This window comes from Lonchura striata, chromosome 6, assembly GCF_050655825.1.
Source record: "Lonchura striata isolate lonStrDom1 chromosome 6, ASM5065582v1, whole genome shotgun sequence".
In the NCBI taxonomy this organism is placed as follows: Eukaryota; Metazoa; Chordata; class Aves; order Passeriformes; family Estrildidae; genus Lonchura; species Lonchura striata.
In genome coordinates this window covers 34,981,203-35,053,291 of record NC_140708.1, presented here as the reverse complement: position 1 = coordinate 35,053,291, position 72,089 = coordinate 34,981,203, and the positions used below count along the sequence as shown (strand labels likewise).

At 40.7% G+C, this 72,089-nt stretch overlaps 1 long non-coding RNA gene across 1 annotated transcript; it reads right to left on the bottom strand.

The window, feature by feature from the left end:
* Nucleotides 1-41,244: 41,244 nt before the first annotated feature.
* LOC146767082 (uncharacterized) lies at nucleotides 41,245-58,954 on the bottom strand. The gene is made up of 3 exons (XR_014956188.1): nucleotides 53,633-58,954; nucleotides 45,864-45,912; nucleotides 41,245-45,773 (listed from the first exon to the last, which is right to left on the bottom strand). It is a non-coding gene; the product is annotated as an uncharacterized LOC146767082 (long non-coding RNA).
* Between the last annotated feature and the right edge of the window lie 13,135 nt (nucleotides 58,955-72,089).

Genomic DNA, 72,089 nt, shown 5'->3' with positions numbered 1-72,089 from the left:
AATGCATGGAAATAACAATATCCAGGGGAAATGGTTAAAAAACAAGGCCAAGCCAAAAGCAGCTGAAGAGTGGAGACAGTACTGAGTGGTTTTATCTAATTTATCTTGAACATAAAGTATTTCTTCTTAAATAAAATTGTCATAGTATAAATAATATAAAAACTAAAATGGGGAAATGTGTCCCAAGCACATTAAAACACTGCCCTGGGGGTGAAAGGCAGGTTGAATGCTGAGTGTTGAAGTGTCAACTTCAATTCTGCAGCCCCACAGTCTCTGTCACTACCTGGGATTTGTAGGTAGCTCAGAACCTTGAAACCTCAGCATGTGAGGCTCACATTGTTCTTCCTTTCCCAGTATAAAAACATTCACAGGGAAAACAAAAAAAAAAAAAAAAAGAGTGTCAGCCTAATAAATCTTTGGTGTTTCTGCATTAAAGAGCAGCACTGAGACACTGAGCATCCTAAAGGCGCCCTGGGGAGGGAGAGCCCCGCTCTGGGGGTCAGAGCACGGTGCTGATGGCACCAAGGTCAGGGCTTCAATCCCCGTGTGGGCCATCCACTGAGGAGCTGGACTCCATGATCCACTGGGTCCCTTCCAACTTGGAATATTCTGTGATTTCAGCACAAATCCCAGTGATTTCCTGGCTGTGGCAGGACATGCTCTGTGCCTTCAGCTCTGTTTGTTTGTCTGGGTGTTTGTGGTGGGGCTCAAGGAGGTGTGAGGATGTCCTGGGATGTGGGGACAGCCCAGCCTTGGTGCTGCCTGCTTCCCTGAACTTGGCATCCTGGGTGGGAGAAGGAGAAGGAGAAGGAGAAGGAGAAGGAGAAGGAGGAGGAGGAGGAGAAGGAGAAGGAGGAGGAGAAGGAGAAGGAGAAGGAGAAGGAGAAGGAGAAGGAGAAGGAGAAGGAGAAGGAGAAGGAGAAGGAGAAGGAGAAGGAGAAGGAGAAGGAGAAGGAGGAGGAGGGTCCCGGAGCGCCTGCACTACCCGCGGCCACCACTAGATGGCGTTTGTCAACCACGGCTGCTCGCCGCCCATCTCGCCTTTTCCTGCCTCAGAACGAGCCCGACGGCCGCTCCCCTCTCCCAACAAAACTCTTCCAATATATTCTTTAAAATTATATTTTTTACAGGGATAGAGCGCAGGCGAGCCGAGATGCTGTTGTAGTGAGCGGTTGAAACAAAGCAAGGCTTTGGGAAGGCTCGGATGCTGCGGTTCTCGCCCTGCGCACCTCGCGCATCGCTGGTACCGTGCCAGGCGTTCACACCAAGAGAATTTCGGAGCGTCCTTTCGAGGATGGCGATCCCGGCCGCATCATCTTGTGCTGGTGTAAGGTTTCTGCCTCTTCAGAATATTCCATGCCTCGATTTTTTAAAAATCTGCGTAGCTCAGCGCTGGGGAGCAACAGCACACTCAGCCCTGCCCCAGCCAGAGCAGGTCAGGAGCCCAAAAGGGACAGAAAAATGATAATTCCCACCAGGCCACTCCCGGGAACACACCCAGGGGTTCCAACATACAGTTTTTATAGTCTAGCTCTCTATATTTAATGCTTCAGCTTCAAATAAGCGTTTTGCTTTTTATTTTTGTTGTTGTCACTATAGGAGATGGACAGGACTCTGCCTGGAGCGGTCAGACTCTGATCTCTCCCACTTTAATTGGGTAGTTAGTTCTATCTTTTCTTTCCCAAATTATTTGCAAGAAATTGTGATTTAATCCACTCTGCACTTAAGAAATTTAATCAATCATTAGAAATAACTGCCGATGATAGGAAAATATGCTAATTCGTGTTATTTTTGCAGACAAAGCACTGATATAAACAAAACATAATTAAACATGCCCTCTTTATACACTCCATAAAAAGCCACAGTCCTTGGGTATTATAAATCTAAACTTATTTCTCTGATCTCAGGGCATGAAATGTGTTCTGTGAATTGTCTTACTTCTTGTAGGAAAACACTGATAATATTTGCCTCGCAGGCAGCATAAAACACAAAATGTAAAATAAAAATAAGTTATTAATCAGACTAACGGGCAACTTAAATGGAAAGCTGTCTTCTATGTCACATTAAAAATGATAATGAACAACATTTCACAAGGCAATATTATTAAAAAAAAAAAAAAAAGTCTGTGTTACACAGACTTCCCAACCCATATCTGTGCTGTAGTCTCCAGGAAGCAAAGGAGAAGGACAAGTTTTGCAGCTGGTTACCATGGGTATGTTGCCTGAGGAGTACCTGCATTTCCACAGAGCCATACCTAAAACAGGTGTTGCTTTTTTTATCTTCAGCTAACCAAGCCCCAGGCAGCCGTGATCTTGTTTTTCCAAATTTGCATCCTAGTAGAAACAAAGTTTTAGCTCAATTAAATACTTGTCACAGGAGGGAGGGAAGAGTAGGGATATGTTGTGACACATAAGAATATGTTGTGGTTTTGAAAATGGCCCGGTAAGAGCTATTTTTTTTAATGATCTGTGGCAAAAACAATGCAAAAATAAAAACCCTGCCCCGAGGGCAAGTGTGCTGCTCTTTGTTTCTCACTTGGGAACTAAGAAACAGAATTTTGAATGAAGTTCACTGTGTAAAAATATAGACTGTTCCCTGGCTCATCTTGTAACCACCTGCAGGTTGCTTTTCTATTTTGGGACAGACATGGGCCAAACTCTGCCACCCTTTTCCAACATAATTTACATTGACACTTGGCTTGTGGGAAAAATTCTTATTGTAGAAAGGTTATTAAGGCTCTTGCTTTTCTTACCCAGTAAAACTAGATGGATTCTTTCATCTAAATAACCCTCTTGGGTGACCAGCTTGGGGCTGCCCTCTGCACAGGGTAGCAGGTGTGGATCTGGCAATTTATTTTGTGAAGTATTTTTAGCCCTTTAAGACTTTTGCCACCAATCTAATGAGCACTCACCTGGGGCTGAGCTGGGACTGCACACAGGTGTCTCCCTGCCATGGAAACCTTTCCCTTCTGTATTTCTGCTGGCTGGCTCACTGCCTCTGTGCCCATCATATTCTGGTTTTGGGGCTGGGCTTGGAAGAATTTAAGGGGCCTCTCTTCATGAAAAAACCTTAGCAAATATGCTTGTAGGTACATTCAGAGGCTCTCCCACTGCTGAAGATGTGCTTCTACTTCCCGTACATGACAAGATAGCAAAGTTTACTTTTTCTGTCTTGTGTATATTTGCAAGAGGTTTTGCATGAGAGGATTTGCTTGCTGCTCATTGAGGTGTAGTTCCTTGCAAGAGAGGATCCTTTACAGAAGTAATAATTACCTGATTGCCAAAGCAACACTTAGGCACAGTAAGTACTCTTCCCTATCCAGAAAAAGAATCCTCTCTTTCCAGCTCACCCCAGAGATCTCAGTAAAATCCTAAAGCTGATACTTTCTGGAGTGTCCCCCAAATCTCTCTGTGTAACAGTCCAGCTATTCAGGTGCTTTTTCAGTTGTAATTGTGCTTGAGTTCAAAGGCAGTGCAGATCAACAGGGCTCATTGCTTCACACTGAAGCCTAACACAGTGCTAGATCTTCCCTGCAGCAGGGGCTGGAACTCACTTTTCTGACATGCCTCACTCCCCATTTAGCTCTGTCTTTAGTTTTGACTTTTTTACCTTCTAATACCATTTCTGTCCAAGCTCTCAGCTGATTTTATATAACAGTTTATGTACCCATCCCCCCAGAGGGAATGGGCAGCAGTGGAGTTCCAGGGACATGTCTGTGTGCTGTGCACTGGCACGCAGCTGAGGTGCAGTGCCAAAAATCCAAGCTGAGTGCCAGGAACCATGCTATGATCAATGTACCAGGCTGGGGAAAAGCGATGCAAGTCCTAAACATGAATATCAAGAGCATTTCTGTGCTACAGGAAAAATGGCTAGAAAATGTTGAGCAGAAAACCTTTGCAAGGCTGAGCATGGATTCTGAAACACCTCTCACCACTGCTGTGCTACCTATGTAGGCTCTGCTATCTTTGCATTGCCTTATTTAAGTATTTTTTGCACAATTCCACAGCCTTTGGAATGACCAGATCCATCTCTGACTCCAGTCACCAAATAAACAATTTCTTGCTTCCACCAGCACATTGTAATGGATATGAAAGTTCTATTTTAGAAGTATGTGAGGATGAGAGCAGCTCTTTGGGTGCTGGGTCTGTAAGTGAATGTTATAGCAGCTATAAATTATGGGTCTCAGGGTGATTGTTGATTCACACAGTCCTTGAGGGGAATTGTTCTGGACCCAGTTGTAAGAGACAAAAATCTACATGCTATTTCAGAGAGAAGGAAAAATTATTGTTTCTTGTCTCTGGTTGAAAAGCCAGGTGGGATTAGAATTGACAAAAATTTATCCACTGAAACATTATTTTTATCTAGAATATAGTTTAATAATCCTATTTTTAAATTTTATTAAAATGATGCATATTTTAATGGAAAAATAGGGTTTCCTAATTCCCTTCCTCCTTTTAAAATCTAGTTTTAGCTGGGAGATTTGAAACATGGACTTTCCCCCTCTCTCTCCATATATAGATATACAGATATGTGTATATGTGTGTGTGTGTTTGTACACACTCTTAACTAAAAATATTTTGAGGGATGAGGTGCTAAACTTGTTCAATTTGCTTTTTTGGTAGCCCCTCCCCACAGGTGGTGCAGGGAACATTTTCCTGAGTTTTCTCTAAGAACAGCTTGTGTTTTCTGGGCAAATACAGTGGAAGCTGGTTCTGATGCTGGCTTTTATCTAGATCAATCCTGAAATCAGCCCTTTGGTAGAAGAGAAGAAATTGGCCCACAACAGGAGTTTTCAAGGATGACAAAATTCAAATACTTCTTTCCATTTTAGTGAGTAGTCCCTTCATATGCATATATGTATATATATATATATATATATACACATATATATATAGTTGTCAGGTATGATAAAGATGGGAAAGTGTAGTCATATCAAGACCAAGTCAGCAGGAGGTAGACAGACAGAATATTCATGTTTTTGCTTAAAATAGGTAAAATTGGCAGCATGGTCTGCATCACAGCACAAGACTATATATAGGGCTGTAAATTCAAATCATGTTCAATCATGTGTTGCTTTATCTTTCCCCTCACTTAGCAAGTATTCGTTATTACAGGTTCTAAATGCTCTTTGAATTTTGTCAGGTTTTGCTTTTATTTGCTGTGAAGTTGTTTCCTCAATGATGGTGTTGCAGCAATGTCTGGGGGTTTTACTTTTTTAATGCCTTGTTCCAAGCTAGGAAAAGCAAATGAAAAATAGTTACAGAGAACTGAGTAAGGATAGCCTGACTTTAAAAGACAAAGGAAAAAGCAGCTGGAAATGAAATGTAGGCCCCACAAGTGATGTCTGTAATAAAGTGCTCAGGCCTGACTGATCCACAGCTACAGAATGTGCTTCTTGAGGATGAAAGAACTGACAAAATGGGAAGGACTTAAGTCCTCAATTAGTTTAGTGATTAAGATGTTCAAGTAACTCAACAGTAACATTAATAATTTCAGAGCAGTATTTAGAATTAATGTAGTTCATGTTTTAGTGCATCTCCTTCCAGGCCCTCTTCTTTATTACTTATGTGTGAAAATAGCTTGTAGTTCTAAGAATAATTCTAAGAATAATCATTTGTGTTCAATGAAAAGCAAAAGCTTTTCCAAACCCAGGAAAAGCAGGAAATCTGAACAATGTGCTTCCTATTCCTGAGGCTGTTTATGGAAAGCTGCATTTGTATGACAAAAAGCGTAATTTTTTATTATATTAAACTTTTCACATCAAATGCTACTAATGCATTTCAGTTCCTCCTGCTTTTCTGTGTAACCAGGACCAGCTCAGTTGCCACTCTCTGGAGTGGAGAACAGGCCAAATCTTTTATCTATGGTTTCCTTTTTTCATTACTTTGCCATGCAGTGGAAGTGATCACAGTGAGAGCTCCATCCTGTGCAGAGCCTGGTGCCCCACTCTGGCTGCTCAGGTGGTTCTCTTATCAATTTATCAATTTATCAGCCATATAAATCAGTTTTAGTCCTTCTGGAGCATTAGTAAAGCTTTTACTGACAAACCAGGTATGTGTTTTTCAATTAAGGACTTCCAGATGCATTCTGTCTCTCAAATGAAAGGCTTTTTCCTCAAGAAAAGAGGTTTCTGTAGAAATGTGTCAGTTGTTTTGGGTGCTGCTGAGTCTCAGGTGTGATTTATGGATCATTTGTACCATAAAGAGGCTTCTGCTGGAGGTGCAATACAAAATGCTGTCTCATGAATTATAACACTAAGACTAGATCTTGAGAAGCAGTGAAGAAAGAAAAAGAAGACAAAAGTGGAAATTCTTTCCAAAAGGACAACTATAGATTTAAGAATATATCCTATTCTTAGACAACAGGAGTTCATATAGATTAGAAAAAATATTATTGCCATCTCTATTGCAATTTCATGGCCTTTTTTGAATAGAGTATTTTGTAAGGCCTGCACATCTACAACTGAACAAAGAACAAAACATTTCAAACTTTGTCGTTATGGCTGGTGAAATTCAACCATAATGATAAAAAGAGCTGAAATTTAAAAAAAAATTGTATTTTCTACCTTTGGAAACCCATTCAGTTAAGAATAAAGTAGTCTTATAACAGCAAAATGTTAACAGTTCTGACTTTAAAGCATGAGTTTTCCTGTAAGCTGTTTCTGACCAATCCTGAACAGGAGAAAGTTGTGGCAATCCTTCACAAGTAGTGTGGAGGATAAACTCCAAATTTACAAATGTTGCTGTCTTACAGAAGACAGTTCGTGTAGCTCCAAAGGCTTTGTGAATGAAATAATTGTCCAAGTTTCTGCAATTAAAGAACCAGTGTTGTTTCTGCACTAAAGAAATGCCCCTGCAATGGGTGTGCTTGCTCAGGGTTTACTGGTTGTAATCCCCATTTTCCCTCTGGGAAACAAGCAGGATTTTTTAAAACACCGAAGAAATCTTTCAAGCAAAGCTACTTGACATCATACTGGAGTAAAAAGCTCTCTTACCCCACAACAGTTAATATTGTTGTATTGTGCTTTGGAGAGTCAAATAGCTTAAGGACATGGGGCTTCTTTCTACTTCCTTTGCTGGTGTAATTCTACTGACATGTGTAATTTCTTCTGCTTTCCAACAGATTGGTTTGCACTGAGTCCATTTGGCCTTGCCCTGCTGTGGTCCCCATGTGCCCCTGTCCTGGGCACGTGTCCCTGTGCTCCCAGGACATGCAGGGTTTGAAAGGGGCAGCATCTCCAGGGAATCCCAGCCCATTCCACAGCCAGCACCTCCCTTTTCCTCCCAGAGCAAGCCCCAGAGGCAGGAGTGGTGTCAGAGCCAGCAGTTCCCACAGCCACATGCCTCTGAACAATAAAGGGCTGCATATTCTAATGATGATTAATTACATTTTCTCCTATCTTTCCATCAATTAACTGGGAATGTTTCTTTGTTTTAATAATTGTCCTTTGGTAAATAAATGTGTAAACACTACTTAAAGCATTTTGGGGTCTAATTATACTTATCTGAAAGTTAACAGATTCAAGATGTGATTAGGGTTTTAATTGTTTTAAATGATGGTAAAACATGGTGTTGGGTACTGATTTTCTGTACAGCTGATCTCTGATGTGAGACAGTGAGGAACTACAAACAATTGTCTCTCGAACCTTGTGGTACTCGTAAATCAGAGTTCTGCCCAAGCCTGTGTTTGTAGTGAGGTTTGTTGGCTTCTCATCTGCTCAAATCAACCACCCATTGACCAGAGCTCCTCAGCCAGTTTTACAAAACACCCTAAAGGGCCTGGCTGTGGTTCCTGCTGGGGAGCAGCATCCCAGTGCTGGCACCCCCCGTGCCGGGGTGCTGGGGTGCAGAGCCAGCCCGGACACAGCTCCCAGTGCAGCCCAGTGCCCTTGGCAGGGACACGGAGCAGGGACACGGAGCAGGGACACGGAGCAGGGACAGCTCACGTGCCATGCCTGACCCTGGGGCAGGGCAGATCACTGCTAAACCCCCGTGGTCTAAAGGTATCATATCAGGCTTTGGGGCTCTCTCACACCCTTTCATGTCCTGCCCTCTCTAATAGCAGAGGAGTGTCACCGAGCTGTGCTGCTCTCATTAGCTCTCATTAGTGGAGCGCTGCGGGCTGGGTTGGGGCAGGGGCTGTGCCCAGCCCTGAGGAAGATCCTGAGGAAGATCCTGAGGAAGATCCTGAGGCTGTGGGAGGGGAAGGGAGCACAAACCCACAACCTCCAGAGGGAAGGGAGGTACCAGGGGCAGAACCTGCCAGCAGCAGAGCCTGCAGCATCCCAGCAGCTCTCTGGGTGGCTGGGGAGTGCTGGGCACGGGGGATGGAGAGGAGGGATCTGATGGAGGAACATGTGCTGGTTCATGGGGCTCTTGAGGTGCTCCTCTGTGCTGCCACCGAGCCCGTGTGAATCCTCGTGTGAGCAGTGCTGGGTCCTTGTCAGAATCTGAGCTATTGATGATTCCGAGATTGTAGAAAGTCTCTGTCTGTCAGCCCCACAGCCAAAGCAGAAGCCATAATTGGTCTGTGCTGGTTTCCAGGTTGTTTATTCTGTTTATCTCTCACATGTTCTCCTGCCCTGCCCAGCTCTGTCCTGCAGGGCAGCGTGTGGGGCTCTGCCCTCAGTGGGATGTGACAAACATTAAATACCAGAAACTCCCTGGGCTGCATTTACAATAATGTGCCAATATCTGTCACCTACGTTGGACAGTGTGTCCCCAGCCTGAACCAACAGAAAAATGCCAACACCACAGTGAGACATGGAGGGCATGAAGAAGGAGAAAAAGGACAAGGCACACCCAATTTCCTCCATCTTGTCCCCTTTGGACCCCTCATCTAGAATCCTAAAATTTTACTTTTGCACCCGGGCCACACTTAATTATTACTTATATCAAACACTCAGAGCTTGTAATTCATCCTGTAAGATTGAAAACTCTTTTCCATGGCCAGAGATCACAGCCAGTGTCTCTGGGGGGGATCCTGACCCCTGCCAGGGTCCCAGACCTGCCAGGGCAGCCAGAGGGAAGCTCTGGATTCCCACAGGTCCTGTTTGCTCCTGCAGCTCCTCTGGCCATTCCTTCTGGGGCTCAGCAGTCTGGAGATCATTCCTTATCCAAGCACATCCAAGCCCGTGGCCATGGACCTCTTGGGTTATGAGCCCTCGGCCTAAATTTCCCTCTCTCTAAAACAAGGGCAATATTTCTGCGGTTCAGGATGATGTTAGAAGGTTAAAATCACAAATCTTGAGAGGGGATCAGGCAAGACAGGATAAGGATAGCAATATAAATAAAGAAAACAGTTCTCTGCTACTTTTTCCTTACTCAAAACTTTTTTGGGGGACTTTTTTTCCAGTTATTTTTTTTTAAATAAGGGGAAAAGAAAGAGAGGAAGAAATATCATCCCACATATACAAACAGAATTTGCATTTGACTGCATTAAAATTTTTCTTAAATTGCAATTAAGCACTAAATCTTCACCAGTTGCAAAAATAAAGAGAGTGGGGTGGGGGAAATTTATTATATAATGTAATCTTTCAGGCATTTTTTAATTTCCTTCTAAGATCTAGAATATCAGTCTGAGTCCCAGGTAAAATAGGATTCAAATTTTCAGCCACAAGTTGTGGCTCAAAGTGCTTAGCTCAATTAAACAGAACAGATGTGAAAAATAAGATGAGAGCTGTGCATGGAGCTCTCAAACAGCTGTCCCACCTTCCCCTCCATTGAAGAGCCCGGCCTAATTCCCCTTTGTTGACTAAAGTCTGCAATTTGATCTTAAAAGCTTGTCAGAATTAAGTACAATGCTTAATATAAGTTTACATTTGAACTGTTTTTCTTTGATATTTGACAAGGACATGGGAAGTAGCTCCAGAACCTTCTCCTGGACCAATTTGCCCAAGGTTGCTGTGAACCACGCTTCCCCTCGGGCTGCTTGCCCCAGGGACTGCACTTGAGACCTGGCACCTGTTGGACACCACAGCAATTAATAATTAATTAAACAAATAACCCCTTTACATGTCACTGTGAAATCAAACCTTCAGCACAAAAAGAAATTTACCTTTTAGGTTTCCAGAAGTAACCTCTGCCCCACCACTTGTGCAGTATGGAGAGGAACAGATATTCACTTTTTCCTCAGAGAAGTGACTTTTACAACAGATTGAAAAAATAAAAGGAAAGTAAAGGATAGGAAGGAAAGGTCAGCCTTGTTAAATCCTTTCTAGTGAACACAACTCAACTGCAACAATGACAACCAATATCTGAACATTTAATAGCTAAAGAGAAAAAGAAATTATAGACATTCTTCTGGAAAGGAGGATCAGTGGAGCCTTTCAGCTTACGTTTCTGTGTGCACCTTCCAGGATGCAGTACACTTTGTCTTACTGTTAGTATTTTGGTTTCAGATATGACAAGTGTATAATGGCCTTTTTTAACCTTTTTCTTCCTTTTTATTTCTTTTTTTCTTTTTTTTTCTGAAAAGGTAGCTGCACATTAAGGAGATAAGTGAACTTCAAAGGGCTAAATACCAATCAGAAGATGGAAGATGGCCACACATAAAGCTATGCTGCTTCTGCAAACCCCTTTAGTAGCCAGACAAGGTCACTGATCAGGGTAATTTGCAGGAAAAGTCAATTTCTCAAGTACCCGAGGCAGGTGTTGTGCCATTCTGTGACAATTTACTGAAACTAAATTGAGGAAGTTGAAAAAAGCAAAGGTCATGAACCATGGGAGAAAGGAGGGAAGCAAAGTCTCTTTGACTGTATTTTTAACTCCTTTTCAACCAAAGCATATTTACAAATTACTGAGCCTGTTTCCACTTAAAAAAAAATCCCACTTGTGTAACTCAGATGTGTTTATGAAAACCTCACTGAAACCTGGCTGCACAATGAGGAACCTTGGAGGGTGGTTAAGGAAAACACAGAGTGACTCATGGGGAAGTCTTAGCAGAGTAAAGGGGAAAAGCAGAAGTTGTTTCTTGTTCTGAGAACAATTCTGAGTCTTCACAACAACACAAAGCTGTGTGAAAGTAGACAAATGGAAGTGGAAAGATAAAATCCTGTATGAGATATTTGAGGCAAGCCACTGACATGACTGCAGTACAAAAGGGGAGTTGATGTCCCAAAAGGCACCTGCCCGTATCTCTGCTTTAATTGCACCCCAAAATGCACTTCTAAGACTTGGTCCTTCAGGGTCTGGGGTGGTCTCAGTGCCAAGGCTGTGGAATCAGGAGGCAGAAATAAAAGTGAAAGAAGTGTAGGACCCTGCCCCATCAAACTTCCATGCCAAAACAGATCTCCCACAAGTGTTGTTGACCTGGGATGAGGAAGAGAGAAATCCAGGACCTGGTAATCTGAGTGATGTTCAGATGACAAATGGATGGATTCCAATTTTATTTCCTTCTCCTGCTACCACAGGTTCTGAGCTGGTGACATCTCACAGAGCAGGAGATATTTGAGTGGGAAAAATCCAGTGCTCATGCCATTTCTGGCACTGGTGTGGAACACTCAGTGTTCAAACACTCCAAAACATCTACATCCACCAAGAAGGAGCAAAACTAAACTGAACCAATCCACACCAACACTTTCTCTCTTTTGCTCCCATCCTACAAACTGAACAAATAATTTTAGTAATTTTGTTGGTGACACAAATACAATTGCAGCTCTCCTTCTTCTTCCCCGTTACAAGATTATTTATTTTATGATAAATTTTCACAGGTCACTGGCAGTACCTGTGGCCCAGCTGGGAAGTTTATGGGGCAGCAAACAACCATTCTCTCTACTTGTTTTTTGTGGGCTTGAATCCAAATCTAATCAGAACAAACTTCCCCGAATCATTCCTTGAAGGGAATATTTCAAAAGAGAATAACATTATTAATATCAGGCCCTGTTTTGAATAGGTAGACAAGGAAGAAATAGCTGTTGATATATTTCTGTTAGAGCTACACAGATTGAAAAGAGAGAATATGGCTGATAGAGTCTGTGTGTGTACATTCCATGGAAGAGATGGACTTTATGTAAATATGAATAATCAGAAAGTGTTTTTGTCTGGGACCCCTGAAAGGGAACTTTTTTGTTTCAAATTCTGTGAGTTTTTGAGTGGTTTTTGCCCCTTTTCCACCAAGTTCCATCGCTGTTTCTCTGTTCATGCAATGAAGTCCAGTCAAAGCCATCTTCTCTTTGCAGGAACTCTCAGAATCAATCTGCAGTTTGAGATGTACTGGGCTGGGAGTGACTGGACTTTGTTTCTCTGCCACAGCACAGAAGGTTTGGTAGAAAGATTCATTTAAGTACAAAGAGGATATAATTAACCTCCCAAATTACTGCAGCCCTGCTGCTACCTCATTCCAGCTGACCGAGGATCACTTTGTGACACCAGGAGATAACTGTTTTATGTGTTTGGGATATTCCCAAATGCTGCTGGTCAGACCTGCCCCTCAGTCAGATCTTCTAGAAATACAATCTGGGAGTTCCTTGTAAGTACAGGACTATTTTTATTTAGCTGTTTCAGGGCCCCATTGCCTGAAAACCAATCCAGTTGTTTAACTTTGAGGAAAAGAGCCTTAATCTCTCTTGCTTCTATCCCATGTCTTTTACATCCTGAGACTGGAAACAATCTATATCCTAAACACTCAGAGTTTCAGGAATGTTAAATAAGAGGGCTCTATCTGCACTGGGCAGGAGGACATGAGTTAGTTAGTCAGGCAAATAAACAAACACAGTAAAACACACAAATAAAGCCACCACACCTGCAGGAATGTTAGATATGTTAAAAGAGGTTGCATCCCTAGGCGAGCTGTGCTGGTTCACTTTTCATCACCAGTGACCACGTTCCACATGCAGCTGGTGACATTACTTAGCCTCCAGCAAGGTCAGAGCACGCCATGGAGTGAACAGAGAAGGAACTGTTCCCCTGTTTGTAGCAAAAACATGGTCAGGAGTGATTTGAACTCCAGCTGCAGCTCGGCCTGCCTGGTGATGGCAAAGCAACGCTGCTACCGAGGGCTGGCTCCCCTTCCTCCTGGAAGCCTCTCCTTGCCACAAGGCCACCTTCAAAACAAAGATAGGTTTAAAACATCTTTTTATCTAGTGAAACTTGTTTTCATTCGTCTCCCTAAAGTGAATTCTAGGGGAACGAATATTCAGGAATGCATTACAATAGAGGTTTTTTTTGCACTTTGCAGGCATTGAAATGATGCTTTCTGTCTGGTTGTATCGCGAGCTGGAGTTAGAGGGCCAGGTTTTGAAAATCCTTGGCAGCACATGGGTCACTTGAGTGCCTGCTGGGGCTCTCAGAAATGCCCATCCAGCCACATCCAGCTTATGTGAAGGACACAGGCCTGTTAAAGATGTGAGCACATTTAAAATTTGGACAAAGATGTTTAAGAATGCTGTGGTAATCATCAAAGCAGTTCCTCAAGACTGGGAGAACTAAAAGATTAATTAAAACACAGACTGATGGTGTCATAACTGTTTATAGGAAATGAAATACACTGTACACAGCATATCTTTAATGAAGAACTTATTTATTTGATTTTCATTAATAGTGATGCATATGAATACTTAATCACATTGCCTAATCAATAGATTTTTCAGGCACTACTTGAAAACCATGGCTCATTCTGAAAAACCTCAAGTTTTATCAATTGCTAAAGGGGTTAATAAAGGCTGTGCATGAGGAAGATAACCTAGGTTTAGAAAAACTATAGTCATCATTGTTCATTTATTCTCTTTATTGAGGTAATTTAATTATCATATAGACACAAACATTTGCTCCCATGCTGGGCTCTTCACATCTGTTAGTAGAGATTTGATTAGGTCTACACAAATGTGCTAGATTATACCATCTAGTTGGTGAAATTCAAGCCACCTGGATATTTTAGCAACATCAATAAGAATAATTCTCTTTTTCCAAATCAGTAAATCCAAGATATATTAAAAAGAATTAATTAATGAGTACCAGATAGGCAAAACAAACATTTGACAATGAATCATATTATCAAAGGTTTTGTGGGAGATCCCTCTCAGCTTATGTTTAGATGTCAAATTATATTACCAAAACTAAACAATCTGTTAAACCGATCTCTTAATGCAATAAGTCTCAGCACCATACTCTCTTTTTTCCCAAAGTCCTTCCTGAATGCAATGCAGCATCTAAGGACAACAGTGCTTAAAGCACCAGCAATAATGTTACATTAACAAGTCATTAGTGTGAAATAGCTGACTCCTAACATTTTTATTGCCATTAAGGTTTTTTGTTTTGCTTTTGTTTTTGTTTTTGTTTTTGTTTTTTTTTTAATCATGAAGGACCTGATGATGAAAACTGCTAATCACCCAAGGAGCCATTATGAGTGTGAGTCAAGCCAGGGTGAGCATTAACGCCCTGAGTGTGCATTTCTGGGTTATGCTTTTAGAAAGTGAATGACCCAAAAGCTTCACAGGGAATTTGTAATAAATACAGCTGTTAAGATGACATACAATGATATTGAATGTAAAGAGAGGGGAGAGAAAGCAGCTGTTGTCCACTGGAGGACTTATCATCAAGTTAGTTTAGTAACTTACACAGATGTGACATTATTTTTTTCCATTACTCCAGAAGGAAACTGCTGAAATTAATTTAGGTAGAGATGGAGCCCTTTTTTAAGAAAAGAAATTTAAGTTGAAGCCAGAGAGAACAAGCCTTCAATCTGGAAGTATTTATGAAAACACTTAATTTTAGTCAATTAAATATTTGTGCAAACACAGAACAGTTTGAATTAACTTTTAGCAAGTCCTGCAGGCTGTGAGAGGAGAAGCACAGAGTGGTCAAACAGGCAAGTGAGAGCAGTTCCTAGACCCCAGGAAATGTGATTAGTGTGAGTGCCCAAGCGAGTCCACATTAATTCAGCTTCCTGTGTGGCTGGCAGCAGGCATCTAAAAAAACCATGGCAGGGGAATGTCACACTGGTGTGTTTTGCTGGGGGTTTGGGAAGCAAAATTGAGCAGTTCAGCTCCTTGGATCAAGAGCTGTCCCTGTGGGTGGGATGTGGTGGCCTGGGGGAAGAACCCTGTCCCATGCCAGGCTCCCTTGTGCCTTCCTTGTGCCTTTGATGCTGTTCCTTCAGAGGAAGGGCTGGAAAGCCAGGGAAAAAGTGAAATTTCTGACACAACCCTGCTCTTTGCACATGTCCCACCAGATTTCAGGGCAGTTCAGGTATGGACCCAAAGGATTATGGTAACCTAAGAAAAGTGTTTTTTAGGGTACAACCTTCTCAGAAGTGGTGTTAAGGCTTATGTTATAACGTGTTGCTGCAAGAGCAGGTTGGACTAAAAGCTTTCTAAATCCATATAATTGAACTTAATTGTTTACCTAATAAAATTATTTTTAATGGAGAACAATTGAATGGTGATGATTCAGTCACAAAGATTTGCTTCTAAATCTCCAAACAGGCCTCCTCTGGGAAGACTCATCATCAGAAAGAAGGATGTGTCCTCATTCTGAGGCAGTTGGATGTCTCTGAAACACACCTAATAATAAATAAATTCACCTAATGCAGAGAGCAATTGGATGGCAAGCCCATCCCAGCACAGCCTCAAGAATCCTGCACAAATGACCAGGCTTGTTTTGGCCTATTTATTCCATTGAATATAAAATAAATGGGAGTTGTTGTGAATCCACAGGTCATGGAAAGATGCTGGAGAAGCATTAGAGATGCCCATAGAGCTGAAACTGAGGTTGAAGCTTCATTTTTGTTGTTGATGAGGTTCAGCTCAGGAAAGGGGCAGATTTATGGACATTGATTGATGTTCTTGATATTCTGCTGATAACAGATTTGAGGCAGAAACCAATCAACTTTCTGCTGATTTTCCGTGCACTTCTTAGAAAGTGATTGCTGGTTTCAAAAGTAGCAGGGGTGTTTTTAATGTTTAGAGGAATAGAAGAAGAGAGATATATTTCACATATTTTATTTCATGTCTAAAAGTCTAATTTCACTACTAAAATTTTAATAATTTAAAATTATTGAGCACTTGACTGTGCTCAACTCTTCTATCAAAACTGACCTGAAGAATTATCATTATAATTCACTTATTGTGCTCTGGGTTCCACAACACAGGGCCTAAGGGCCACAAAACTACTGGATCTGTTTGGAACCACTTCAAGTTTTTTTTCCACTTTCATTATAGCCTGGGTATGATTTGAAATCACATGTTATTAGCCTGAGTGAGAATTACATGAAGAACAGTGTTATAACAGGGATCAGCAATGAAAAGGCAGCTCCTCCAGGGCTTTTACAGCATCTTGTTTTACAATATGTGATAGAAAAGTCTTTTTATGCTGTGAGCAGGTGATTTTCCCATCCTGTTTGACACAGCAGTCTGCAGGTGTTGTGTGATCATATGTGCTTCCTTCCTGAGGCATGTCCAGAACTGTAACTCCAGTAGTAGTAGTAGTAATAATAATAATAATAATAATAATAATAATAATAATAATAATAATAATAATAAGTCCACACTTCAAGGCTTATTTTTTTTTCAATAATGACTTTTAAAAAATTTTCTGCAGGAATTTTTATCTGTGGCATTTTCTCTGTGTTCTGATGGTGAATACATGATTCTTCCTCCTCTCCCCACCTGAACACATCCCAGGACAGCCAAAGTGCATCTTCCAAAGTGAAATGTTGATACAGATGCAGCTGCTTTTGTGACATTCTAGTTCTTGCTCATAGGGCAGGTTGTATTTGAATAAATTACACCAATGTTTTGTAGTGGCTGGAGATTGCTTCATTTAATAAAATAAAATAAGAGGCAATTGAAACTAGGACATTATGAGCAAAAAAATCCTGAGGTGTCAGAGAGAAGTTTTACAAGAAGAAATGAATTTGGAAAGACACTGCTTTAAAAGATTGGATTCATTGCTAAACTGACCCACAAAAAGTACTACAGAAAAATTAACTGGAACTCCTGCAGTGCTTGAACCCAGGGATGGATGGATGTGGTCTGCAGATGGGTGTGTGACAGTGGAGACTCTGCACTAGGAAGGCTCAGCACCTGTGCTTTGGCAAAGTATTTCTAATCAGAGCTGCTGAAGCAATATTAAAATGCAAATGGCCCAATTAGGGTGCTTACTTTTCTAGATCTGTCTCAGAGAAACACTGCTGTGAGTTTGCCTTGCGTGCTGATAAAAGCATCCCGTTAATAAAAAGTTTGCTGATTGTCTAAAGCAAATAGGTGGTTCATGGGAACATTCAGAAAGTCTAGAATACATTTAAATGGGCTACATATTGAATTCTCTAAATGTTTGGCTCCCTGATTACTGAGGATCAAAGGCAAAAAGAACTGATTTATACTGAGCCCTTAAAAATCAATTCTTTAGGAAAATGTCTGCCCTTATTTAGTGTTTTGGAATAATAAATGATGAAGTGATTTCAGCTGTAGGAGACACATTGTGGGCAGCTGCTGGACATGAGTCCAGCCTTGTGGTATTATTAAGAGGTAGCAACAGCACAGATCTCAATTGAAGAATAACTGGGAAAAAAATAAGTTAAATATTTTTTGTGAAAAACTGTAGACAGGGCTGGGCTGTGAGCAAACAAACCACACCTAACCAGCATCTTGGATTCATTCTCCATTCCAAATAGCTCGGATGGTTCACACAACATGTTTATCCAGAGAATGGATTCATCTTAAATATCTTTTATATTCTTAACTACTTTTAAAAGTAAGCTCGAGAAGGGCTTAGGTAACTTGATAGTAATCTACAAAGACAGAAAATAGGCCTTACTGCCAGTTTGTGGTTAATTATGGTAAACTTCTATCTGTAATTTACTCCTGCCCATAATGGAAAAGAGAGTTTTGCTTGAATGTGCATTACATTATGTGGGGTTACATCCCATGCAGTGACATGGCATTGTGTAATTTCATACACCCAGATCAAATGGGACATGTTTTTTCAATGTATCTGAAAAGTACCCAGGGATACGTTCTGGTAGAAAAGAGATTTCCAGAAGACCCAGTTCAACCAGTGGGGTTTGTGCCAAACCCAGTCTCTAATGGAAATGTTAATCGCCATGTTTTTCTGCAACCCTTGCAGAAGCAAATCCAGAGTATCTTTTAATTGGGAGTCTTTCTTTATGGCCTTCAGATGTTTATAAATATGCACAACCTAATCTGATTAGGGCCAGACTCTACATGCTGCCTGCTCTGACAAAAGGAGAGAAAGTTCTTGCCTGCAGCCTGTGAATTCTCCTCCATTCTGTGTCTCCTGTGGTATTAGAGGAGCTGAGAATTTTTAATAAAGTATTAAACAACAGCCAATTCTTTCTTCATCCACTTTATGTTGGAGAAAGTAGTGTGTGCAGTAGTAAGTGGGAAAAGCTAATAAGAAACTCTTTGAGGGAACCTTTTTTCCCCAACTTCAGTTGAAATAAAAACATTTGATTCAAGGATATAAATTTAAAGGAGAAATGGACCAGAAGGTAAAAGTGAGAAGGAATTCTTACAAAGCTTGCAATGCATAAGCTTTCATTTTTGAAGTGGAGATCTTTTAAATTTATGCTGCTTTAAGTATAGCAATAACCAAACTAAAATTTTTCAATGTAGGTGAATATAATATTTCAGTTAGTTAAAGGAAAGTCATGAGGAACTACTAATTTTTCTGTCTTTCATCCCACATCTGAATTTAATCATATTTTAAAGTAGCATATTCCTTCATGAAGCAGAATGTCTATCCTCCACACAGGTTCTGCCTGGGGAATTCCACTTACTGCTAAGCAGCTCTGGGCGATATTAAAATTGCCTAACTAACTTCCACAAAGGTCTCAGATCTGCTGCTTGGCTCCTTGCCTTCTGAACTGGCCAGCCAGTAGGAAACAGTAGACTTTGAATGTGAGTTTAAATTTGGGCTGTCTGGACACATCCTTGCATCCCTTTTACAAGATTCATTCTGTGGCTCACTTACACTGACTGTTATTAAGTCCCACAACAGCTTACAAGTGAAACTTTGGCTCTTCTGGTTTAATGTCAACCTGTGAAACAAAAAGGACACATCTTTAGGTGTCTACATGTGGTTTGGGGTCTCTTTCCACCTCCTCACTTCTTCTCCCCAAGAGGTACATAATACGACCAATGGCTGGTGGTGAAATCATAAAAATTCATCACTTGTTCGCAGTGTGGAAGTCAAAAAAGAATGAATGGTCAGGAAGACAATTTTTTAGTGTAAGGTAATGTTGACCTTTGCAGGAATAATTTGTGCCCTTCAGCATCTGCAGCTGTGTAATAGTCACCAGGGAGCTGTCTGACTCTGAATATATATGTATATTTTAAAAAGTGTCAGCCAAGTCAGAGCTCCAAATGCAAAATGTATTGCTCAGGAACACTGGGAGGATTTGTCTCTCCCTCTGAAAAGCAGTGGTGTAGAGAGCAGAGAGAGTCACAGATGTAACTGGAACATTTTCATATTCTGATGAGGACAGGCTATTTCCAATGCTGCTCAAGTCAGGGGAGAGAAAATTGCTCTGCTTCTCTCAGACCTGCAGCTGCAATTTCACAAGGAGGAAAGTCTCTGAAGGGAAATGTGCTAAGAAGCTTCCATAGGAAATACTTGAATTTTCACCCAAGATGAATGAATTCTGCAGAAACAAATGATGTTATTGTATTATAGAAATAGATAATGGTATTGCCTTGTAAACCTTTATTAGGTAGCTAAAACAGCTTTTACAGCATTGTAAATGAACAGAAACACCTGTCTATAAAATTCTACAGACTGAGCCATATCCAGTGGTGGTGTTTGTCTCCTCTGTGGCTTTCAGTCTCCTCTCCTGTCAGTGCTGAAGCCCAGACTGGGTTTTGATGTGGCAGCCACTGGTATTCATTGCTCAGCTTGGGACCTGGATGCCAAGGAGCCACTGAAACTCCAGAACATTCTGTAATTGATAGAAGTGATGTGCAATGGGCTGCATGCTTTTTCAAAATGTTGTTTTCTCTCTTGAAACTCACCTGTCTCTGGAAAGCTGACAGAAGTCAAGGTGTGATTTAAGCTTCCCTTAAGCCCTGCAATAGTGAGACTCAAGAAGAGCTCAGAAATCACACACACCTGTCTGCACAAATCTGCCTCTTTGTCTCAGGAATCACAGTAGAGTGTGAAAGGCAGAAATGGGTGGAGAATCAGAGCAGAAGTGGTGGATGCTCATCAATTGCAAAGCTGTGACTCTTCTGCTCTACCCAGAAAACATCATGGGACACTGAAGTGTCATTCCTGCCTCACCTGGGATATCCAGGTTTGTCAGTCTTTTTTTGACCCACTACCAACAATTAGTGCTAGTGGTGATATATGAAAATAAAATATTTACTCAGTTGTGGGATTCACTCCTCAGCTTCAGCAAGAGGTTTGACTCAAAAGAGTCAGAGGGCTTTTTCCTGACCTAGAGGAGTGCCATTATACTTGGAAAAATAAACATGAATCTGTTGCCTGCATGAAATTATTCTACACTGCATAAAAGATTTCAGGATACACTTCAGGAGGATTCCAGCTTGTGACTGTGACTTTCTATTTGTTCAAACACCCAGTGTGTAGTAATGTCCTTTCTAAAATCTGATTAATTTCTCATGGTCTGCCTTACTGCTTACTCATATTTCTGATCCCCTTTTTGGTATTTTCAGCCTGCCTAAGGAAAATTTGTGTGATATATTATTACAGTTGTGAGTAGCTTAAAAGTTGTAATTGTTTCCTCTTTTTAAAAATATGTGTTAGAATAATTATCCAGGCAGGTAATCCTAGACACTCCAATAAAGGCACCATGATTATTCAAAATCACATATCAGGGCCCAGTCGTGGCTTTTGAATGAGTATCATCTCTACATTTAAAGCAGATCCATAGCTGCTGCATGACTTTAGTGAAATGAAGGAAGAATTATCTCCTACTTCATTTTGTAGGCATAAAAATATTCATTTCCTTGTGCAAGGCATAAAGGATCCTGCATTAAAGGGCATCATTCACAGGGAGATCTGTACACCCATATGAAGGGCAGAATTTGGCCACCCATATAAACACAATTCCATATAAATACTAAAGAACTGCTTTTTCCTTCCGTTGATTGTTCTAGTGAGACCAAAAAAATCATCAGGAGGTGAATCAGTCTTGCAGCTGATACTTGCCAAGACATGAAAATATGAAGATGGCTTATGAAATAAGAGGCAATGGGAATAAGAGTGAAAACAAAGGAAATGTTGAAAAATACTAGATGCTATTGCATGATAATGGAAAATACCAAAACCTATGAATGCTGCATCTGGATTGCTGTCTGCCCTTCTTTGGGAGCACTTATATGTGTTTAAAGTGGAAATTAATGAAGATAAAATTAAAACACTTGTAATGTAAAATATTACATGCTTTCTCATAGGATTGAGACGTAGCACTCAAGAGGATTAGCTTATAAAAAGTCAGATAATCCTCACTGGTGGGATAAATATAACTTATAGAAATTCCTGAAGCATGCTCTCCAGAAGCATTTCACTAAAATTAATTTAGCAATAATATTATAATTCCTGCAGACATATTTTTCAGAACTTGTTAAAGATCCATCCAAGTCATGCAAAGCATTATTTTCTAATGTAACTAAATTTCTTCAAGGAAAAGGTCTGTCTTAAATGATGAGAAATTAAATTGAATTGAAAGCTAGGGAAAAGAAATTTGGGTAACTAATCTGCATAAGGGTGTACAGCTTGCTGTGAGCAGTCAGGTGTGGATGTCCAGCACACACAGCTGAAGAACGAGGTTTGGACAGTGAGAAATAACTTCAATATTGGCTTAGCAGTATCAGGGTCAGACAAAATGGAGGAGCTGGAGAAGCTGGAGCAGTTTGTAGCAGCAAATAAAACACAGTTAGGATGGTAAAACAACAGTGAAGCAGAAATTATGACTTGAACACAGGAGCTGGAGGGGTAGGGAGGTTCTGAAGAGAACACCAAAGGTGAATGTGCTTGAGTAGTGATGTGCATTAATGATGTGGGAAAGTGGGAGGAAAACAGAACAAATATTGTGGGTAGCACTGGATTGGGTTCAAATCACTTTCCTGATCAACAGCAGAAAAGTTATTTGTCAACATAGGAGATTGACTCTAAATCTCATCTTTTATTTGAGCAGGGGTGACTTGAATCCAGTAAAATCTTGGTTTTGTGTGAGTGAAAATTAACAAGTGTCTGGAATGTGCATTTTTAAGTCAAGGGGGAAAATGTCACAGGGAAGCGTTCTGGATTTACTTGGTTGGGTGATGCATAGTCTGGAAAATATGATTTATACCAACCAATTTAAAAATATACTGCTTTATTTATCCAAAGGAGAATTAAAAGGTGATTTATGAAATGAGTGCATAGGGGGAAACAGCTGTTCTCAAAATCCCATATTTAGCAAAATGAGGTACAGTGACATCTAACACTTAGAAGATGATGCTGAAAAAATTCATATTAGACTGAAGGTAAAACTCTTAAACAATGAAGAAAATAATTAATCTGAACAAGTGTACTAACCCATTAAATTAATGTTTACATGTATTATCAAGAAAATCATTACTTTTCCATTAAGTGAGGGTTACAGGCATTATTAATTAATTATTTGAAAAATTACTGATTTTAAAATATATTTTATAAAAAAATTGGAAAATATAACATGCAAAATTACTTTTTTTTTTAACATGCTCACAAATTTTTGGGTAGAAATTACTTTTTTTTATGTGACCTGAGAAATGGACTTTCTATAACATTGTGTTAGGGATGATTTAAACAGAATCTGGACAGAGCAATAGGGCAGGTGTGAGGCTGTGACTGCACTAAACCCATTATTGGTTATTGTAGACCGATTTTTGTAGCATATATATCACTGAAATTCAGATTTCTTTACTTCCATCCCATGGCCTCAGATTCCTCAGCTGTCAGTTTAATACAGGCATTTCAAACAATGGCATAATATTTTTTTATAATGACTCCCAACAATATTATACAATTATTTTATTATTTTTCTGTTCACTTACAACATGACAACATTGCCTTTGCGTGGAGCCAATGGGTTGAAAAAATATTTTATGCAGTATAGAATAATTTCATGCAGGCAACAGATTCATGTTTATTTTTCCAAGTATAATGGCACTCCTCTAGGTCAGGAAAAAGCCCTCTGTCTCTTTTGAGTCAAACCTCTTGCTGAAGCTGAGGAGTGAATCCCACAACTGAGTAAATATTTTATTTTCCTATATCACCACTAGCACTGCAATGCAAACTTTTCAAGGTAAATAGCTTCAGAAATTGCAATTGTGATATCTGAATGTATTGGAGTCAGACTCTGCAGTGCAGAATCAAAAGTAAATAGTGAATCCTAAAGTGCTTTGGGTTTCTACTCACAGTAATTTTGGTTTGACAGCTCTGAGTAAGCAGAAACCAGAGGTGCCAAGAGGCACAAAGATGCTGTACTACAGCCTTAAGAGAGATGCTAAGCCTTGTAAGTAGTAGTATCAATTTTTTGCCCAGAAATAGTGAGATTTTTTGTCTAGAGGAGCAGGATGAAGATTCAGCCAGCAGCCATCTGGCCTGAAAGGCTTTCTGATTAAACCCAGGACAAAAGGTGAACCTGGGTTTAGCTTGAAACAACAACAGTTTCTTCCTTTTGGCATCTGAAGGAATAAAACCTTAGATAAGGTGTTTAAGTGCCCAACTCTTGTGCAGAATATCGTGGTATTAGTCACAAATCCAGCCTTGGCACTTGGGTAAATGACTTAATTTTCAGAGAGGTTGGAACATGTTAATTTTTTCACCAATAAGTCCAGCCTAGGTCCTAGGGTGAAAAGGGTTTTGCAGGAGGTGGGATTTAAAAGACAAGGAAGGTGCACTGAGCACTGTCCTGCCTGCCCACAGGATTTGCAACACTGCAAGGGCAACATCAGCCCCATTCTCAGAAACTTACTGCAGCTAATGAAACAGAAAAACAGCCCAGTATGCAGTGACTAAACCTTTAATTACCTCTCTGAATGATGTAGAGAGGCTAAACTCTGATAAACATGTTTAATTGCTGGCAATTACAAAAAAAAACCAAAAAAAAAAGAAAGAAATATTTTTGAAACACAAGTGAGTATTTTGCAATATCCTTTCAACGCTGTGATGACAGCTGCACTCCTCTTAGGAAGGGGTTGACAGGAAATTTCTTCCATTAATTTTAGTGGGGCAGGATTAGACCCAGTGTTGCAAGGAATGGACACCTTCAGCAAAAATTCAGTGTGGGATTGGTGCAATTTGGAAGTCTTTCTTTCATCCATTCTTTGGTTAAGGAGATCCCTGTTTGTAAGATGTGGCTTTTGTTTGGAAATAACTGTGAGTTCTGCCAGGGAATCATGGCTTGTGTTTGCAGATAAAAGCAGTCCCCTGAGCTTCAGTAGGATTTCTTGCAGGTGACTAAATAGCCATGGCTGTTATATTGCTCCTCAAACTCTACAGTCCTCCCTTGATCTTTACTCAGTTTCATTACTTAATTTCTTATAAGAAAACTCATGAATGCTTGCTACAAAATAGCCTTCATCATAAATTATTGGCAAAACTTGAAAGAAGGATAAGATTTTCACTGATTTCTGTGTTCGGTGAGAGTAATAGTAATACAAAGGTGGTGGTGTTGCCTATAAAATTGGCAAAACCAGAAAAAAAATCCCCCAGCTGATTTAATACATGCAGCTATTGATTCAACATCCCTAAAGTTGGATTGATAATGTAACCCATCAAAATCTCATAGTGGGCCATCTAAAAGTGCATCTAATCTTACTGAAACCAGACGAAATGGGTGTAGAACCAGGCTGGAGAGTTCAGGGCTTACTCAGGAGAAGGAATGAAGCATCAGCTAGTGCCAAGACTTGGGGCTGTGTTCAAAAGGAAAGGCTTGCTAAAGCCTCAAATCTTTCCTTGCCTGATTATGTGAAAAATAAAATTTGTAATGGACATCTAACCAGCCTGTTTTAAGTGTTTCCTCTATCACCATACTCAAGCAACATCTGAGAACCCCATTACTTAATATATCCTTAGTGTTTCAATGAAGTGGGAAAGAACTGGTATCTCCAGATGAGGTTGGAGGAAAAGGTTCTCCAATGATGAATTTACAGATGGGGAGGAAAGGTATTGAGAGACTGAGTAATATACTGAAATCTGGGCAGAGGAAAGAAGCAAATCCAGGTGTTCCTGCCCTCTCACCTGTTCTCTTGCAGGTGCCATTCTGCTGGGAGATGAAATTCATCCTTCTGCAATAACAGAACCAGGATCTGCAGCCCTTGAGCTCCTTGGCAATTCAGAGTCTGCTGCCTCTGCTCCCTTCCTCTGGATCAAGCCCACCTTCTGTAAAAATGTGATGGGCAACCACAGCAGAGGATTTTCGCAGATGCCTCATCAGACAAAGGCTGGCATTTGCAAAAGGCATGAGACCACGCTCTTTAATGCAGTAACTTGAAACATCTAGCTGGAGCTAGATGGCTCATCTGGCCTTCACTTGGTCGTCGGGTCTTTAAAAAATAGCAGGTGGCTATTAAAGGTACCCTAGTGGTGGATCCAATTACAGGGAGAGCAGTATGGAAAGCCTGAGTGGGAGGGAATGCAGCTCGTCAGGTGTTACACTGGAGGGGCTGCAAAGGCCTTGGCACACAGAAGAAAGGCAAGGTGGCTGATGAGGTGAATTTGTTTTATGTATTTTGTTCTGGGAGGAAATCAAGCTGGGAGCCTGAAGAGAAAGAGGCTGAAGAAAGCTGGAACACGTTGCTGAGTGTGTGCCTGCCCTGTCTGCAGGGCTGCAGCTGCTTGGAGGGGGCTCCCAGGGATCCCCAGGCAGGGAAAAGCAGCCTGTGGCTGTGGGAAGAATTGGCTGGGGCTGCAGTGGGACACTTAACACGAGCCTGTTACATTTTACCGTGGTATATAAGATATATTTAGTATGTCCTACACTCAGATGTGATGCTGATAAAACGTCTGTGCTTGCTTGGGCTTTTATAAGAAAGAAAAAGACTTTGTTAAATATTACACAATGAACCATTACCCCAAACTCAGCGTCTCTAGCTTCCACTGATGAAATTACAACCTGCATGTGCCACCTCACTTTTAATTAAAAAATCACTCATTAGGAAGCCAGAAGCTTGTCTAGTGAGAGGAGTCTAGTGCAGTATCCTGACCTCTATTTGCATCTGTTCCCTGGCACCCCATGTACAGAAGGCTTTTAAGTGGTGTGAACAATGAGTGCTGTGTGAAACAGTGGGGTCCAGGTTTGATGTAATATCCTTGGCAAAAACCATAATTGTTCATCCCTATTTAAATACATCAATCTGTGCAATGGGAGGATAAAAGCCAAGTCCTCACCTGAAAACAAAACTGCCACACATTGTGTTAAAATTGTTCAAAGTATTGAACACTTTCTGCTTCTTTCACACTCTGGGTGGCTGCTCCATGAGTGTCTCATCTCCAGGTAGTGAAGGCAAATTATTTTATCCCCTGCACATCTGGATTTGTCTGCTGATGTAGCAGGAACAGCTGTGAGCTTGGACCAGTTGATGTTCAACCCCACTTAGATTTCCATCTGGGAGGACTGTGTGCCCCACAAAGCAAACCTTCCCACAGTGATGAGAAGCACAGAAATTACCTCTGAGACTCATTCCTCCTTGTTGAAGAGGTTTGATATTTATTTGGTTGGTTTCTGCTCCACAGAAACTGATTTTGCAGGGTAGCTGGGTGCCTGTGCCACTCCAAGGTCTTAGGAAAAATCAGCTCACAGTTAAATTCTTAGTGCCTTTCCTTTGACAAAACATGGGTGCTATTCCATTTATTCTGGAGCTCTCCTTTCGTGCCTGTTTAGTCAGTGAGTGTTTGCCATTGATTTTGGTAAAAGAGGCACCACTTGACTCATTCTTTTCCATGTAGCATCAAACAACTGTCCCAGCTGCAAGCTCATGAGAGTAATGATGAAATGTAACTTCAAAATGAAGCATGATTTAAAAACAAACAAATAAATGCAACTAAAGATAATATGTTTGATTTTCTTTAGTTTTCTATTAGTTGCTATTGGTTATTTCTAGAGTCTTTCTTACTTTGCACAACAAGAAATATCTACCTGACACCACTGCCACACACTTCACAATAACCTGTTCAGTACAAATACCAAGTGTCTGGGGTTTAGCAAACTCTACAGCCATGAGACATTTTTATTTCCCTGCATGTTGCAGAAGGTCTTGTATTTCTTTTGGAACCGTAATGGAAAGAACAGATTCACAGCTTTGGAATTCATTCTTTCTTGCACTGAAACTGCCTGAATTTCATGACATTCAGACATGTAGAAAGTTCACCTTTTCTCCCTCAGGCATTGGAGAATGATGAATAACCTTGCTGGTGGGGGGGAAATCACTTTTTACTGTTATTATTATTACCTGTCTTACCAGTAAAGGTTTATATTAAATTCTGCTGCTTTTCTTAAGTTATTACTTGAGATTAGGGCTGTGAGAGGAGAAAAATGTCTGAAAATATGGTTTAGATAGAACCAAAAGCATTTAAATGAAAACCGAGTATTACCAAGGCTGGTCAAAGAAAACTTTTTCCTAAGCTAATAATAAATTAGTTTTCTCCCATGATGGGTGTATGCAATGAAAGTAAAGCAATGAAAACAGAAGGGCCAGACTTCAGTGCCTTTCCCAGAGTGATGTGGCAATAATTGTCTTTCTTCATTGAAACTGTCCAGCTCACCAAGAACACATCCAGACATGGGTGATTTCAACCTGCATCTTCAGATCACATGGAAAATTAACTTATATGGATGGTAGGTATCTGGAAGTCTTTATGATCTTCTGCTCATGTTAACTTTTTTCCTCTAAAAACAACTTGAAGACATTGTGACTAACTTTACACTGATTGGCAGAGTATTCTCTAGTAAATGCCCTATTTATAGAGAAAAAAAAAATTTAGGATGGTTCATTTTTCAATAGTGAGAGAACTAAATCCATACAACTGGATATTGCCACTGGGTTTTATATAACGCAAATAAAAGTGTACAGCTCAGCTGAGAAGTTGTCATTGATAAAGCAGTAATGGTTAAGAACTCCCAGTTATGGACAGAAACCTCTCATACTGAATACTCTGTAAATATAAACCAAGGACTAAATTCCAGCCCTTAGTCAGTTCTAGTCTAAGACAAGAAATAGAAGCAGGAGATGTAGAACCATAATAGTGACCAGACATACAGGGAAGCACAAGGAAATAATTAGGGAAGAATAGGAAGAGTTTTAAAAAGTCATTATATTCAGTATCAAGAGTTTTCCTATGGCTGTCCGAGAGAAGGAAACATTTCTAGCAGCATTTGAGAAAGAACAATGAGGTTTGATGATATCTGTGAGAGATTCTTCCATGCATGAAGGCTGGCATGGGACAAAGGGCAGAAGTGCAACAGACAGGGAATGATGGCAGGCACCACTGCCTGATCCAAGGAGAGAACAGGCATGATGATAACACAGAAAAAAATGATAAGGTGCAGCGTGGATAGGTCATGAAGGGCCTTTTGAGTGAAGATGAATGGTGTATGCTTGATACAGTGCCAAGTTCACAGATGATTCACTGTTTTATTTCTTGAAAGTTTAAATTTCCACATTATTTTTATTTGATTAATGCTATTGAGTGCTTTTGACTTATTTTCTCGTAATAACAAACATTCCATTGATTTTACCAGGCATCTATTCAGAATAATGGATGGGTTCCTTGAGCTCGATGCAGTTGGTGCCGTGACATGTTGGTACATTTCTATACTATCACTTACAATGGCTCAGTGCACAGAAAAGGTCATTTCAATTACTTGATATAAATTGTTTGATTGTTCCTGGGTAAAGAACATCAAGCAGGTTGTGGTAGGCTTGAAATAGGCTATATTAATTTCCTGGAGAAAGCCTTTTAAAAACTATGGTTAAAGATTGAATCCTATCCAAAGGTAGCATCTGGTAGTTGGGTTTGCTCGGATGTGTCTGCCTTTTTAACTGGGGGTATTACACGAAGATTTCTTTTTATGCCTTTCCAAGAATAGAATTTTGGTGTGCAGAAGCTGATCCCAGGGTGCATTTTCAGTGATGAATGTTCTGGGTGTACTTTTTCATTCTCATGGTAGCTGTCCACCTCCCTTCTCTGAGGGGAACGAGCAGACAACCACACAGTGATGGAATGATCTTTATTTACACCATTTTCTGCTACTGCCCAAGTGTTCAAACACTCTAATCAGAACATGTGTGCACAACTCTACATGAAAACTGCCTTTCTATCTTGTTTGGAAGCTGGGGTTTCTTTGGGTTGTCTGTACTTGCAGTATCTCAAGTAACAAATCTTTGGTAAAAGCACCTCCTTGGTACCTGAGAACAAAATCTAAAGCAGCCAGGAATCTCAGTTTGACCAAAGATCTCTCCACTCGTATGAGCAGCAGGCAATGCTCGTAAGTTAACATCTTTACAAAATGTCTTACTCCCCTTAAAACAGAAATTGAAAAAAGAAGTGGAGCCTTGGCTTCCTGAGGCAGCCTATTAACCATCTTACTGATGCTCCAATTGCTGATAAAGTCAGAGAAAATGTTAAATATCTTCATCTGGGTAGGACAAAGACTGTAATCCTGAATGAAAACATGCAAATCTTAGTGAGAACGTGCTTGCCAGCATTTCCATAGTTCTTGCTTTGTTCAGAGCGTAGCAATCAGCTGGAATTTATCCATGAACCCTGTTTATTAGGAGAATGGGAAAAAGATGTCTGTGTGGCAGAGTTAGATAGCAGGGCACAGAAGTGCTTTATTCTTATGTGTATTTTGCATGAAAAATCTCCAAGCCATTCACGCTTTTCAAAGCTGCCTGAGGAGCTTTTGCTGTCTTGACTTTGGACAGGTAAATTCTGCTTCCCTTTGCATCCTGCAGCACATGCTTGGTAGCAATGGAAATCAGGAACACTTCGTACTCTGAAAGTCCATGAGAAAGTAATTACAAGATCCTGACATTCAGAAACTTAGATGACAAAACTCAGGAGAAAAGAATCCTCTTTATTTTAGGAATATGCGTGAATGCGAAGAATCAAACCAAGTGTTCCCACAACATTCCTAAAAGCCGTGGGTTTATCCTCAGCTGCTGTAAGTTGATGAAATGACACTAATTTACACAGATCTAAGGCACAGCCCTTTGAAAAGGTGAATTTGTGACCTTTCCTTGATTGCCAGACATGGATTAAAGTACCAGAAAGAAACATCCAATTTTAATGATTTTGGCATGTGCCTTCTTCTTTCTAGACTTCCACACCACCCCAGAATCAGAGAATCTCCTTCAATAAAAGTTTTTGAAATATAACAAGATGAAGAATCTTTTCTTTTTTTGATATTTTCTTTTAGAGGAGCTTATATATAATCCCTTTTAAATTACTGTGCCTATGGAAGTTTGCATGATAAGGTACCTTATAAATTAGACTGTATTATGTTCTACTGGATGTTGAAATATGAAGATATTTTGGCGAGATGATATCTTACAATTATAGTTTGGTTTCACCATCTAAGTGTAAGTGTTGACTGCTCCTCAGCCTGAAAGTACTGCTCTCTGCTTAATGTATATCCCTGTATCTTAAAAATCCACATATTTATAGGGATGGTTTCTAGCATGTAGCACTTGATTTACTTGATGTAATATTATATTTTTTCAGCAAACAAAGCCTGATGTTAAATTAAATGCAAGACTTTTAGAAGGAGAAGCCTAGAATTAGGGGTCTTTTTCAAATATTTGTGTAGGACCCTCTACAGAAGAGCTGGACACCATATGATGATGCCCTTAGATCCTATTGAGAGCTATTGACCTATCAGCACTGGAAACCAGGTGACTTTTTTGCCAATATATATAGCAAGATGACCAATACTGGTGACCAAATGGCTTATCTGAATCAAAGTGAGAGTAGTTCTGGTTCAAGTTCTGTCCATGTGCAGGCATTTTAACACTTTTTTTCAATAACATTTAACTATAATTATATATTTTGCATGTAACAGGCCACAACCATTTTAGATATCTGACCAGTTTCAATTGAGGTTTTTTATATGACACAGCTAGAGATCAGCAGCAGTATACAGGAAAGAAGAATACCTCATAAAGAAAGAAAAATTGTAGAGGATTTTGAAGGCCACAGATGTCCATTCTCATGCAAAGTGGAACCAGTTTTGAAATTGGGTTAACTTAATAGGCTGTGAATTATACAAGCTCTTTAAGTTAATCTGATTTCATAGCCACCTTAGCATATCCACACTTAACTGTCTGAGGACCAGAGCACAAGGCCTTTGAAGTGTCAGATGAGGTGGATATTGCTGAAATTTCCATGCCATCAGAGGATGTTGCTGGTGGTATCTGCTCCTGGAAGGTATTTGAACCTCAAACTATGACATGAATGCGTTGGTATCGAAACGTCACTGCTGGCACTCGTCCTCTTGGAGTGATGACAAATGATTATGCTGTTTCTTTCCATTGTGTGCACAGTTCTCTGATGTTATTCCATCCTCTTTGCTATATCACAAAGATCATTCAATTCCTGATTGAAGTCCCTGGCATCTCACTTGCAGTGCCCTGCGGCATTAACACATTGCATGATTCTGTTTCAACATCCTTTGCTTCTTGGCAGAGATTTCCTGCCATATTCCAAGCCTAGACAGTGCATGAAAGGATTTCTGTGCTTTTATACAACAGTCTTGGCTGCTTCCCCCCTCCCCCCTTTTTTTTTTATTTTTTTTTAGGCAGTGACTAACTGGTCTATCTCCCCTCAGCTGTAGTGAAGACATGAATTACACAGAGGTTACCTGAAGGTAAATGTCCCTGTGGGATTCAACACAAATGTTGCCAGAAACAAAGCATTTTGATAACAGATTTTTTTTTTTTTTCGACACATGAAAAATGTAAAACCACTGATTTCTTTTCTCCCAATTCAACTGAAACACAATCTATTACATGTGTGTGCATATACATATGTGTATCTATATGTATATATACAGCCCCACACACACTTCTGTGATTGAACTTTTCAGCAAAGACAAAGTGACTTCTTGAAGCAAGTATTTGTTATGAGATGCAGTTTTCTTTGTGAGAACTGATTTTTCAAACCTTTTTGTACCTGTTCCAAGCAAACAACACCCAGGCTTGAAACTGCTTGGAAGGCATTTTATACCAGTCCATAAAAAAAAAAAAAGTGTTTATAAAGAAGTAATGTGCTCAATTCCTGTCTCAGGAAAGAGTAATAAATTTACAAGTACTCAAATCCTCTGAAATAACCACTTCTGCCTTTTCTAGCCTAATACAGAGCACATTAGATAATGAAAGTAAACAGAAAATGCACACAGCAGTGTTTCCTGTAGCACATAACTGCATCCTCACCTAAATGCTAATCACAAGCCAATACTTGCCTACATAAATCTAATCAGTTTCTTTCAGAATTGCATGAGGAGTGACTCCTTTCATCTGCATGGGAAAACATCCAAATCAAGTATCACATTTGTGTCCTTTAATGGTGCTGTTTGCTCTGAAATACACAGTAACAGGCTCTCCACTCCTCACAAGTGTCCTGATAGCAATACCATTGTGCTCATCTTATTTTCCTCAGCATCTAGCTGTGGTGGCAGGAGGATGTTTAAGTGCCTAGACATATATCCTGCCAGGTACTGTGGAAATTCACCTCAAAGAAGGTGTTTTGACACTACATACAGCTGGGTGGTATGTGTTGAAATTAGGTGTGACGAGATAGAGAAGCAGGACTTTCAGCTGGAAGTCTAATTCCTATCAAAAGGAATAATTCTTGTCTGCTGAATATAAACAATATAATACAGCTGTGTTGATTGCTCTTCTGCTTTTAAAGCAGGAGAGGAAGAAAAAGACTCAAATCAGGGGTTTGAGTTTGATCAGTTGTTTTGTTAAACTTGTGCCCAGTCACAAGTTTGATGAGTTTACATCACATAGGTGAGAGGCAAGAGATATTCTGCCTGCTAAGCATGGCTCTGATCATCTCCATGCTCTTCTGCAGTTTGGGGTGCCTGTTTTCCACAGCATTATGTGTGGTAGAGGTCATGGTGAAATGCTTCCATCCCATTTCTCCCCAGCAGACTCCGACTTCAGCTGGGTGAGGACCAGCCCCGGGTGGCGAAGGTGCCACCCGAGATGCCCTGGGTTGTACAACTGCTGCAGGTCCCAGCCTGTGTGCACCCAGATCAGGCACCTGGCAACTTCAGGGCTGAACAGGAAAATATATGTGGATGCTGGGAAGAGCAGCATGTTGGTTTGTGAATTCCTTTGATCTCAGCTGAGTTCATTTTCACAAACTGGACTGCAGAGCCTCTGCTCTGTCCGAGCCCGCAGCGGTCTGTGGCCCCTTCCTGCATCTGGATCTCAGCATCGCTTTCCAAAATGGGAGAGGAGCACAGCTTCAGAGGAGGAATCACTATGGAAAAATGCTGGTTTTCTCCATATCATGGCAATGGAAGTCATAAAGGAACTACAGAAAGCAATGAGAGATGTTTTGTCAGAGGTTTTATTTTCTATCAAACATTTTTTAATGCTACCTCATTTCCTTCAGGCAGGCAAAAATAAAACTAGAGTTTTTACATTGAGGCCAGGATGAAACTTATCAGAGAATTAAACCTAGAATAGAATGAGAAGTGTTCTGTGCATCTTTTGTTTCACAGATTTAAAAGTTATGTGTTTTGGCTGCTGTACTTTTCTTTTCCTTGTCAAATTCCCAAAAAAGCAATTATGTAAGTCCTCCTGAGTCACCAGCATTGTTTTGTTTTATAAAATGAAAATGCTCTACTGATGAATTGCCTCTGAGAGTGCAAAAGAGCATATATAAAGCTCAATCTGCTTCTGCTGCACCCCTTCATAATGCAAAAGTGATTAAGTAAATTATAGCTACTGAACATATATTTTGTTATTGAAGAAAAGTAAAGTTAAGGCTTATTCATATGTAACTAAAACTGTGTTGTTGAGCAAGCTTTAATAAACCACTGAAGGCAAGATAAACCTTAACAGAAACCTGTTTTACTTAATATTTACCAGATATTGTTATTCCCAATATCTTTAAAGCTAAAGTGCCTTAAATCTAAACTCCAACTTTCTGCTCTAAGAGAACTTGGAAGAGGTCATGTTTTGAGCATATGTGTAAAACAGCATTCCATAATTGATTTATTAACATATGAGGTCATATTTATGATTTTCTTTTTGAAATATATGAAAGCAAGCTATAACTGTATAATCCTGTATGATCTATTCAACAAAAATCTGCTTCAAAAGTCCAAGAAAAGAGTAAAAGAGAAGAGGGGGAGGGAAAGCAAGAAAGCCAGTAGAGTGTATTTTGTGATGGTTAAAGGTTATTCTCCAAAGGACAAATTAATGTAATTTGTACTTGGTAAGGATCACATCGGATGTTTTATTTGCATTCTTTCACATCTCAGGAGAGGTGTTGCTAAATAATTCCAAATGGGGAGGAAAAAAAAAAAAAGAAAAATTCTATTTAAGTGCAAACACTGCAGTTTTCATACAGCAATGCCATAGCACGCATGGGGCTCAGGAACACTACCTTAAGAAGAGTCTCAATGCCCAAGGACTTTTTTTCTGCTGCTTTTCTTCCCCCAACCTCCTTTTTTTTTTTTTTTTTTTCTTTTTTCATCTGCAAGGCCTTTTTCTGCATACAATTTCTGAAATGTGAAGCACATGCCGGGCTGCTCTGTAGCACAGGTCCCTGCTCACTCTCTATCAAAGTCAGAGCTGCCTTTGAAGTGCTGCCCTGTGCTGAGCCCTGCGCAGCGCAGCCTCCTCCACCAGCGCCTGCTCCTCAGCGCTGCCCGGGCTCTGCTCGCCACGCCGGCCACTCGCCCTGGGCTGCTGCTGTCCTCTGAGGCTTTCACCACTGCCTGAGCCAGCAGCTGGTCCTGCTGACCCCTCGGGTCTGGCTACAATTTAGTTGCCATTTCGAGGTTCAGGTCTGAGGCGCGCTCGGGTCCTCCCAAGCTGTGACCTCTGGGATCGCCCCAGCTCCCACGGGTCATTTACATGTGCTTTCCCAAGGCTGTGCATCATCTGGACTTCTGCTTTATTCTGGGATGATGTTACAGCCAAACAATGAATTTAGCGTGTGATTTTTTTGGGGATTTTTTATTTTAAACAATGAGCTTTGCACATGACTCTCAACTACGAGATTCCTTGAAGTCGTTCAGCATGGCATTGATCAAGTCGGAGATCATCAGAAGTGGGCACTGGCACCCCATCAGAGCACAGCCTGTGCTGATCCGAGTGTCCAAAATTAGTCTGAATATACCCCATCCACACTCCTGGAAGGGCAGATAAGTAAAGTCTCTTCATCATAACTCATCCTCTCTCCTTGTCACAAGCTTTTGACACCCACCTGTGGTCTCCTTCAGCTGCTCAGTGTTTCGGGTACCTTGTGCTTGGGGACTGTTTTCCTTCAGAGGCACCTCGGGGTGGCCCAGGGTCACAGATTGATGGTGTACCAGGGGCAGTCCTTGAGGGAAGTGACAAGAGTCTCCCTTGGGCAGAGCTGCTGTCTGGAATGCTGTTTAATAGGCTTTTCTTGGGCAAGCTGGGACATGAGTCCCACATATAATATGAACTGGAGTTCATAATTTCATACAAACAACCCTGCCTCTGTTATGATCCACTCTCAAAGGCTGATCACAGACTGAGCTCCATAAAACAAAAGACAGAGGGAAAAGCATTAAATGAAGGGGGGAAATTTCTCAAAAAATATAGCAAAACCCCCTGAAATCTGATGGAGGGTGTTTCACCAGCTTTCCAGGTGGTTAAGACTGAACAGTGAAAGTTTTGTCGGGTTTTTAATTGTTTTAACAATTAAAAATAATTATTATAATTTATTTGCCGGTGACACTAAAGATTGTCTTTGACAAATCTCATTTCAAGTATGGAAAAGTTTCTTTGCAACAGAGAAATTATTTAGTAGCTTTCTTGATTATGTAATCTTCCATTGTGGAAACAATTAATAAAAATCATAACTGTGCATCTCTATTGAGATATTCAATGACTTAATTCCAAGATTTAGCTGTTTTTAAGAGATGCTCTTTATACATAATTATCTTACCATTTGGGGAAGATACTCTGCTGGTGGTCTACGCCCAGCTTGTGTGTTAGCTCCTAGAGAGGATATTGTGATATTTTAAGATGTTTGTGTGCACTTCAATTCCTACCTTCCTATGTGCTGTCTTATAGTTTTTTATCTTCTGAGGTGCCATTCATCATTCAAATTAAGCAAAGTTTTAGATAGAGGAAAGTAAAACTTACATAGATATAGGTGCTACATTTTTGGTATAAAACAGAGTCCTAAAACATGAGCAGCTGGGACCTGGCATCCCAGCAGGGGCTGAGCCCCTGGAGGGAGCCCAGGGACTGGACTGGGGATGCTGCAGCCCCAGAGCCCACCTTGGCATCAGCTCCCACCTCAAAATCCAACCCTGTGTGCTCAAGGCAAAGTTCAATCTCATCCAGAGCTTCTGCAGTTGTTCTTGAGATCGTACAGTAATCATGGATATCCTCTTTGAAGAAAAAGTGCTTGTTTGTTAAAGCTGGTTGTTGGCCAGTGGCAAAAAAAAAAAAAAAAAAAAAAATAGCTATTAGAAAAAGATCCTGACAGACACATGAAAAGCATTTCAAGTTGCATTATACTGTAATTATCCTCCTGGAGTTAGAAATTCATATAATTTTGGTATGCCAGTGTGCTAGATTTTTTTCTTTCCCTGTGATTTTCATAGGGTCCTTATTTTTTAAAAACCAGCATATATTTATCCCCTGTCCCCAGCCTGTTATTTTTAATCATTGATAATATGAGTCATTGATGCATTAGAATGGAAATAATTTCCTTTTGTGGGACCCTGTGCTCTTGAGAATCCTTTAAAAGTCTAGAAATTCACAAAGTCTTAGAAGGTTTTGGGTTGGAAGGGACTTTAAAGATTACCCAGTTCCAATCCCCACATTTTCCACTGATTTTTTTCCACTTCCCATGGGAAGGAACTGCGTCATTGCACATGTGTGACCTGAAGGGTCTTTCAAACACGTGGCCCTTGCTGGTTGAAAGGCCACCCCAGGTAGTATCTCCCACCTATGCTGCTTCTTTCATGATGAATTTTTTCTTCTTTTGTTTATCCTTGAATTCCTTCAAAAGATTTATTTTAATTCTGAACTGAAATTTAAAAAAAAATCTATTTCTGAATATTTAAATTTCTGCTGAAAATAAACTGCTGCTTTCTTCTCTTTCCTATCAGGTGTCTGCTCCTATTCCTTTATGGTGATTGTTACTAGCCACTGTATAGAGAATATGATTCCACATCTAATTCAGTGTGACAGTTTTTGCATCTCTTATTCTGTTTAAGAAACCTTCAGCCAATTATCAACTACAAAATAGACTTTTTTTCCTTAGTCTAATACCATGCAAGATTATTTTAATTGGGATTAAAATAATAGAGAGTTTGTAGATCACATGTTAATGTCAAGATCCTTTTCTATTTAGCAAGGCTATGTCATGGTAAACAGTCCAGAACAGCCCCAACAGCCTTGCATTTTCAGACACATCAGCCATAAAAATGATGGTAAAAAAACATTATGATTTCACTGGAGTACTGGGAGGCTTACACATTTGATTGTGTGGGGCATGAACATCCCAGACATGGAAAATATTTTGCCTGCCTGTCTCATGGCTATGGTTTGTCAAAGGTCAGGATTGGAATTCTGTTCCTCTGATACCACCAGGCAATATTCTGCTTTGTTGTACTGGCCCACTTCACCCTCAGTGGTGCTGTGTGTTTTGGGAGGCTCAGCCACCCCTTGCCATAGAGAAGAATATTTTCCCAGTCACTGGCACTGCAGGTGATATCAAATTGGGAAGCAGAAGGCTAGATCCAGAGCTGTTCTCCTGGGCTGCCTGGAATTTCAGGCAATTCTCTGGAAATAGTTCAGATATTTGTTTGTTTGTGCGTTCTCCTTATCTCCTGAAGTTACAGAATGCTAATGAGTTGTGTTTCTATTTATAGAAAATAAAACATATGGGAAAGGATTATGTCTGTCACACACTGCCAAGCTGATTTCATAGAGTGGCAGTTCTACAGGGAAAGTTTCACTTCCAGTACTCCTGGGAAGTCAAATTCAGTCTCCAAGCTGGAACGCCTGGGTTCCCATGCCTCCATCTGCAGAGCACTTAACCCCCAGTTCCTCCCCTTCATCTGCAGCTCAACTGGTTTGACTGCACTTCCCTGCCCCTCTCTGGGTGCTGCAGGGTTAATTAAAGTGCAGAAAGTCCCTAAGATTCTTGGATGTAACTTGTTTCTTGTAGATTTTCTCAGAGTAGCTTTAGGAGGGGACCTTCACACTAAAGTAAAGCCGTAGTTTTCTAAGTGTAAGGTCACCCCAGCTGTGGTATCTTTTGCTGAGGTGGGGCTGTGGTGTGTAACATCATTAATAGGTTGATTTTGAGCAACCATTCTTCCTCTACAGAACCTCAAACTGATTTTCATCAGCTGTGTGTCATCCAGGCACCCCTCAGTGACATCTCACTGTGACACAGAGCTAAAAAGGGGCTGTCAAGCACACAGTGGGCACAGAAAGGTAGAAACTGAAATACTAATCAGAGGCTGCTCTTCTGGGAACAATGCTGTTGCTCCATGGAAGAGCCAAGCTTAATTGTTTTCGTTTGTGGTTTTTTCTTGCCCTTCTTCTCCTTCTCTTCTCCTCCCCCTTAACCACTTCCTGGGTGCCCATAAATTAGGGAAGAAGCTGCAGATGAACTTGCATGGATCTGAGCTTGGTTTATGATAAAATAAGCAGCATTTTCAGGAAGAAATTCACCCTGAGAAGAGCTTTCCTATCATATGGAATTGCCACTGCATTTGAACTTTTACTTGTGCTGTGCCGTGCAGCCAAATCCCAACCTCCTGGGAAAACTGGAGGAAACACGTTTTGCACAGGGGATCTCTGCAGACTCCGGCAGGGTTCCGGCTGCAATTTTAAAGGAGTAGCAACAACTGCTTCTCCTGCACTCTCCACAGAGAGAGGATTTTGTCCAAAGGATCTGCCATGCACCCACCTGCCTTTTCTGGAGGCTTATTTATTTTCAAGGCAGGCGGTGGTGCCTGCGCCTGGTGCTGAGTGCTCCTTCCCACTGTCTGCAGAGATTTCCTTGCCATACAGACAGCCTGCTCTGAGTCCCCCTCCTTCCTCTGCCCAATCATTAACATAAATCATAACCTAGCAGATGAAAAGAAATTTCCAGTCTTTGTGATCTCCTGCCAGAGTTCTCCCAGTTTTTCTCAGTTTGGGAAAACAAATGTGCACTGCAGCATGTCCCGAGGGTTGACCAAACCAGGGCTGTTACAGAGCAAGAAGAAGAATTCTGAGCATGAGGCCCTGCTGTGGGCCTCAGGTGGAGCTCTGGGGTGTCCCTGCAGTGCTGTGGGGCAGGACAGCCTCTGGCACCTGCCACCCTGCTGGGCTGGCACAGCCCTGGCACGGGTGATGGATGGACTGGAGTCTTCTTCCCTCTCTCCACAGCATCCCAGCCCAGGTGTGTGCCTGCAGGGCGGGCAGGGCTTGTCCCCATCCTGTGGCACATCCCTGGGAGGAGTGAGGCTGAGACAAGGTGCCCTGAGAGGGGACAGGGGCCGCTGTCCCTGCTGTCCCGCCGTGGCAGTGCTGCCTCTGGGATGAAGGGCTCCTGCCTGCTGGCTGAGGCAGACACTTTGCACGGGCTGAATGGGGATTTCAGGATCTGTTTTTTTCAATGAAGAGTTGTTCTCCAGACTGTTGTTAATCCTGCTGTGCAGTCTGGAGGGACACAGGCTGGGCTGTTGCTGTTTTTGAGCTGTGACCTAAACAAGATGTGATTCTAAGTGCAGCAGCTTGGAGAGGAGGTGACCTTTCTCTAAGAGGGCTTCAAACAAAGAGCACATTTCCAATAATCCCCCGAGAAGTGAAATCACTTCTAAAATGCTGTCAGAAGTCAATAAAAAGTTCAGGTACCCTGATAAAAACAAGCAGCTTAAACCAGACTTGCCATATGAAGCAGAAAAACTTTACCTTTCCTCATCGCTTGTGCAAAGATTCAGTGATCCCGTGTAAGAATTTGCCACAGTCTCTGCCACTTATGAGTTTATATAAACTCATGCTTACTAGTTTATATTCTAGAAAATTTGACTTTGGCGCAATCAAATGATCACATCCCAAGCTCACTACAGACAGATAATAAATGAATAACTGTCTTTAGCCCTTTAGCACAGCACACTTTTAATACATTGATCCAAGGCCATATGGTCTTATTTTATTGTTCCTAGCTGCCTACTATATTGAATTTTGAGGTAGATTTTTGAAATGGATATGACTTCCAAATTTAGTCTCCTCAGAACTTCAACTTTGCTGTTTGAAATTTTATCTTTATTTGAATTTTTGTTTAATGAGGAAAATGCAAGTCACGTGACACAATTTTTTTGGTTTGCCAGGCATTCCCCTTCCCAGGACAGGAGGTACAGAAAGGAGTGCCCCTCTAAAGTTTTGTGTCAGAGTTTCCCCCATATTTTCCCCCAGGATTCTATTGAGTAGAATGTACAAAATTATGCCAGATTTTGTACATCTAGACCCTGCCTTGATTTGTGCAAGTTTTATTAAATTCCTCAGCTCTCCACTCTCTGTGCTTTTTGTACATGGCATAATCTACCTGCAACAGAATTTCTCCTATCCACTTCTACATGAAAACTTCAGTATTTCAGGTTATGGGGGTACTCAGAGAAGATCTGTTGGGACCATTGTAGCTGACATTACTTAATGATTTAAAAGCTAAATGAAGATTCACATCATGCATTGTTGTCCCTCTTTGAATCTTTGCTGTCTTGTGTCCCTTTCAACCCAGAATTGGGGGTGTTAGAGAGGCAGCTGATATCTGCCTCTGTGGGGAACAGCCATGCATGTAATCTAGAATATTAAACACAAAATCAGGTTTCTGGTGCAGTTGCTGTTGTTATGGTTTGATCTACCATGATAGGGCTCATAGCCTCACTGGCACCTCTAAAGGCTTCTGTAATAATTATGAAAACACAGACAAAAAACGTATTTGCTGAAAACAAATTTTCAGGTCTTGTCATTGAATTTGTAGGAATTCCTTGAAAATAAATGAAGGCATTGTGAACCTAGTAAAAAAATAAAATAATTTAAGGATTCAGATGAATATTTGTTTCTTTGTTACAGTTTCTTCCAGCTTTACAAACAGGATTACATGAGTAATCTTCAAGTAATATAAGGATAAATAATTTTTTGAAAAGCCCCTGATGGTTTAGGTATCAGCAGGCTTTCCCTTGCTAGCAGGCATGCATTTGTTTCTGGCCCACCTCTCTTGCAGAGTACAAAACACAAGGAAAATCCCACTCTTTCTTTAGGCCCAAATTTGCTATAATCCTGATGAATATGCATTTTTGCATCTCATTCCAGGATGTGCTGAGATGCAAGTTTAGATTCCTACCTTTCTAAGCTGAAACACTGACTCTAAAATGTCTTCTGATTATATTAGATGAATATAATATTTGAATTTCCCTTTTCCAAGAAGTCCCCAGACCTCACTTCCTCACGTTTGGCAGTGCAGGGTCGTAGAAGTCCTGCAGATTCTCCTGTATTCCTGTGGAGTTTGGAGTTTTCAGCAATTTTCCAAACAATTTTCCAAACAATTTTTAAAATTCTGGGGGTATGTGAATAGAAATGGATGTGTCAAAATAGTTCCCATTCTGTAAGTGCAGATGAAATGGTAATTACTTATTAGGACTTCCATGGCTGCTTGGCTGTGATTCCTGTGGTTCTGAAGAACCATTTTGACTACTGATCTATTCAATCAATACAAAAAATGAAAAACATAGCTGAGATTCAGGTGGGTAAAGTTTCACAGAAGTACTTTATTGAACACAGAAATTATAATAAATCCCTCTGACCCCTTTCTTAGGTGCACAGTTAGTTTAGTGGACAGCTGAAAAGACATGGGGTCTTAAAAATGCAGGAATAAGGCTGTGTTAAAATGTGACTAAATATGCTCATGCATCTGTATCTCAGTCCTGAATATTTCAAACCTAATTTACTCAGTGATACCATTTCAAAAATTATTTTTAAATTGCTTTTTTAACCTGTTCTTTCAGAAGCTGTCATGTTAATTGAAATTATGTTCTTTGAAAATTAGGATGCAATGCTGAGTGCTCCATTTTTATATATATACATTTAAGACTTTGGTTCAATAAGGCATTCAGTCTTTGAGGCACTTACTCAGGTTCGTAAAATAACATTAAAAAAAAAAAGTGAGGTAAAAGTTAGTCCAGTTCTGGAATAGCTTTTAGCATATGCACCTGTTCTCTACAAAAAAAAAAAAAAAAAAAAAAAAAAAAAAAAAAATCTAAATTTTAATTAGTGATTTGGCATGGTCTGCTCTTCTTAACTAGCAGTGTCTTTTATTTCTTCATCTGACAGCCTCCTCACCCCCAGGGTATGGTGGAAAATGACTCATTTTCATATAAGGTAGAGAAGTTTAGTGAATATATGACCTGCAATTTTTCCTATTTTTTTTCTTATAATATAATGTACTTTGATGCATTTCAAAGATAATCTGCCTGATGCTTTGCATATTCCTACTTAATTACAGTATATCTCAAGATGATTTACTACACCCAGATAATTCTGAAATAGTTTTGTTACAGAGGGCATGCACACCACAGACATCTGAATAATGAGTTCATGGAGGAAATTACATGTGTATGGGGAAGTGGGCAGGGTTGGCACAGGAAAAGTTACAAAGAAAAAGAGATATATGGCTTCAACTAATGCTCAGTGATGAGCTTCCTGACAGTTTCAGAGTGTTCTGGCTAAGCCCCAATTATTATTTAAACATGGTCCCACTTCCAGCCTCTCAAAGGAATGGGTGATGAGCAGCACAGCACTGATAAAATATTCTGAAGAAATTTCCATGCTTACTTATTTCCTTTTCCAGTCTTGTATCATAATATCCTAGTAAAACACAGATCTATTTTGAGGCCAGAGAAGTATGGAATAGCATTTTGGCTTTTTATTTGACCATATGTGCTAAAAATTCCAGTGACTCCCTCCACACACAATTAGCCTGGAATGAAGCGATCAGTGCTTGAGAGCATTTCAAAGCCTCAGTAACAGACCCAGACTTTTAAGGCCAGATGAGGACTGTGGGATCATCCAGGCTGACCTCCCCTACAACACACATTGGAGACAACTGGAAATAAATGTAATGTGCACCTCTTCACCCTTTCCAGAAATGCTGGGGCACATCAGCCCAAAGCAGGTGGAAGGTTCCCATACACACCACGGGCTACCTCGGAGCCACCAAACAATCCCAGGGTCTCTGTGCCAATCCACACAGGTGTTTCCATTCACAAACACTGGAAGAAAACACCAAGAATTAAGTAATTTTGTGGGGAGAAAAGCTTTTTGGGAATTTAGGATTCCCTTGGATGAGATAATGGTCATATTTACTTCTGATTTATTTTTATTTTAGCTAGTGGAGTCGTGGGGACTGGATTGCCATGACCTATTTGTTTTTGGAATATTTTATTCTCTCTAGGAATTCACTTATTTCCACCTCTCCAACCAAGTGTTAGCTTGGCAAAAGAGTCATCTGTAAAATTTGCTGCACATCTGCAAATATCAAATGTCCACGAACAGGCAAAAGACTCACTCCACTTACTTTTTTTTGTCAGATGGTTTCATTTAGAACCCAAAGGGTCAGGAGTCACAGCATGACCTCATCAAATTAGACTCAACTGAGAGAGGTGTTTAGCACAACAAAAAGGAAGTAATCTGAAGGACATTAAATGCAAATGAGACTGCCATGTGCAAACTTCAAAAACACCTGATCCAAATGAACAGTGTTGACGGGGGTCGAAGGGGTGAGAAAGAAGGTTTCATATTTTGGTTGCTTTTTTCCAAGGGCCATCAGCAATATTACATCCTGTAGAGCTGGCTGAAAATCTCATAGGTATGTGAATATTTAAACATAAAAATACCCACTGCTATTTTTGCCAGGTGAGATGTCAATATTTACTGGCAAGAGTTTGGTGGACTTGTAGATCAAACCTTGTACCAACCCTTTCTCTGGTAGTAATCCTTTCTTTTTTAGTGGTTTTATTACTAAAAAAGCATTTTTAGAGTGGGTTCATTATTAGTTGAGTCTCAATTTTAATCTTGAACGCCTAACTGAAGAATTACAAGGAAGCCTCAGCTCCTGATAATCCTTTTATGCAGAGAAGAAAAGGCTTGTTAGAAGGTTTGCACGTTTTCCCTTCAGGACATGAATCCATGCCCCCATTGGCTGAGATGTCTTTCAGCCATGAAGGCAGTGGGGCAGTGAAGGTCTTGTTATAATGGAACCAGGCTATTTCCAGATAATGTGAGTCAGATTGACTTCAGGGATAGATCTGCTCTCCAGATGTGGGGTAGAGTCAAGTGGAGCAGGGAGGCAGAGATGGCAGCTAAGTATAAGGAGAACCTCAGAATAAATCCTGAGTCAGAAGTGCTGTGTCTGCAATGTGCAGAGATTTTCAACACTGAGCCAGGGAAAAACATGATAAACAAATATTTCTTGCTGACAGACACAGGGATGTCTATGTGCACTGAGAAATGAGCCAGTGGTTAAAATGGGATCAACACGGGACTGAAAGCAGCACTCTGCCAAAGTTCAGGATCTGAGTGCATCCATAGGGCTGCAAAGATTGGAAAGCAATTGTAAAGGCTGGTAAACAGAAAACAAGGCCAACTCTACTTGCTCATAGAAATCCAAAAAAATAATAGAGTGAATGCAAGAAGTGTTGTTCAAAGAACCTTAGGTACGATAAGAGCTGATCACAATCCCAAATATCTAATCCAATGACTACAGAAGGCAGTGGAAGCTCTGTCAAGCATTAAGGCAGAGGAGTGGTTTTGTTTCTTCTATTTGACTCTATTCATCTCGTTTGGTCTTCATCCCTACAGCCAAATCAAAATTAGATCCCTTAAATCAGATCCCTACATCAGATCAAAATTAGCTGCCTAAACAAGTAGCCAAGCTCTAGGCAGATCAGTGCTACATGCATCACAAGACAATTGGAATTTGTGATGGACAATCTTTGAGACAGAAGTATGAGAATGATGGGTGAGATGTTTGTGAGCAGTCCCTGGGTAGGCTGAGAGATGACTGTTCATGTAGAAAGATTTATTTTATTCAGTGATAGGAAGGTGGACAGGCTGTGTTATCCAAGTCCATCCTTTCAGGAGTCTCTTCCCATCCTCAGTGTTTTCTTTGGCCAGGGTGATCACAAATGAAGTCTTGTGCTCCTTTGAGGAACCTGCAGTGAAAGAAGGGCAGCAGAGCAGCAATGCATGTTCCTCCAGCAGCCTGTGGAAGGTGCTGCTTTTATTCCCTTCAGCATGGAGCAGTTTTTCCAGAGTCTGAGCCTTCGGAGAGGGTGCACTCATGGGAACAAGAGCAGCCCCACGATCAGGTGTCATTTTCTTAACCCGGCCAGTGGGTGTTATCTCCGGATCAGGCCAGCTGGCAGCAGGCTGCCGGTGAGTGCTGCAGCCAGGGGAGGTAGCAGGGGATCTGTACAGTCAGGCACACACACTCAGGGTGTGGGGGCTCACATCTGGCTGCAAGATGCTTTGAACAGTCTGTCGGACAAAGGCGCTTGGTCAAAAAAGGTCAGGGCAGGTTCAGTTGTACTGCCAAGGGTGAAAACTGTAGTGAAAGTCAATAAAAGGCTCTCATGGCTTCTAGTTTACCCAAATAAGGGGAGAGAAGAATTTTTAACATAGGGTTTTCACTTACCTTTTTAAGGTCATAGGAAGGTTAGCTCAGCTTCAAATTGCTGCATAAGCTTGAAAGGAAGAATGACAAAATGCGGATTAGGAAAATACATGGTCTCATTTTTAAAAGGTTGTTCTACTGAAATTGTAGAGGATGGTGGTCACCAGGAGGGTGAAGTGCAGGCAGGGTGTGATGAAGGCCAAAATTTTGCAGCTTGAGCATTTTTAATGTGTTTTGAAAGAGAGTGTAGTGACAATAAAGGTTTTGATGTTGCAGCTGGGTGAACTTCAGTTACATGAAAGATGTATATTTGTAATGGTGTTGGTGATTATCTACAGGCAAAAATCAGCAGGAAAATTTCAGGGTCTGTAGCTTGGTTGTTTCCTGGAAGATCTGATTTAATTACAGAATAAGTCATTCAGCATAATATATGGCAGGCTGACAAAATCCTATCATTGAAGATGATCTGGTAGAGCTTCTGGATGCAGGAATCTGTTTTTTAAGCTCCCCTTTTTATACAAGGAAAAACATCCTGCACAGTCACCTGAGCTTTGCAAACCATGCTAGGGTACTTTAGTTCTGCCTTTAGAGACAGAGAGCAAAGCTGACTGTGGCAGACTCTAATGAGTTTTCACTGCCAAAGAAACTAATTTTACTGTTTACAAGTCATGTTTCAAATGAACAAAAAAAGCCACCTGTGTGTAAATTACTCTTTCTGTAACACGATTTTTCAATACTTCCAGACACCTGTAGGGTTTCACGTCCAATCCCATGATAAATTAATGGTGGCTGGATGTCCAAACCCAACAAATCATCATCTGGCAGTTCAGCCACTGAAATGCTAATGTCAATTTACAGTAAAAAATATCCTCTTTCACACAGAAATAGAAATTAGGGTGTGTGTACAGGAGGGGGTGTCAGTTTATAAATCAAGGAATGTGAGTGCCTCAAATGTTCTTCAAATATTACAGCATGGAAAAATATCAGGGAATCTCTGTCATTTTTGCCTCTTCCACCTCTGGCTCTGCCAGCTGTTGATACTGTGTTCCCATTGATTGCATCATTGTTAAAAATAATAATACAAACAGAGATTTCAAAGAAACTCGTGAGCAAATACTTTATGGTATTTACAAGGTGCATTTTTTATGAGTTGATTTTTCTTCTCTTTAAGCAATGCTTCATCTGTATCTAGTAAAATCCTAGATGAGAAAGAGTTTATTAGATATAGAATATTAAATACAAATATTGGGCAGTCATAACAGATAAGTCTGAAAAGGGCTTCAAAAGAAACCAAAGAAGCTTTAATATAAACAGCTAGAATAAACACATGAAAATTTGGGGTTTCTTAATAAAATGTACTACATATGTGTGTAGTTAAGAAAATGTCTGCGTTCACATGCACGTATGTGTGAGAATATATATATATTTGTGCACTTACATAGTTCAGCTGTACATGTATACACATTTTATATATTTATAACAGCTGTTTATTATACTTATATATGCTTTTCAACACTGTTGCACTGTTTCAAACTGTTCAAAACCAAAACTGCTTAACACAAACTTCTAATACTCCAGCTGGAGGTAAATGTCACCCTTCTAAAATAATAAACTATAAATACAGCATTTGTTTTTACTGTTTACTCTGGATAAATTATATTTTTAACTAGTGTGCTATCCCGAGGACATGGAAGCTTTCCATGGATGTATACAAGACTTGACCATTGTTTAGTGGAAATAATACCAAATTACACTGGTGTTACAAAGATGCTAGGCAGCCTGAAGCATGATGCAATGGTTGAACCTAAAAGTTCAGTTCATTTGCAAAGACATTACTGGTTCCAGCTGTGTTCTCTGGGTAGGGGCTAGGGAGAAAGTCCATGTCCAGCTGGAAATAGAGTGGGATACATGGAGCTCCTTGTTGGGGCAGAATGCACACCAGAAACCAAACAAAGAAATGCCTGAGATATACAACACTGACTCAGAATAAAAACAGGAATAGTTGAATCATGTCACAGTAACCCGAGACACTTTACACAGGTCCTCCTGCATTCTTCCAGGGAACTTCTTCAGGTGACACTTTGTTTAATAATGGAAAATACTCCTATATGTAACCTTTAGAATCTCCCTTAAAGTCTTGACTGATGTGTTTTCATCATTGAAATTTATAGTAATATCAGCATCAGTAATTTATGTGTTTTAATTTAAAACATCTGTTTTTAATTCATGTGGTTCAAGGGGTTTTCAGCGGTTGCCCATGAGTAAACATTTGATCTTGATACTATATTTGAGTTTACATTTGACTACCATATTTCCAGTGTTTGGGTTTTCATTAAAAGTTAAGTAATTTTGTCTCAAAAATCAGTTTTCCACAAGAGAAGTGATATTGTTTCTAAATAATGAAAAAGACTTCTGTGTTTCAGTCAACTTGGACAATGAAAACAATTCCATTCGTTGCATATTTGATTTTGGCAATTCTCACTTCTGGGTTTTTTGGAGGTTTTTTTTCTTTTGTACATCCATTCATACTGATTTCTGGATGGTACTGAGACATAAGAAAAGACCACTGTAACAAGGAAGTTCTATTAATTTTCAAAACCCAAGCAGGCTCAGTGACTGCAGTTCAAAAGCAATGTTCTTTCTTTGTGGACATATGGCCTTGAGCAGCATTCTCAGCTTCCCTTGTGGTTTTAGGATGATTCATGGATTTTGATGGTTTACTCGAAGACCCAGTTGCTAAAATCCTGTAAAGCATTTGCATATAATTTTATTTTAAAGTGAAGGGTTTTTTAGCTACTTGGTTTCAAAGAAGAGGTTGAGAATGAGAAGTTCAAAGGCTCCAATGCACTAAGACATCAATTAAGGGATCTCAACATTTCTTTGTATTAAAAATCAGTGCTGAAGATTGCTTGCAAAAGAAGTCACTTAGATGGTTTTCTAAAAGCAATTTCTTGCTTTCAAACCAAGCAGTTCAGTTTGGACTGCTCCCAGCTGCTTCCATCTGCTGTCCTGGTCCATGGATTCTGTACCAATGGACTTTGCCTTCACATGGATTGTGGCAGAAGCAATGAAAGAGCTGTGTGGAAAGTTAGTTCAAATGTGTCTGAGGCCCCAAATGCTCTTTCCCTGAGTGAAACAAGGAAATATGGTGTGAGGCCTCCCATTGCCCTGAGGTGTGATTATGTATGTGCAGGCTACTTCACTAACAGCCTCTTGCTTCAGAATACTCTGAAATAGTGAAGTTTTTGTCAGAGACTGTAGCAATTGGAAGAGAGGTGCAGGTTTCAAACTCAAAGAGGGCAGGATTAGATTAGAGAAGTTAGAGAAGGTTAACCAGAGAAGTTGTAATGACCCATCGCTGGAAATGTTAAAGTCCATCTTGGATGGGCTTTGAGCAACTTGGTCCAGTGGAAAATGTCCCTACCAATGGCAAAGGGGTGGAAGTAAGATGATCCTAAAGTCTCTTCCAACCCAAACCATTCCATGGTAGTGTGAATCCATGATTTCATAATTTTGTGTATATTCCCATCAGAAAAGAAGGAAGAACAGAAGACAATAATTATGAGAGAAAAGGTGACTAGATCCATTTACCATTTAAAATGCATCATCTTTATAGCTCTTTAATTAATTCATTAATTACAAATTAGCTTCCAGGATTTCCTAGTAGGAAGCTTTATAATTATCTAATCTTTACTCCTGTGTAACAAACTAAAGAATTGAGCTTTAATTCTCTCTCCATAACTGACGGTGGGTATAAAGAAGAGATTCAATCAGGAGTATTACTCTATCAGGACTCATTTCTCTGCAATTCATGATAACATATGGTATATTTAATCAGGAATAATGAAGGTTTCCAGAATTGGAATGATTTTATATCAAGACTAGGAGATCTCTAGCTGCTCTACTTTTATTGATATGAAGGACATTGGCCTAATCACTACCTTGGACTGAATTTTTGGTTAACAGCCCTTTTGAAGTAAACCTCTGTGATTTCTGGTTTTGAGAAGTCTTGGTTTCCTGCCCAGAACCTGACCATGCTGGAAAGCCTTTTTGAAGTAATTTATTCCTTTAGCATATTTACCAGTATCTGAGTATAATAATACAGCATTTTTACCCTGTGAACATAACTCCTAAACTTCCAGAGCTCCAAATGGGAATGTCCTTTCTCTGAAAGGACGATATATGTCTCTTCAGGAAGTAATCCAGTATAATTTGTCTTTGGCTGCAAGAGCTGTAGAAGTGTTGGAAGGTCTCTGGCTGTAGCCTTGCAGTAAGCCAGTTAAATCAGAGTCATGGTAGCAATTCAACTTGAAGAAACATAAATTAATCTTTCTAAAGAAATTTTAAAAAAAGAGTAACAAGTCCAAATCTTAATTAAATGCTATATTTTAAATTCTGTGAATAATATTGTCTAAGAAACATTTAATCATTGTATTTTCTTGTTTAGGATTAGCTGTTTAAAGACAAAAGACTCTAGGCTCCAATTAACTGCTGCCAAAAATTAATTTAAGTAGCCTAAATGACAACTTGCTTTAAGCTACATAAAATCTTGGCATAAAACTTATTGTCAAGGGAAAAATATTCCTAATTTATTACTTTATTATAAATGAAACTATTGACCAAAGTGCACTTGCTCTACTGCAGCTGTTATGTAAAACAACAATATGGAGATGAAGACGATAACGAGTCCTCGTCCTTATGTGTAAATACAAGTTGCTTTAAAATTGCACTGATTGTTGATGGCTCTTTGGGGCCACCAGGAGAGGGAATTGCTGTGGGACGGGCAGAAATCTTGTTTTCAGGTGGGTCCCAGCCCATTCTCCTGCCGTGCCATGCTGGTGGCACTGGTGAGCTTGGCCTTCAGACAAAGGCTGACGGTGAAAGCCGAGCCCGCCCGCCTCCCACCTCTATGCAAAAGAGAAACGTAAACTCTTCCACATGTGGGAGCAGAATGTGGTCGCTGTGGGGAGAAGGTAGCAAGGCTATTAAATGTAAAACCAGGGCTGAACAATCAAAAGGCTTGTCTGGGAGTGTGCGAGATACTCGGATATCTGTGAACAGGGAGAGAAAATTAAAAGCTGTAAGTACATACTGTAAAGCTCTTTAGTTTCTTGTTTATGGTCGCAACGGGCCAACTTTCAAAGCCACTTCTTGAAACGTTGCCCACGGTTTTCCACCTGCAACTAGTTAGACACACAAATCCTGTGTTTTCTGCACTGGCACAGCTAAATTGCACCCCCCAAAACCCAGATGAGTTACAGAGGCATCGGTGCCTGTGTGGGGCATGGTTCCCTGGCCAGACCCTTGGTATGGGCCATGCTGGAGGGGCAGCTCTTTTCCTGCACCACTGTGCTGTGCCTTCTGCTGTTTAGCTTTTCCACTCACTGTTTCTTGCCATCCATCCGTCTCAACTTGCTTCAACACCTACTTGGTTTGTTCTTAGCCATTATGCTGGGCTTTTTTCCTCTTAGCACTGCACAAAACGATGGAATGGGGAAGGTGGCTTGCTGGTCTGCAGCTTTTCCAAGGAGTCCTTTTGAAGGCTAAAAAGGTTGCTTGGAAAATATAGTATCTTGGCTCAATTTTCATTGTCTAGGCACATTTTCATTTCAGAAAATCATAAGCTACCAACACAACCATGTCATTGCAATTTTCCAAGCATTTTGTTTTTGTGCCTGTGTGTTTTATATCTGGGTGAAGTCACATCCCCCCCAGGCTATTGGAACAAAGCTCAGCTGAGAGCTGAACATACCAAACAAGAGGAAATTACAAAGGAAAAGTTAATGTCTCAAACCATTAGTATGGGCACTTCTCCCACAGCCTTGGTGAACCCTGGAGCAACAGCCTGAGTTCACTCTGAGAGGCCACTGGCTTGGGGAGATGCACCTACATGGCTGAGAACCTTGGAAAGCAAAACCCTCCCAACCAAGAGCACAGCATCCACAGAGCCTCAGAGATGCTTTTGCAAAGCTCCCAGGGCACTGTGACCCTTCTTCACAGGCCTCCTCCCCTGAACAAACTGTTTAAAGACCAAGATTTGCTGCAGAGATAAGGAGCACTAAAGAATTTACAGCAGGTGCTATTTGAAGAGACTCCGAACAATGCAGAATTACCTGTGCCCATTTAGTCCATTAATCTTCTCTTGTAAAAATAGTAATAAACGGTGATTTAGGAGCAGGGAGGAGCCAAGTTAGAAGCCCTGAGGTTAACAGGGAGGAAGATCAGTGCTTGTGGTTAAATTTCTCTGTTTGTGCAACAAGTGACTGAACTGATGAAAAATGTAACTGCAGGTACAGGGTAGAAAATACCAAATTACAACGACTGTGGCTGGTATTAATTAGCAGATATATGACAGGGATTCTACCAGGTCATACTAGGTGCTGCAAAAAAACCACAAGTAACAGCACCCAGGGCACAAAAATGGTTTGCAAACTGTGAAGACGCCCATAACTGATATATGGACTCACACTGAATGCCCAGGGAAGGCAGCACAATAAAAATGTTGTCCTAAACCAGAGTGACTGCCTGAAATCTGAAGGTGACAGTGGTTAATCACAGTAATTACCACCTGTTTGGCTATTATCTCAGTGCGGCTGGGCTGCCAAAGTGTCCACAGCAGGTTCCCTCAGCCCCAGAACAAAGTCTGATTATGATGGATGGGCTCTGGGTTTTAAACTGAAAAACACAAGGACCTGACCAAAGATGACTGGAGCCAAAGGCAATTCTTTTCCACTGGAACAAGCCCTGTGGCATCAGGAACCCATAAAAAAAAAAGTTGATTTACGTGAATACAGCCATAGAATAGTTTCTCCCTGAATGAAAACAAATGAGCTGGCAAAGTATTAATTTAAAATAGTTGACTTGTTAATGAGCAGTATATATTATAAATGTTGCTCCTGTGAGGACTGTCTGCCTTTGCTTTGCAGGTGGCTGTGTGCCTGCCCTGCTCTGGTATGTGGGTACCTCCCCCAGGGGCTCCTGGATCTGCCATGCACCGAGCAGTGATGTGCCTGCTGCTTTCTGGCTGGGAGCTTCTTTGGAAGTAAACATGGTTGTGACTTTAGCATGGTTGACAAAATTTTAGTAGGTTTTAATGCTCTTCAACAAGTTAACATTAATTTAAAATATCCTTTTTTTTTTCTTCTGTATTAAAAAAAATAATAATTTCTGAAATAACTTTTGAAACTATTCTTGTCTTGACTTTTGTATGAACAAGGGTTTTCTCAGTATCATTCTAAAACAACCTACATTAAAACCATTTTTTATCACTCATATAAAAACCCATGGAAATTGCTGACCTCTTTAAAACCAGAGCTCAAAATAATTACGACAACACTTTTTCTTTAATTATTAAAAAGAAATGTGTTTCTGGGTTTGATCCTGTTTATGTAGAAGTTTGTAACTTTGTTTTGAATGAGGCAGTCATGTCAACAACAAATAATGAAAATATGCAAGAATCTGAGAAAGGAAGGAACCAGAAAGGCACAAATCCCTCTGCTTCTGCCTGGTATTTGGGATGCAAATTGGTCAAATATATTAGGGTCAGCACAGCCACAGCAATCTTTGTTGGCAGATTAAATACAATCAGGGGTAGGGGGGTGGCAAGCACAATAAAATGTAACATACAGTGTTTTTGGAACATGAAAGGGAAGGTGATTTTTTACATATAATCATCCCTCAAATCTGAAATTGGGATAAGGGTTGCAACCAAGCAAATTCTGGAATTCTGGAAATGGAGAGGCCTCTCTATGTACATCAAAAGTTATTTTGCAACTTTGCTGCTGACTTACCTGAAAAGAATTCCTCTCCCCCAATTCCTGATAAGGAACTTGCTTCTTCAAATTCCCCACATGGAGCAGTGAGGCAAAGTAGCACTACCCAATTTCCTTTGCACTTAGTTTTCATTTGTGAAAAATCCTTTTTATTAGTGACAAACTGCAGCATAATTGAGCTAAATCTCCAGCCTCTGTTGGAGGCAGCAATGCCACGCATGGTGCATTGCAATGCCTGCCATCCCAGGGATTTTTATGAGATCATATTTCACAAGGAAATAAATTTCCTCCTCCAGTCTGATGCAATCAGGTTACCAAGTGGTAACCCCATGGTAAATAGCTATGGATACCTTTCGTGCTGTTTTGCAAAGTGTTTGCGGATATTCGAGGATGAAAGTTGCCCCAGATAACATCTTAATCACTGAAATCTGGAGAGTGATTAAGAAAACGGCCCCACAGGGATGTTGAAGGTTCCCTGGAGGAAGCCCAGGCACTCCCTGCAGCCACTCAGCACCAGCATGACCCACAAAAAACTATTTATCTTGTATTTATCTAGCCTGTGCCAGCACAGCCCAGCTTTGGTGGCAGTTTTCTCTCTGCCTGCAAGTCCCAAGGTACTGACTTAGATTGAGTCATCCCTAAATTGCAGCTATGGAATCTGGCATAAGATTGTTTAGTGTAAGTACATTTCACTTCTCTTTCTGGAAGAAAAGGAAGGAAACATCTTCCCAAGTATAAATTCTTCTCCCTCTACCTACGCAAATTTTCATGGGAAACAACAGGTGGGTGCTGCCTAGTAAGAAAAAAATCAGTTAACTGAGTTTACAGGGAAGATGTTTTTAAAAGTCATTTGGATAGCATGCTTGGGATGGCCAAGGCACTCTCCAACCCATGAAAGGGGCACTGTGTGCCCTACAGAGGAGTTAACTCCATGACAGCTGGTGTTGCATCACCATAAAAATCTGAAAATTGTCCATGACCAGCAAGCAATGCAACAAGTGTGGTCTATGTGCCACATTCAGACCTGAAGCCAAACAAAAGAAGTTCAAAGGAATGTGAAGTCATGCTGGTTTCCACCAAAGGTTTTCCCTAAACACTACTAATTTTGGCCAGAGAAGATTACAGAGAGCTGAATTGCCAGAAAGATCATTGGCTTCTGGCTGCTCTTTCATGAGTAAATCCCATGGATCTCTGCTTTGAGGGAAGCAGGAAACTCAAAGCTTCAAACTGAAATTTGAATCTTGTTCTTGCTAATTTTGGATATGTGACTCCTGAAACAAGGCAGGAAATGTCCTACAAATTCTAAGATGTTGACCAGGAACAGAAAATTCTGCTGAACCTGTAGGCATCAGCTTCTGCCATATTCCAGTATCCTATGGAGAACCCTCCTTCCACACACTGGAGAGAGCTCTCAGCACTGCGTGATCTTCCCTTGGGAGTGTTCACTTTCCATGCACTGGGATTTAGAAGAGTCATTTCACTGCCAGCTCCTGGAAGCAAAACAGAAGGTGTCAAATGTGTAACCATCATCACCGAACCCCATCTGAGTTCATCACACAGGCCAAGATTTTGTCTCTTCTTTTTACCTCTCTTTTTGATAACCACTCTTTCGTCACTTCTCAGTCTTTTCACAGTCAAAAGATTAATGTAAAAATCATCTCCATGGGATTTATGCTTCTGTTTTTAAGTAGGCACTTGCCATTTAGTAATTCCTTAATGTGAGATTGTGAAATACCTAAAGCAAGGCCTGATCCAGCAAGATAATGAGGACGTGAATCGCTATTGAGATCAGCGGTAATTGTGTGTTAACGCACGCACCATGAACCAAAACCGTGGGGATCAGAGAGCAACCCAGGATTGGGTTCAAAAGGTGCTGAAATGGGAAACAATCTTGAGCGTTTTGATATGACATCCATAGGATTTACCCAGGTCAGAGCAACCTGATGAATTCACTTGAAAGTGAATCTCCTTGGAAGCTTTCCTTCATCCTAGAGAAAGCACGAGGGATCAGAAAAGGAGTTCTTCACAGATAGCGTGATATCCAGCTCAGGCAATCCTGTAAGTGTACAGGGGAGAAAAAGATGGTGCTGGGCCAAGGGTTAAGAAATGCTATTCTCTCCCATGGACATCTGCCATCTTTCCAGACACAAAAAAGAGTGCTCATATAAGTTCACATGCAATGCAATTTGGAAAACAGAGGTTGTTTAAAACATGTCACAGGACAAAAACTTCTGAAATTTGTATTATCTTTCAAAGAATTTTAATTATTTATCAAAAAATAAGTATTCACTTAATTAGGCAAGTCCATCTTTTAGTGCTTTTTTTTTCTTTTTTAGTATGGTTTCCAAACATTTCTAGGACCTAAAATATATATTAAGGAAAAATCTATGTCACTTGGGAAATGAACGTGAAATGAAGTTCAAGAGATTTTTGATCATTTCTGGGTTATATATCCGAATTTACTCTGAAATGTTCCTTTCCCAAGGTAATTAGGAAACAGGGGTGATCTAATTCTTCTCTGCGACATTCCTCCCATGTTGATTTGACACAAGATTGTCATGTCTTTTGGAAGATAATATCAACTTCTCAACAGAAATTTTACAATTTCTATTACTGCCCCTATACCCCAATCTGCAAAGGATGCCTTTGTGATATTTTTAGGTGAGAGAACTCTTGATCTGGACCTAGGTTTTGATTTTGTTGTTTTGCTTTAACTCCTGATTTACCTTTGAGACAACACCCAACAATATGATAACACACCATACAAAGCCAGATACAACAGCTCTGCATTACATCAGATTTTTGAAAATCCTGGGAAATTGGGCATGGTGCCTTCCTGTGCTGTGTAGGGAATGTGGTGGCAGCACAGTAGCAACCCCAGCTGCACCTTTCTACCTTGGAGCTTCAGACCACCACACATTCCTGCAGCCAGTGGGGCTGCTTTCTAGCTTGGACTGGGAAAAAGCCCCAGTAGACGTCACTGACCAGGCACAAACTGCTCCAGTTCCTTCTGCAGTCAGGAGGAGATCAGAAGCCCCCTGTCCTTGCCTCTAGGAGCTGACACACCACAGACCAAGCAGCCAACATAAAGCCAGTGAGGCTTTTGCTTCAGTGGATGAGCTGGGCACTTAGAGATGATTGTAAAGCAATGCTCTCTGTGAATGTTGATCCCACTGAAAGGCTTTCCCTGCTAATCTCAATAGCCCTAATTTCTTTACACATTCCAGAAGGATTTTGAGTCTCAGTCTAGACACACTTCATCCCTCTGTTTTGAGAGAGAAAGCCTTTTGAAACTGCCAGAGCTCCTTTGTTTTCCTGCTCTGAAGGGCTTTGGTGCCTTTGAACAAAATAGGATAGCCTAGGATGAAGATGAAGTCTTCAAAGCTCACTGTTTCCCTATATGCTATTCAAGGTGCAGGTTGTGTATCTAGAGTTTCTAGTCCCTTTCTGCTTCTTGTTTCTTAAAGTTCCCCATTAAAGTCAATAAAAGTACAGGATCAGAGTTCTAGTTCTGCCTCAGCCTCTCTGACATATGGAGAAAGTCTCCTCATCTTTCAGTTTCCTACAAATATTCTTTTTCTCGTGCCAATTAATCATGTAATGTCTATTCAGCACTCAGAGCATTAGACGGAGTCAAGACTAAAAAGGCACAATCACGTCTGTTTCCGTTTCCCTCTGTGAACTCTTCTGTCCAAGAATCAGCCATGCAGGGTATAAATGCCTTCTGCTGGGAATTTCTGAGCATTTCTGACGTCAAATAGAATGAGACCTGATTATGTTTATGCAGGGTTTTGGGGTTTTTTTTGCTCACACAAGTGCTCACATATGGAAGACAAACCGTGCTTTTAAAGGCAGAGTTCAGTAAGCGCCTGGCCCCGCAAGAAGTGACAGACATCAAGGCTGGTCCCATCAGTGTGCCCTGGGTCATTTTGCAAAAAGTAAATCAGCAGCATCTTAAAAGCAAAAGCAATGCAATGTGCTTTATTATTTTCTTACCTTTTCATACAGTCTCCTGAAAAATGTCACAAAGTGTGACTCATCACATCTGCACGAAGTTATGAAAAAAGTAAGCCTTGTTAACCTGCTGTTTGAAAACCAGAACACTTTTATCAGTTCATATAATTGCTAACCCCTTATTCACTGTTCAACACTGAAGGGTTCTTTGCCTCCTAAGATCCCACTAATTGCTGACAGATTTGATTTCTCTGTGACAGCAGGAGTCCTGTTTCTGGCCTTTACATCAAGTAATTGCTTTATTTTTCTCCCTCTGCTCTGAAAAACGGAATTCCCTTCTCCCCTGCTTGAACCTCTGTAATGACTTCTTTCTATGTTATTAAATCCTTGCCATTTAAATCACATTTAGAGATGTTTTGAATAACTGATTCCAATTACTAAGGCTCTTACTAAGGAGCAGCTGAAAATGCAAGTCATTACTTGCCCATACACAAGCAGCTACACCTTGCAGCAGTCTCTGGTGGACTGTATTTTATTTCTACTCAGTAAGGTGCAATTTATACTCACAGGAGGCGGGTGTTCAACAAAGATACAGCTGCTGGAGTCCTCATAATTTGTTGTTTGCGCAAAATGGAGACCTGATTTTATATTTATTTTATAAATAGTGCTATTCCTTAAAGAAATCATCCGGTCCTTCCTGTAGTGGCTCGGGAAGCCTGCTTGGAACAACAGCAGAGATGAGCAGTTGACCGAGGAATGACCCACGTGAGGTTACTATCCCAAGATCTAATAAAAAAGCATGGCAGGGTAAAAGGAAACATGTACAGGTCGTACATTCCTTCTCTGAAGTATGACCAGCCTCTCTTGTCCCCAAGGTTTTGTTTTTTTTTTTTTTAATACAGGTCACGATTTCCTGAATGCACTAAAACTTCCCGGCAATAACAATTTAGTTCAGTTATTAATCATACTTGTAATCATTAGCGCCTTTGTAGAAAAAAAAATATGTGCCAGGAGATGATTATTTGACAAATTACTGCAGGGGCTCAGCATAATAGCTTTGCTGATACAATCAACATTGAGCCATTAAAAAAAAAAAAGAAAGAAAAAGGAAAAAGGAGAAATTTTCAAACTGCTTATGAAAAACACTACCCTGTCAATGGAAGGGAACTGACATTTAAATAACAACCACACAGTTGTATTCAGAAGCACAGGCTCATTTCTTTTCACATCCAGTTACTACTATGGCACATGTAAACAACTAATAAGTGAAGATAATTCATAATAACTGAGGAATTTGCATTTGTCTCCAATTCACGAGCTTATTAGGAGCACAAGTGCTGCAAACCAAGCTGTGGCTGAATCTGAACTGGAAGCCAGTGCTTGGTGTACTGGGAGTCTGCATGCAGCTCCCAGCTTCTGCTAGTGCATCTGAACTGGTGCCTTGGAATCTGTACAAGAATTAAATAATCCCTTCTGTATTTTCATATTAACTTTCTGGTACTTCCTTCAGCCAAGCACTGATAATTAGTCCTGCTAATATACACAAAGGCAGCAGTGTCCTTTTTACCAGCAGAGTACAACCACAACCAAGTGGAATAAAAGGTATGCTGATAAAAGCACAGCCTGACCACAAAACTTGCATCAGTTCGCTCAGCACAGCCAAGTTGAAATAAGGATCCCTCCCTTCTCCAGCCCTGATGGCACAAAAACCAGCACAAGATCTTAATTTTTAATTCCTAGAGTCTAAGAATGGTCTGTGCAACAAAATTCATCTCTCAAAATGCAATTATTGTTTTCATGCAGCACTACTCTTCTTAATAAGTAGATAGAGTCATGCCTCAATATTTTTATTGTAGTTGTTCTGGAAAGTTATTTGGTATAGTGTAAGGTGCTCCAATAAAATAATTGGAATAAAAATGCTTCTTCAGATTGCCTAAAAGTGTGAGCAGACCAGTATCTGTGCATCTCTTTGCAGGCACTGCTGTGTTTTCATGCACACATAGATAACTATTCACTAAGGTCCAACTTCACTGTCACTGAAATAAATGAACATTTTCCCATTGACTTCCGTAGGCAAAGATATGGATCCAGAACCCAACTGCCAATACTAATATTGCCTCAAAAATACCACTTCATGCATATAAAATTATGCTTAATGAGCAAACTGAAGTAGGTGGGTTCATTTGGTATTCAGAGATAAGCTCCCTAAATGTGTAAATTAAAATAAAAATAAAATTTTGATGAGTATAGGGGAGTTGTTTTTTGTTCTTTTGTGCAGATATTATTCACAACTTTCCCTTTCTATTCATAAAAAGAAAAAAAGATTGAAAATACTTGCCATTGGCTTAAAAAAAAGCTGTCCAGTATCATGAAAATTAATGGTTCTGATGCTAATTTTGTTGCTATGAGCACACACTAATACACCTGGTAAAGTGTATGTGGTCTGGAAGGCCTTGGCCAAGGGCTAATGAAGGGACCCAACTGCACAAACCAAGCACAAGCTGAAAAAGAAACGCTGGCTTGGTGCTGAACATCCTGCTTTTCATGCGCTTTAATTAACCCCATTATTGGTTTTAATTAGAGATGCTTAGGAGAATAATCGCCGAGTTTTGATCTGCTCTTTCTACGGTGGCAGCAGCAGCATCTGAAGGAGCCTGAGTCACTTCCCCCATGGAAAGTCAGAATTTCAGCATTTCCAGAGGGCTCCTCAAGTGAGAAGGGTGAGATTCCCTGCCCGCGTGTGCTGCCCGTGAATTCAGCCTGGGAGCCAAGGCTGGTGCCAGCCCCAGGGGTGCCCGGAGCCCCAGGGGTGCCCGGAGCCCCAGGGGTGCCCGGAGCCCCAGGACCCAGCACGGAGCTGGAACCAGTTAAGCAGCTGTACCTCAGGGTACCTGAAATTAGCCCCATAAGGGGCAGGCCTCGAGAAATGTTTTAGAAAAGAGCAGCGACGTTCTCAAAAGAGCCAGGATGTCAAAATTCACTTTTGAAAATCTCCCCAGGAATCTCATCTATCTGCCTTTTTAGTCACTTTGAAGGTTGGTGATTAAATCCATACTTACAGTGTGATTCTCCCACACATGGGGAGCAATGGGAGCTTTGTCATCACCACTAATGGGGACAGGATTGTGAGGAATGAAATATGCAAGGAGTATGCAAGGGGAAAAAAAACAGGCTTGAAAAATATCAAATGAAAGAGCCAGGGGAGTTTTTAATTTTTGTTCATGCTTAAATTACTGAAAATGATCGAAGCTCTTTGCAATTTTTTAAAATGGTTCAGTTTTAAAATGTCTGAGGTTGTTTGTTTGTTTGTTTATTTTGGGAATGCCTTATAATAACCAAGAGATATAAATCAACCCATGGTTTTGCTTTTCTTTTCTTCTGCAGCCACAGCTTAAACAACCAAACAGCAGGGCAGCTTCTCAGCAGCCTGGCTCCAGCCCGAGTGCTCTGGGAAGGCTGGAGAGGGGCTGCAGCACATGCCAGCTTTGCCCTGATGGAGCTTTCTCACAGCATCCTGCATGCCCTCCTGGAGGCTGATTTCTCTTTGCTAAACTTTTGAGACCTTTCCCACCTTGTTCCAATAACAGGAGGGGTGCTGAACATGGAAGGACAGCCCAGTTTTTGTGATTATTCTGGGTGAAATGCTTAGTCTACTTTAACAACTTTGTAAGACTTAGCTTAAAAATGCATCAGGTCATGCACACAAATCTTTTTCCCCTTTCATATCTCTGCATCTTCCCTCAACCCCTACCCCTATTCCATATAAGCATCAGATTTTAATCTGCTTCTCTCTCTTTTGAAGTGTGAGCCCACAGTGTCCCGAATCCCCAGGGAAGGAAGCCCGTGGAGCCATCCCCAAGCCTCACCAAAGCAGCTGCCCTGGGTACCTATGGTGGTGCAGCTGTGCTGGGTGGGAGGCTGGTGTGGGCCAGATGCTTCAGGGACACTTGGAGTTTGGGACAAAAGCCTCTAGGATGCCACAGTTTTCTAGACTCTGCTGTTCACAGGGACTGTCAGTCTGGTTTCTCCCTAGAACCATCCAAAATGCTCCAACTACCAGACACAGAGAACCAACGAGCTGCCAGGTGGGAATATCCACGTCATCCCCTGAGGCCAAAGCCATGGAACCTGTCACTGGACTCTTCATTCATTCCTTTCTTTTTAAAATACTCCCTCCATGGGCAAACAACTCCCTGGCATTGCTAACCAGTGACATGTGACACTGCACATCGCAGTGCCCCGTGCCTTGTGCCATGGGGCAAGAGCAAATGGCCAGAGGAAGCCACGGCAGGAGCAGGTCCTGCTCCCTGGGCAGCTGAGCTCCTGGAGGAGCCTCCTGCTGCCATGTTTGCAGGAGGTCAGCCTGCCTGCTGTCTTTGCAGTGTTCCAGCTCTCTGTTTTGCAGAACTGCGGAATTTCTGTAGAATGCAAAGAGTAGCTCCTCTGTGTCTCACAGGCATACTGTGAGGGTAAATGTATTAAAGATGTGCAGAAGTCAGAGTCCACATCAGGGCAAAAAAATCTTAGGGAAGATAAATACGCCTGTACACACCAAGTAGTCTCTTGCTTTGATGCTTTAATGCTTTTATGGTCAATAAAGAAACCCTGAGTTTCACAAAGGCTGTCTGACAGTTCTAATATTAGCATCCTCACCACATCCTTGACGATGCCTGTTTGTATCTCTGTGTGATGCTGATGTTGGTAACATTTTCGTGTACAATAAACCAAACTACAAACCTGGTCTGTGCTTGACAGTGAATTGGTTTGCAAAAATGAAACAAAACACAGTTCAATCATTTAAAAATGTGAGGAGAGGAAGATTACATTAGTATTTCTGTATTACATGAAAAGATGTCTAAGTTGTTTCTTCATAGGAAGAATAATAACTTAGTAAAGGAGTAAATGTAATTCAGCAGAAACAGCAGTGGATATTTGCATTTCCCTTGGCTTTAGTTCAACCAAGTCAAGAGCTTTTTGTGATAAATCCAGTGAAGAGAGAAAGACCAAGCTGCAGGGAGGCTGTGCCAGTAGCTGCAGTCCCAAGGCAGCTCCTGCTGGGAGCTGCTCCCACCCCATCACACACGGGAGCAGGAGTGCAGCCTCGACCTGACAGAGGTTACACACCCTCAGCGTGGCCAAATTCATCTATACTGGAGCAGGAGAGATTGTGCCATCAATCACCTGCACCAGGGATGAAGTTAAGCTGCGTGTACAACTTCCCTTTTCTCCTTTCTTGCTTATGGAGTTTTACCCACTCAATCGCAGCTGCCTCAAAGGAGGGTTTGTGTGGGTTCTTTTTTTTTTTTTCCTTCCCTGGAACATTTGACTAAATCACATTTGCAGATATTTCAAATGTTTCATTCACGTGACACCTGAGCTTTATTTACTTTTGAAATAAGTCATCTCATTAACAGAATTCATTATCCATTATTACTGTCATGTCATTCTCCTAATAAAAGGAATGACTGTAGAAGCATTCAGTGGCTTAGCTAGTAGCATAGTGAGCTATTATGCAGCAAACCTGCATTCACACTGTACATTGGAATGCCAAGGCTGGCAGAGACTAGGAGCATCAATGAGGTAATAGTCTTAATCTCTGAGGGGAGGATTATGTTGTGCTGCACTGCAAATACCTCCTACTGTTAGCAGGATAATACTTCAGATGGAGCTATAAATTGTTCAACAAATAAGGACAGGTGCTGGGAAGAGGGTGAAAAAACCCTGCAATGTTCCACCATTATCTCCAGATAAGAGGTGGAAAAACTGTTGTTCTCACTGCTAAACTATTATCACTCTTTATCCATTTAAATTACCAGCCTGGCATGGCCAGCCACTTAAAAGTGAAGTGCATGGATAGTAGTCAGGTCTCCTCTTCCCAGAAATGCTATTTGGTTTTTTGACTGAAGAAATGCTGGCTGTGGATACATGTGGCATGAAGTGATCACAGGCAGAGTGACCCAGAAACACCATCCCACCTCTGTGATAGCAGGGTCCTGTGGCACATATGAGCCTGGACAGAGTGTGCTCTTCACTCTCTTCCTGCTCAGAAGAGCAGTTAGGATTCATTACTCTTCATAGCATCACAGTTTGTAGCTGTTCTCTTTATAGAACAATGTTTTATAAACCTGATACTCTGGTTTCACCTTAACTGACCCTTAACAGTAGGTCCTAGAATGAGAAAGAGATTTCTCATTTATTAGTGGTAATAAAAAAGTTGGCACACTTTCCAGACCATCTTTTGCAATAGGATGTCAGTGAATATTACAAAGCTGGGCAAATAGTATTATCCCCACTTTACAGAGGATAGATTTGAGATAAAGACCAAAAAGTATTTAAGCTGTACTTTTGCTGGGGTAAACTTTGTCCAGTGGTCCCTGGAAAATGCTGCTCTATCACAGGATAGCAGAAGAGCATTTGATGGCAATGTACAGGTCACCAGTTCAGGTTAACACATAAGCAGAGCTTTGCTCCTAAACAAATGTTGCCTTTCACAGGTAGCAGTGATTTACCATGGTCCCAGCACTTGTCTCTATTTTATCCTGCTGTTCTTCCCACTGCTGGAATTTGCACTTGATCCAAAGCCTCATCCAGCCACACAGCAAACCAGAGGTGAATTCTGAGTAGGAAGCAAGTTCTGAAGTCTGGCTGAGAAGCTTTGCTTTGGACCAAGGCAGCATTAATTTAATTTGCCTGGCTCACTTCTCAAGGAACAGAAGTTGATTTCCCTGCTTACCCAGCTGTAACTCAGGGACCTGCTCTTTGCCCAGACCACATCTCTTATGATACAGTGAGGACCTTTTCACTCACTATGTGAAACACTATATTTTGATTAGAAATGCCCAGAAAAACATTTCCAGGTTCTTGAATCAGTAATTTTTTAAATGGTTTTGCTCATGGAAAATTTCTGCATTTGCAAACACTGTCCTGTTTCAGGATTACAGCAAATGAGGGAATATTGACCTTGCCCACCAGCTTGAAATTACTTAAAAATTTTTATTGAAGCTCAAATACGTTCAGCCTTGAGAAGTGGGAAGAGAGACCTCTTTTGGGCAAACTCTTAGCAACATCTGATTTAAAAGATGCTCAGATTTTGGGTCCAACTCATTTCCCAGCCATGCACATGGAGTAATGCACAGTAATTCCCCCCATATTAGTGGTCTTGCCTGTGTGTGGAACAGGCTAGTGGAGAATCAAGGACACAAGGTAGCTGATGATATAACTAAACAGATTTGTCAACCAGAATCAATAGAACAAATTAAAATCTCTATGAACATGCTTAAATTTTTTAATTTTGAGTTGATCCTTCTTCTGTAGGAAGAACATGTAAGGGCCTCCTGCTTTTCCTCACAGAAGGGCTGACCTGCTGCTCACTGCAAAAGGATTTCTCCTTTCCACATCTCTCAAAAAATATTAACCTTTTTGCTCTCAGTTTTTTTTCACCTTTCCTCATAGAAATTCCTGGTTTCATTTCCTAGAAAGTTAACCAGTTCTCATCACAGTTGCAAAGACTGGGATAGAAAAGTCTGTCCCTCTCTAAACTCTTGGTCTGGAGGTTTGCTTTAACCCTACTCACCCTCACAGCAGCTTGTGACAACATGACTCAAACCCCAGTGTTTTCTTCAAGAGGGAGCTTCAGCTGGAAATTTGTGACTTTGTGGCCAAGCACAGCCACCCCATCATGGATCTTACTCCACAATTTCTGTAGGAGCTGGAATCTTTTTTGACACAAAAGGGAACTTTTCCTGGTCATGACTGCACCCTAATTGCACTTACACCAGATTAACCACTGCTGAAAATGGTGTAAGGGGTTTTTATGGTGATTGTAAACCTAAAGCCACTTTGGCAGAAGTGAGAGTGAGATTTGTAAATGTATCAACAGAACAGCTTGTCTCTGGTTCCCCTGCAGCCAGGTATGAGAGATGCTCAGGGAAAAGCATGTGACACTTAACTGCAACAATGCATTAGCACAAAAAAATCCCAATATCAAAAAATAAAACACACACTGCATTACCACCATTGCAATCTCAGTCTTTTGGTTGGTTTTCAGCAGTCTTTGGAAGAGTTGTTATCTCTCTGATTTAAGATACAGTGTTACTTAAAACCCCTTAACAGTAAACCAAATGTCAAAAGATGAAAAAAAAATTTCCATCACCTTCTGCTTTTTATAAAAATATATCAATTTAATAACTTGGTTTAAAGAAAAACAGAATGATCATGTTTAAATACTGCCAAATTTATAAGCTTTGACAGTCCCACATACTGAGATGAACAGGCAAATTTATTTAATAAGAAATAAAATACATTTTCTCCCTGCATTCACTGAAATAATAAGACAGACACATCTGTCCCAAATTTCTTTTTAGGAACAGAATGGCTGCTGCTAACTAGAAAATAGTGCCTTTCTGCTGGTTTACCTCAAGATAAATTTACAGCTTCACTGTAACAGTATCAGAATTCAAAATGTAATAAGCTCAAGTAGAATGAGATCAAACATTTCTGTCCACATTAACTCTTTGATGTCACAATTCAATATCTCACAATGAAAGATGGGGATGTAAAATACAGGAAAGTTTATGCAACTTCTTGCTGTTCTCAAAGCCAAAATATCTGCAGGGTCTGTTCCGTGGGGTTTGCACATTCCTGTAGGAATGTGTGGTGAGCATGGAGAAGGCTACACTGCCACAGGAGCCACAGATTCACATGATTTTTGGGACATACAGATCTTGTTGTTGGCACAGACGTCAGAGCCTCACAGTCCAGCAGCTCTTTAGAGACCTAAACCAACATCTCAGAGATAAAAAATTGTCCCAGGCACACTTCAGTGCAAGATCGTTGTGCAGTTAATGCTGGCACATTTCAAGAGGATTTCAGGGAAAGGGATGGTTCCTCTCCATCTGCCCTCAGAGGAGGGATAGGCCACTCTCACCCCCAAACAGAGCAGAAAATGGAAAACAGAAATTGCAGCCACACAAAAGAAAAATGGTACGTTTGTCATGACATAGAAGAGTCGTCCTTCTCTATGACAACAGGTAGAGTTATGACACTATGTGTCCCTAAATCTCCACAGCAAGTGATTTATGCAATGTCCCATATCAAATGGCAAACCTTCCTTTATGAATTTCTGCTTTCCTCCCAGGCCAGACATTTCTTCTTGATCTAAAGCCTTCCATCCTCTCTGCTCCCCTTGTGCTTCTCAGATGGCACCAAGAGGAGACCAAGAAAAACCAGCAAGGAACTTCTTTATTTATGAACTTAGATCATGGAAGCCAAACAGGCACTTTAGCAATTGCTTAGTTTCATGTGGCATTCCCATATACTGCTCCAATATTCTGGAAAATTCAATTTTGGGAGAAGTTTTACCAGCAGAACACAGGCAAGGTGTGCAAATGACCAGCTATGATTGTGAACCTTCCCAGTGAGAACCAGTGGGGGTAAATGAGAGTCAGCTAAAGAGGCTGTAGCTCCCCACCAGTGCTGCCTGATGAAGTCCTTGTTTGTGGGTTGATATGACACCACTGCAGCTGTGCCCTGGCACACATTCAGCTTGTGCTGGCCAAAGAGTGCTTCAGGTCTGGCCTGAAACAGTTCTGCAAACAAGGCAAGCTGTATGAGCAAAAATCACTTGATGCCAGTATAAGCTGGGTTTCCCTGAAAGCTTTTGCCAGTGTGAAGTGTTCTTAAAAACTGTAAAAATAAAAAACAAAAAATGTCACACCCTTGGCTGGCATTGGCTTGTGTGCAGACGTTTTAAAGATATATTTGGCTCAGGTTTGCTTTTGCTGGATAAGACTTCACCAATGTAATTGAAGAATGTTATGATAATAATAATAAATGTCACGTTTATTAACATATTTAACTGCATTAATAAATGGGAAGCTGTCAAACTGGTGTTACCCTGAGCAAAGACCATAATAACACTAAGTGGTAACTCTTGGGGACTATATGAAAACAAGAATCTTTCTTCTGATGGAGTTGTAAAGTCTGTAACTGAAAACTAAAGCAGTATCTCCCTCACCTTTGTGAAGAGGAGCTTTTAGATAGGGAAGATTACTTAGCAAGGTCCAGAACACACAGTGAAAGCAGGAAAGGAAAAATAAATGAGCTTGTACTATGACAGGTTGAGGTCTCTCCATTCCCCAAAGTTATTCCTTTGCCAACAAAAGTGTTTTGCTGTCTAAGAAACAGATTTTGAACACCACTGTCTATGAGTATCTAAATCTAAAGTAATTTAACCTACCACAGTGAAATGAAACCTTCCACAAGAGAGTCCTAGAGGAAAAATTATTTGCACTGAATATACCTGCCTGGGACAAAGCACGCATCCTCCAAGGGATAGACTAGTCAGACCCTGCATCTGCCAATGAAGTCTGAATAAAAATGCTTGAAAACTGAAATTAAAAAGTAATTACCTGAATAAAGGTCACAGAATTCATTACTTTGTAGATAGGGCTCATAAGAACAAGAGAATACCAGGCAGACACGAGAAGTATGCCCTGCCATAAAGTAACCAAACCACAACTGCATGTAAGAATGCACCATTTTATCTGCCTGGTTTTCAGATCATTGTTAGTGCTGGAGAATAGCTCTGCTCAATGGCAAACAAGTGATGGCCTCACCTTCTGCATAACTGCCACATAATGGGGATTGTAAACTGGGGAGACTAAACAGCTGGGAGCCACAATGGACCATTTGCCCCATTGCACTTGCCAGCTGAGGTTTGGAGAGAGGAGGTTTTAAATATATTTTTGCACATTTTTTCCTATTCAATCAGCACTTTTTCCATAAATGCTTGCAGGTTAGAAGGACTTTTGGACCCTGACCAGACAAAGGTCTTGACTACTTTCAAGTAAAGAGTTTGGAAGTCAATAGAATTATTGACCTATTTGAGAGCTCAAAGGGGCAAGAGAGGCAAGGTTTGTAGGGAGAGGTAATGTATTTTATGAGGAAAACTGATATCACTGGAAAAAATGGACAAGCTGCCATGGATACAATTTTTAAATGCAAGCCCTGTCAGAGGTTTTAGTTTCTGGTGCAGATGAATTATTTGGTTTGCCCCTTCTGTTGCTTTGAAACACCTCAGGGCCAGTTTCCTCCCATTTCCAGTCACTTGGCTGTGCTGCCTTTTCCCACAGCCTCGTCCATGAGATCTGAGCTGCTCTCTAGGTGTACCTTTCTTTTTTCACAGGGCACCTGAGGCACCTCCTGAATTATATGCCTATAATTCAAGGGGATTTAGGACACCTGACGTGTCATGTAATGCTACACAATTACATCCCAGATCCTGCCTTTCAACATCTAAAATCCAGCAAACCTAGATGAGATGATTTCAGGCTGAGTTTCTTTGTGGTTCCATTATAGAATTTTTTTTCCCTTCTTTTTGGACAAAGATTAGCTGTAGCATAAAGCAAATCTAAAAAAAAATAAAAATGTGGCTCAGGATTCTTTATATACTCAATCCTCCAATCCTCTAATCCACCCTCACATAACCTGTTCTATCACACAGCCCTTGGTGTAGGTGTGTAGATGGGACCTGATGACTGAGCTCCATTGTGTGAACACCCACACAGCACAAGCAGACAGAGCTGTTGCTGCAGCTTTTCCTCCAGCACAGCAGCTGAGCTCAACCATCCTTTCTCCCCATCCACCCTCTCACCCCCTCTGTGCTCTCTCCTTTACCAAATTCCAGTGCCAGGGAAGTGCTTTCTGCAGGCCTGAGCATCACTCCCTGTTCTGAATCTGCTTCAGAGATGGAAAAAGATCCTCACCAGTCCCTGGCATCACCAGAGCTGCAGGATCCCAGAGTGGAAAATGTGATGTGTTTCATGTTGCACAAACCCATGAGCTGACAGCTCTTTTGAAGATGAGCAAAAGAAGAGGGTGGGGATAAAGATTTCAACTGCATGTTCCCCAAATATTCCACTGCATTTGACATACAAGGTCTTCATTTAGTTCAGTTCATCCTGGGGATATTGAAATCCTACTAGAATATACATTATTTCTACCAGTGCTGCAACTTTGCAATCAAATAACCCCCTATATTCATTTTATATTTTTTCAGCCTTCACAATATGTGCCAAATGCAGAATCTCTGAAAACCAGAGGACTGGTCAACAACGGCTACTGCCTGCTAATAAAATAAATTGTGCCACAGAAATTTAATCGTTTGTCTGTTAAATGGTTGAAGAAAAAGCAACAAAACAATTTCCACCCACCCAAATACTAACTGAATAAGTTGGCCAAAAGCCTCATATTTATACAGAAATCTACTTTATCCTTAAGAAAAGATGTACAAAGGAAGATTCAATTCCTAGCAGGATGCAGCTTAAGAAATGGAGATGTAGCAAAAGGGAGATTGGAAAAAGCAATGAGGCACAGGTCAATGGCAATATATCCCTTATATTTGTCTAAAGCAAACCTAATTGGAAATTTAGCTAAAAATTCTTGCCAAATATCCCATTAGCTGATTCCCAAACCTGTTTCAACAGCTCAAACTTTCATATCACTGGGACTGCACAGGTGCCTACAAAGGTATAATTTGAATTTGCTTCTTATAAAACAGCTCATAAGTAGAAAATACCCTGGTTTAGCCATTATCAGGCATATTTTTCTAGGTGCCCATAATGGCAAAACCAGCATAAGCCACTCACATCGTTAAAGCTTTGGGAGCTGACCAGGCTTAGCACACGGGCTCTGTGAGACCATAAAGAAAATGTCTGTGAGCAAATTCCTATCAAGAATGAATCAGAACTCTGTGCAAGAGGTGATTTTAGCATCTCTAGCCTAGCAAAGCAATGCCAATTTAGGTATATAAGATAGGTATATATACCTATATAAGATATAAGGCCAAAGTTTTTCTACTTAGACAACATTACCAATCAGGAAAAGAAAAAAAAAAGAAAAAACTTGCAGGAAATCTAGGTGGGTATTTGTTCTTTTTTGTGCTTGGTTTCTTTAACAAAAACTAATAACACACCCTCATTCTAAAATTCACAGTCACATCGTTTAGTGGTTGCAGCTTGTGCCAGCTCTCTGGATTAGTAAATCAGAATAATGAAATTGTGAAATATCTTCCTAACATCAAGAAAAGAAAAAAAAAAAAGTTTTAGGGTTTTCCCAAGCATTTGCAGTGATGATCTTGCCAATCAATTCTTGTTGTGTAGTGAGCAGAAAAGAACTAATTATATGACTTTTTTTTTTTTTAATTTCAGAACAAAGAACACATAATAATTATTGGTCCTGGAAACTTAAATATAGAATATGCTGTAATCCTGAGTTCATTATGACTTGAGGGACTGGTAATAATAATAAGGCATTACGCAGCCCTAAAGAGCTTCATATCTAGGAGGTAAATACTTAAAAGCCCTGGTACATCAGCAACCAGAGGCAGGAGTAGAGATTATTATGGTTTTAGGTGAGGGTACATTATAATTCTTCTTTTTAAATCAGCTTTAAATCTGATTTCAGAAGAGCTGGATTCCAAAAAAGAGCTTTGGTGTGCAAGATCATGGGAAGGGCCTGTATTTTGCTTTCTACTCCTTCCTTGTTTGTTGGTACTCTGGGGTAGAAAAAGTGCCTGAAAATAATTAAGAATTGAACAAACTGAAGTTAAAAGCTTTGATCGTGGAGTGGAAAGAGGAAGCAGATAAGTATGTTGTGTTTTCCTTCATTGTTTTGCTCTTAGACCATGACATTTGAAAATGAAAAGTCATTGTTTGCTGATTTTTTTGTTTGTTTACACTTTCTGTGTATAATGTTTTGATCAGCTCAGTTCACTTTGTCATACAGAAGGACTGTCACTGCAAAATAGCAACTACAAAGCTGCCCTTGCTTTTGACAGGCTAAAATACCTGTATGATTAAAGCTATCAAATGACCTCCTATCCTTAAAGCACTGAACAGCACCTAAGCCATAACTCAGTAATAACAGGTGATCTTTATATGATACTCCTCCAGTTATAGAGTCTGCCTCCAGTTATTCTGTAACCCTAGTAAATATAATATTGGTAATTAATGAAGGGTTGCACTGGGGTGTTCTGTCTCCTGAAGGGCCGGGTTGCTTTGCTTTGCCCCTGAGTAACACAAACCTTGTGGAGAAAAAGGAGAGGAGAAATCACCTTTGGGGCACTCCAGCTTTACTTCTTGAAAGTGTCAGGGATTTATTTCACAGCCCTGCTCCAAATAAAACACAGGATTTCAGTCATGGGCTGGTTACATGTGCCAGTCACTGGACTACAGGAGAGGGGACTGGGGGAAGAGTTGCTGTCTGAAAGAGAAACTTTGGTGGGAAATGAATCTTTGAGAGCTGATGTTCCTCTCCGAGTTGTGTTTCTGAAGGCTGATTCAGCGAGCTTGGCTGCTGTGGCTCCAGCTCTGCACAAACACCTGGAGTAGCACAGGTCACAGAACCCACCAGCCAGCATAAATATTCTGTTTCCATGATTTCTGACAACGTGTTCTGGGATTCAGCACTGATAAGTGACCAGCACTGACATGACATCCTATAGAAATGAGATCCTGCTCCT